This window comes from Phaseolus vulgaris, chromosome 8 (assembly GCF_000499845.2).
Source record: "Phaseolus vulgaris cultivar G19833 chromosome 8, P. vulgaris v2.0, whole genome shotgun sequence".
Lineage (NCBI taxonomy): Eukaryota > Viridiplantae > Streptophyta > Magnoliopsida > Fabales > Fabaceae > Phaseolus > Phaseolus vulgaris.
This window is the reverse complement of record NC_023752.2, coordinates 27,072,758-27,144,295: the sequence shown is the minus strand read 5'-3', so window position 1 is coordinate 27,144,295 and position 71,538 is coordinate 27,072,758. Positions and strand designations below refer to the sequence as shown.

Genomic DNA, 71,538 nt, shown 5'->3' with positions numbered 1-71,538 from the left:
TTTGGAAGGCTATGTCTCCATTGATGACTCCTTAAGCTTCCTTGATTCCATTTATGTTTTCAGCTTGTTGTTTTGTTGATGTTATGTCATTTTCATTGTTTAAGCACTCTTTGATCCTTGAATTGTTGTTTTCCTTCTCATATAATGTTGTGTTCAAGAGTTTAAAAGTATCTATGTTCAATCCAACTCATATCAAATAGTGTGGGCTTACCACACCACACCTCAATCCTCCACCATGGAGACGCCTTTCGGCCTAGTATACGGGTCAGATGCCATGATCCCGGTAGAGATCCACAAGAGTTCTCCACGTTTCGTAAGCTTTGTGGCAAAAGAATCCAACGAAGAAAGAAAGGTGAATCTAGACCTATTGGACGAGGCCAGGGAGGAAGCAAGGATAAAGGTTGAAGTTGTGAAGAGAAGAGTAGAGCATCAATACAACTCTATGGTGAAGCTGCGGTAATTTAAGTTGGTGATCTGGTCATGAGGAAGGCTCATCCTTACGAGTTGGAGAACAAGGTGTCTCCCAAGTGGACCAGACCCTTCAGAGTAACCGAAGCCAAGGGAAACGGTTCGTACAATCTAGAGACTCTAGAAGGAGGGCCCATTCCACGCAGTTGGAATGCGGCCAATTTAAAATTTCATTTTAGTTGAAAGTTATGAAACATACAGTTGTAAAGGGAACACTCTTTTTCCCTCTCGGGGGTTTTTTAATGAGGTCACCCAAGTAAAAATAAAGTTCAAGTAAAGCTTTGCCCCAGTTTTTCCCTCCCACATGATGTAAGAGCAAAGATTAAGAAATAAAACAGAGACTCAAGACGTCGCCAAGCGTAGGCGTCGCTAGGTGTAGGCGTCGCCCGGCGAAGGCGTCGCCAAGATAAGGCGTCGCCAAGATAAGTCGTCGCCAAGATATGTCGTCACCAAGATGAGGCGTCGCCAGGTGTAGGCATCGCCAGATAAGGGAGCGGGCGTCAAAATTAAAGCAAGAAAGGGAGCACATGCTCGTGCGCAGAGATCAACACCTTAGCAAGGTACGTACAGTAATGTTAAAATTCGGGTGTCTAGTCCCTGAGCAACGGTTAAGGGATTCCTTCGGGACGCCCCCTCCTCAGGTAGGAATAACTGGCCTCGGTGTCTGGTGTTTAGACACCTCACAAGGAAGTGGCGGGGGGCGTTTCCTTCGAGTGTGGGCATCAGGCAGTAAGAAGTTTCGGAGCAGTGGAGAACCAGGTCACTTGGTGCAGATACACGCAACTGAGGAGAAGCGCCATCCTTCGGGAAACCTTCTCCTTGGGCGTAATCACCAAAACCCTTAGTCATCTTGGTGTTTAGACACACCAGGGGCGATACGACGATGCTTCCAGCACGCCTCTCCCTAGGCGTGGGCACCAAGAACACTGATCGCCTTGGTGTTTTCAGACACCTTGGGGACGAAACGGCACTACCCCCGGGTGGGCCTCTCCTCAGGCGGGGGCACCAAGCGCGCAGAGATAAGGGCTAAGTTGCCTTGGTGTCTAGACACCCCGTGGACGATACGGCGCTGCTGTAATAGGCCTCTCCACGGGCGTGGGCATCAAAGCGTGACTTTGTCCCAAGTGTTTAGACACGCTCAGGACGATACGACCTTGCGTTCAGCAGGTCTCTCCTCGAGCGTGGACACACAGTACAGAACAGATAAGTCCTCCTCGCCCTCGAGCGACGTTGAGGCCACAAAAGAATAGATAAGTCCTCCTCGCCTTCGAGCGACGTTGAGGCCATAGAAGAGATCAAGTTCTCCCTCGCCTCTGAGCGATGTAGAGACTAGAAAAGATGAGACCCTTTTTTTTTCATCTTAAGTGATGATAAAGCTAGCAACGCCTTTCGCAGTGAGTACCTGGGAACTCAAGACAGGTAAGTAAAGATCAAGTCAAAAACTTTTCTAAGTTCAGAAGGCAAGAGAAATTTGAAGGGCAAGAAGAAGAAGCATAAAAACACAAGTCATCAAAGACAAGAAAAATACGCGAAGTTGAATCCTCCTTTTCCTTTGGGCAATGACGAGGCAGGCGATGCCTTCATGAGGAAGATTCCTCGCAGATACGAAGGCCAAATGAAGTTCTAAATGAAAGATCAGGAGAAGGGTATGCATCACGACTCAGAAGGGAAGGGTAAGAAAGAAAGTCGCGTGCTACCTATAAAGTTAAAATCAACAGCGATGAAGAGATGTATCGAGGGTAACACATTCGATATAGTAAAGAAAGTAGAGGTGGATGGAAAAACAAGAGAAGCTAAAAGCACACAAGTATGTAAAGATAAAGCTCGAATAACATTTAAGCAGAGTTAAGAGTCAGAATTACAGATAAAGTTCAAAATGTTATAAATACAAATTTACAAGCAAGATAGAAGTCTAGTGAGGGCAATTCATTCTCCAAGGTCGAGGGGCACCACCTTCCCGTCGACGATGTGGTTGCCAGGGTCACATTTGGAAGTATTGATCCCTGGGTTCTCACATGTGGCTTGGGCCAAAGCCTCTTTGAACCCCTCATCAAAGGTGCCAGCCATATCGCCGAGGAGGTCTCGGTTGGCTTTCTCCAACTCCTCGACCTTGGAATCCTTGGTTGCTAGCTGCTTTTCCAAGAATTCCTTCTCCACTTGAAACTTGTTCACTTCAGCTAGGGATTTGTCATGTTCAGCTTGGAGAAGGCTGAGAGCTTCAGTCTTTGCAGCTAGCTCCCCCTCAACTTCATTTAGCTTCACCCCAAAGGCCTTGGAGGTTTCAGCCATCTCCCCCAGATCAGACACCTCCGCCTGTAGAGGGGCCATGGAGCCCAGAAGGTCGGCGTGCTTCTGGTCAGCCTCGCGCAGCCTCAGGGTGGCCGCTTCCTCCACCTTCCGGGTCTCCGCCAGGGAGGCTTGGTAAGCCTCTTCCAGCTTCAGCTTTTCTTCCTTCAGGGTGGCCACCTCTCGCTTGAGAGCCTGAAGGGTTTGCATCTCGATGGCCTTGGTTTTTGCTTGTGCGCGCCAATCGAGTGCAATAGCCAGGAAGGCCCCCATGTAGTAGGGCATACCTTCCTTCTTAGCTTCGCCAGAAGAGCTCCCCGACGACCTCTCGTTGAACCCCCTCATCAGTTGCATGATTGCAAGGGGGATCGTCAAGACCTCTGGGGCGGGAGCTTGTGCAGCAGTTTGTGTTGGTGGGGGTGTGGATTCTGCCCCCTCCTCTTGGCCTGCTTGTGGTGGGGGAGATGTGGCGCTGGGAGGGTTGTCCCTTAGAGATTCTCCACGCTGGGGGGATGCAGATCGTGAAGTAATGACTCTGTTGGTTCTCCTCCTCTTGAAGACTTGCCCCTCGCCTGAGCCTTCGTCATCGGAGGGGACCACAAGGACACCCTAGCCCTTGTCAAGGGGGGCTGGGGTGAGGTTGGAGGCCACAGCCAGTGGGACTGCAGCAATTGGTGGGGGTGAGTTGGGAGTTTGAAGAGAATGGGGAGAATTGGGTGTTTGGGCGGTGTGTGGTGTTGGTGATGGGGGAAGGTTGGATTCAGTAATGGGGGTGCTGGAGGCGCCAACCTTTGCAGATGTTGCCTTGGGGCGAGCCCTCAAGGTCTTGGCCAGTGCAACTCGCCTCGAGGAGTCCATTACTGATGCTGCACCAGACAAACAAAAGAACGAGGGTTAGAGCTAACACCAGTTAAACAAGAAAGCACACATATGGCACATACAGAAGTTTGGAGCAGATGAACAGCACACACAGCAGTCAGAGAAAGCACATCAAGAGGCAAATATAAAGAAGACAAGTAGGGGTGCAGATTTTCTTACCAAAGTACCCAGAAAGGGCGTTCGCATTAAACTCGCAAGCTATGAGTTTCACGGTGCTGAAGACGACTCCCAGGCCGGCTAAAGCCACACATACCTCTCTATCAGCAGAGGGTAGTTCGTCTAAAGACTTGGGCTTAATCAGCCTTGATTCTTGCACCCAATATAAGGGGAAGCCGTCCAGGGCTGTGGGGTCGTGTTTGGTGCAACACACCCTGAAGAATTTGCCTTTGCACCCCTTGTACGAGTTCTGGAAAAGGGTGAGGAGTATCCTGCCAACGATTCCAGAAAAGCTCACCCAGAGGCTTTTCCCTTGTTTCTTCACTTCAAAAAAATGAAGGAAGACGTCCACTGAGGGTAGAAGACCCAGATACCCGTTCAGAATTTTAAAGGCCCTAACGAATGCGCAGCTGTTAGGGTGTAGCTGGGCAGGGGCTATGTTGATTTCGGTGAGCAGCTCCCTCTCGAAGGCTGTAAAGGGAAGGCGCAGACCGATGCGTTTGAATACTGTCTGGTAAAGAAAGAAAAAGGGTTTCCCACCATTGGACCTATCGTCCACGCAGACCGGCTCCCCGGGTGTGTCGTGACGAACGGAGACGTGGGAGTCGTGGACGCTGCAAAAAGCATTAAAATTGTATAACCGTGGGTCACCCAAATGGTCTTCCACGTCTCCAACGGTGGTTAAGGTCGTGCACTCAGCTAAGAGTTCATCAGGGTCCCAGGGGTACTGAACCTTATAGTTGATCCCGGGGGGAGGAGGATTGGCGGTTGTTTTGGTGCGTGCCATAAATTGATGAAGAAGCTGAAGAATGAAGAAGAGGAAAGGTTCAGTGAATAGGGTTATGGCGAAAAAGGGGAAAGAAACCCTAAGAAGACTCCTACCCACGCGAGAAATCCAGAAAAGAGGGAAGAACGAAGAAATGCGAAGGAAGAGAGAAGAACACGAGAAATGCATGAATATAAACAGTCCCAGGCAGTCGTAATAGCAATACAGTAAAGCAAAAAGGCGATCGGAGTAGAAAAACCATACCTTTGGTGTTTGGAAGTTGCAAAGGTGAGAGCTTTCGCGAAGAGGAAACGCAGAGATTGCAGAGAAAGTTTTCGGAGAAGAAGGTGAACAGTAGAGGGAATACGAAAAGAGTGAATGGAACAGTGCCTTGAGCGCGCGTTTTCGAAAAGTTATAACGTTAACTTGAGAAGCGCTAACGACACTCATCCCTGACCGTAGGATCGTGCCACATGTAGAGAGATTAGCGCACAACTTAAAGTGTCACATCTTCAGCGCAGAGAATGTCGCGTCAGACACTCAGAACGTCACGTCAACTGCTCAAAGGAATGCCACGTGGATAATAGGGCGAGGCCTTAGTCTTTTTGCTGAAACAGGTGCCAGCTCAAAACTGAGGGGCTTGTGTACCGTCCCGTCCCCGGGCGTTGACCAAAGTCAAAAGTCAAAGTCAAAGTCAACATATGGTGGGACCCCTCATGGGGCCCAAGGGAAGAAAGTCAACAAGTTGATCGCTTAAGGCATCGCCAAGTGTAGGCGTAGCCAAGGTGTGGCGTCGCCAAGATGAGGCATCGCCAAGGTGAGACTTCGCCAAGTGAGGCGTCGCCAAGGTGAGGCGTCGCCAGGTTAGGCATCGACGGTGTCACCCCCCGATACCCATGGGTAGGAAAGACCGTGGAGGGGGCGACACCGCGAGAGACCTCAGTGCCTCAGAACAGTAATAAAGAGAAGAGAAAGGTGGCTTCAAAGCCATAGTTCTAGTACCAATAGGGGGTAACCTGACTCGTGAAGTACCCACGCCACCGCTGGGAGACCCTGGGACAGATACGACCCATGAGAGGGCCACGCCCAGGGGAGAACCACGTGCATGGTACGAGAGAAATGTAGATACACTTCCAGGGCGAGTGACTAGAGGTTGGGACGCATGAGTTGGCACCCAGAAAGTCACCCCCTTGCGCCAGATGTACTTCGAGAAAGGAGGACTTACACGATGGATTATCCCTAAGTTGGGTTACGACGTTGTAAGGCCCTCTACAGAGAATAGCGATCAAGTCAGAAGAACACGTGGCAGTAAACACTGAAACATCAATGTTTTCCTGAAAGTTCGCTAAGGTACGCATTGATTTAGTTTACGTTTTGAACGCTTTAAAGCACTTTAAATGCTTTAAATGCTTTAAACATTTTAAACGCGTTGAACGTTTTTATACGCTTTAAATGCGCTTTAAGACGCTTTAAATGCTTTAGACATTTAAAAGGGGCTTTAGACGTTTGAGACAAGATCCAAGTTTCAGTTCACAGAAAACCCTAGTTGTTTTGCTCGCGCACCCACTGTACGCACAGGCAATTAGGGAAAAAAGTATTAGTTACTTAGTTATTTGACCACCTTCAAAACATCCGTTCACGGTGTTCCGATACGGAGGTGTGTCCCTTTGATGTTTCTCGCTAGCTGACTTGATCGTTGGAGTGCAAACGGTCGCAAAGGCGCCCCTTTGTTCACTTCTTTTCAGGTACTCAAAGACGGTGCAGAACGAAGGTGCCCTAGCTCGCGAGGATAAGCCACGCAGGAAGACGTCCCTGGTCAACCAGCGGGAACAAAGACATAAAATCTGATAAACAATGGATTGTTTACTCGAAACAATCGGTTGTTTCTATCAACAGAAGCAGAAACCAGTTTTATATCATAAATTTTAACAGAATCAAATAGTTTCAGATAAGGATTCACAAGACCAATTAACTCTCCCCCTATTTGTCTTCACAAATAGACTTTAACAGTAACAACACAAATTTAGGAGAGATTATTAAGATCAAGAATACCTAACTCATTTTTTAGGAAAAAGAACCTCTCTTTTGGTAGTGGTTTTGTGAAGATGTCAGCTAATTGCAATTTGGTCTCCACAAACTTCACTTCACAGTTCCCATTGTTTACATGATCCCTAATGAAATGATGTCTTATCTCAATATGTTCGGTCCTTGAGTGCTAAATTTGATTTTTGGTAAAATTGATGGCACTTGTATTATCACACATCAAAGGAACTTTGTTGATTTGTAATCCAAAGTCTGCTAGTTGTTGTTTGAGCCATAGAATCTGTGCACAACAGCTACCAGCAGCTATATAGTCAGCCTCAACAGTAGAGAGAGCAACACATGCTTGCTTCTTGCTATGCCATGAGATTAGGCTTGAGCCAAGGAGGTGGCAAGTGCCACTTGTGCTCTTTTTATCTATCTTGCAACCTGCAAAGTCAGAATCTGAATAACCAATTAAATGAATTGGAGAGTGAGAAGGATACCATAATCACACAGATGATGTTCCTTTGAGATATTTCAGAGTTCTTTTTGCAGCTTTGAAGTGTGACTCTTTAGGATTTGCTTGATATCTAGCACAAAGACACACCGAAAACATGATGTCCAGCCTACTAGCTGTTAGATATAGCAAAGATCCAATCAATCCTCTGTATTTGGTTTGATCTACACTCTTTCTAGCCGAATCAGCATCCATGTAGCAGCTTGATGGCATTGGAGTGTGTGCTTCTTTGCAACTCTCCATTTCAAATTTCTTGAGAATCTCTTTGCAGTACTTTGATTGACATAGAAAGATCCCATCCTTTGTTTGTTTAACCTGCAATCGAAGAAAGAAAGACAATTCTTCCATCATAGACATTTCAAACTCACCTTTCATTGTAGCCACAAATTCTTCACACAAACTATCTTGCGTAGCACCAAAGATGATGTCATCAACATAGATTTGCACAAGAATTATTTCTGAATTTGACTTTTTGATGAAGAGAGTCTTGTCTACCATTCCCCTTTCATAACCATGAGATAGCAGAAAGTTGCTAAGTCTCTCATACCACTGCCTTGGAGCTGGCTTTAGTCCATACAAAGCTTTCTTCAACTTGAAGACATGATTGGGATACTTATGATCTTCAAAGCCTGGTGGTTGATCTAGATAGACTTCCTCATTGATGTAGCCATTCAAGAAGGCACTCTTGACATCCATTTGGAAGAGTTTGAAACCACTCATACAAGCAAATGCCAACAGCAACCTCACAGCCTCCAATCTAGCAACAGGAGCAAAGGTTTCACCATCATCTATGCCGTCCTCTTGATTGTAGCCCTTGGCAACTAGCCTTGTGTTTGACTTGAACATCACTTGATATCCCTTGCACATAGTTGGCTAATGCTCAACAGATTGTGCTTGACCAAAATGTCTTTGTCTCCTATGGATCCTCTCCCAAGAATCCTTCCTTTGTTGTTGTCCCCAAAGGTAACATGCCCTTCTTGCTTAAAGGAGATGCTCAGGAACTTTGATTTGTCCCCTGTCATGTGCTTGGAGCATCCACTGTCCAAGTACCATTGTTGCTTGCTCTCCTCTAAGATTTCCTACAAAGAAGATTTTCAAGTACAAAAATTTGGTCCCCTTATGAATGTGGGTCCATTTTGTTTATATTCAACAATTGAATCTTTATTGCACTTAGGAATCCACTTCATAAATGATGAGAATCCAATAAAGGAGGCTTTTATTAATGAAGGAAGAGGGCATTCACCCTCACATTTGAAGTTCTTCCTTCTAGTCTTCTCAAAATTAAAAGAAGACATAAAATAAAGAGAGGATCAAGCCTAAAGCCAAAGAAGTCTACAAGCTTTCAAGAATGGACTTCAATTAAATATCTCTCTTTATAGTTTCTTTTAAATTGTAAATAATATAGAATAGTGTTTAGAAAGATGCTTAGAGGGAAACATTAGACACCTCTTTTGTAAAAACATCTCTAGGCTTTAGTTTAGAAAATTCTAGAAGCTTGGGGAGTGAGCTTAGTAAGGGGGCGTAAGCTTAGGAGCATTTTGGGTAGCTTAGGGAATAAGCTATGTAAATGACCAGCCCTTGCTCCTATAAAAGGAGGGCTTAGGTCCTTCATAATGCAGATTTGGAATTTGTAGTAAAGAAACTCTCCCAATTTGGTGATTGAGTGAGTGAGATTTGATTTCTCCTCTTTCTAGTCTCATCTTGAGAGCCTTGGTTCCCTCAAGTGGCGGCAATTCACACTTATCTTGGAGCAATCACACTTCAAGTGGCGTGTTCATCAATCAAGTTCTTCATCCACATAAGTTTCCTCTCTTCTCCATTTAGTTCTTCCATTTCCATGTCCATATGAACTCTAAAACAAGTGTAGTTTCTTTTATTCGGTTCATCTTCCTTTTCTTGCATTTTTGTTCGGTTCTTTTCAATTTCTTACTGTTTTAATTCAGTTCAGTAGCTCCTTTTCATGTTTTGTTCGGTTCAATTGCTTTCTTTAGAGTTTCAATCAGTTCATTTACTTTCTTGTTCAATTTAATCGGTTCAATTGGCAAGAAATGGGTCTTCCATGTGAGTTTGGTGTTTGGTGCAAGTTTTGGTGAGTTCTTGAAACATAGAACATTGATCCATTTCTATTAAAAGTGCCTATTCATTCTCCAACTCAAGTTGATTCCATAAAATGTCAAAGAATCATCTATATCTTGCTATTGGAATCATATCAATAAAGCCTCTATGAACAACAAATTTTCTGATTTTACAGAACCTCACAAAATGACCTCTTTTCATGCAATAGAAGCATGTAACAATCGGTTATTTCGATGGTCCAATCGGTTGTTTTTCTGGCATTTTCGAAAATGATTTTGAAAATCTATCTTGTTTGTTTTGTGGGTTAAAGCCCAATGCAGCTTTTCCAAAAACACAGTTTTGAGATGCCAAGACATTCTCAAAGTTGGATTGACCTTTAGAAAGCTTATCCACAGTTTTAACAAGATAGTGAACCTTATTTTCAAGATTTTCGCAATTTTCACAAACAAGAGTATTACACTTGCAAGAGGAGTTTTTGTAAATGATTTCAAGGTTTTCAAAATCTGTTTTTGAATTTTCTAATTCCTCTTCCAGTGATTTTACTCTGTTTTCAAGCCAGCTATTCTTTTCTTTTAACCGATTGTTCAAGAGGGCCAATCGGTTGGCTTCTTCATGCGTTTCTTGAAAAGCTTGAAGTAATTGACCATAATTTCAAGAGTTTGAGGAGTTAGATGAACTTACACTACTTGAGTCATCCTCCTTTCTGGCCATGAAGCAGAGGTTGAGGTTTTTCTTGTTTTGCCTTCTTTTCCTTCTTGCTTGACTCTTTGACCTTGCCTCCTTTGGTTCATTGTTTCCATGAGTAGCCTTGAGTGTGTCCCACATCTCTTTAGCAGTTTTGCATTTTGATATCCTGAAAAACTCATTAGTATCTAGTGCATAAGCTATTATGTTTTGAGCAGTACAATCAAGCTTGGCCATTTTACATTCATTTGAGACCAAGGTTTTGCAGTGAAAGAACCATTCTTTTTAAACTTTGGAATGTAAGGACCATTCTCAATTGAGTCCCAAATTCCTTTATCAATAGATTCCACAAAGATTTTCATTCTGGCTTCCCAGTATTTGTAATTCAATCAACAGAATAAAGGTGGTTTGTAGATTGAAGCACCTTCCTCAAAAGATTGTTTTCCAGCCATAGAAAAAAAAAATGGATCAACTTGAATAACTTTCAAGAACCAAGCTCTTGATGCCAATTGTTAGAATGTATGGCTTTAAACTAGAGGGGGGGGGGGGGTAAATGGTTTAAAGAGAGATTTCGAAAACTTTTAAGCCTTGAATGAAATTACTTCGAGAATATCTTGATTAAGAAATCAGTTTTTCAAAACATAAAGCAAAAAGCACAGCACCAGAAAAACAATCGGTTGTTTCGCAGAAACAATCGGTTGTTTATACCAGTTTACTAATAACAAAACTAAATTTAAAGAGTTAAGGGATAGAGAAAATGCACACATAGATTTATACTGGTTCACTCTAAACCCAGAGCTACGTCCAGTCTTCTCACAAACCACTGAGGAACACCACTAAGCAATCAAACCTAGATCACTTACAACACAACCAAGAAAGTGACCTTGATCCCCTCAAGACACACACTTCTCTTCGCCAACACACCAACACTAAGAATGTTGATCTTGATCCCCTCAAGAACACACAACACTTCTCAGCAAACACACAAAGATTCTTGTTCAACAAAATACAATGATTACACCTGTTACAGAAGCAATTCTGAAATCAATACAAGCAGAAATCCTATCTCACACTCTTTGATCAATCTCAATCTCTAAGCAATCTCAACTCTTTGAAAAACTCAAAACACTTGTGTAAAAACTTCTTAATTCAAATCTGTTTTTCTGAATATATTCAAAGATGTTGTTTGTTATCAAATCTTAACAAACTTATTCATTGCATTTAAGGATTGGTCAAAGCATTAAAGACTGGAGCGTAAACAGTTAGAAAAAAATTTAATGCTCAGTCAAAGTGTAAACCATTTTTCTGTTATGGTACCAAAACAAACAATCGGTTGTTTCCACGAATCAATCGGTTGTTTTGGTTTTAACAACTCAACCATTTGAAAAACAGTTTTCAACCTTTTCTAAAAACTCCTAAGTATAAAACAATCGGTTGTTTCGACAAAACAATCGGTTGTTTTTCACTTAGTTTGAAAAACACTTTTCTTTTAAAAAGATTGAGAATGCCTATGCTTTGGAATCAATCAAGAGTGGATTACATAAACAATCTACCCCAGATCCTATCTAAGACAGCTCAGCAACAGCAAGCACAGCCAAGCCTTCAACATCCTTCAAAGGGTTTGGATTCTTCAAAGCTTGAACACCACTTGGTTCAACAAACATACCATTAAAATCCATCCACTTCGTGGTTGACCCATATAAAGCTATCAACTCTCAGGTTGGCAGCTTATAAGGCAGTTGATCAATAACAACTAAAATCTCTTTATCAAAGGGCGAAAGGGATGACCAAAACCAATTACCAAGTTGCGTCGGTTTTTCGGTCCAGTGAAATGGAAATTTGGTTGTCCCATATGTGTTATAAAAATAGTCTCGGCCATCCAGTTCCACAAAATTTTTAAGGTATCTTTCTTTGAAATTTTTATACGAAGTAGTAAAAGCGGCAAAACGAATATTCCCCGGTCGGCTAGACAAGGATAACCAACTCACAGGAGTACTCAGACGCGCGTTATAATACAAGAAGGATTCGAGGGTAGGTTCCAATTTAAACAGTCGACACAATACTCGGAACGCCTGAAGGGCTGCCCACGAGTTGGGATGTAACTGTGTCGGTGCTACGTTGAGGGTCCGAAGGACCCCCATGGTGAAGTTATCGAAAGGTAGGGTTACATGCAAATCAACAAACAAAGTGCTATATACAAAGAAAAAGTCGACCGGTGCGTTCTCCCGACCATGACACACAAGGTCGGTCACACCACATGTATCAGTTATTATGGCTCCGGGCGGACAATTGAGCGCTATAAACAATTTTTCAGGTAGCAGCTCGTCTAACTTATCAGTCCCTTAACTTGGTGGGAATTTTCAAAACTACAAGATCGACCCAGTCGTAACTCGGGCTGTCCGACAACTGACTTGCACCGCTATATGCAGTGCGAGTCTCAGATGAATCAATATCTAGAACATTATCAGCGGAATCTACAGAAGAAGACATTACTAACCTCAACCTGACAATTCAAAGCAATGAACTCGGCACTCAAAGCATATGGCATAAGACTTAAGTGTAGAAAGAGAGCGTAAACCTCTTAAGTCCTCAATGAAGCGTTATTTATAGCCAACATAGTAGGAGAGAGAATTCTCTACCATTCATCCAACACCGTTGGATCTAATGTAATATAACGGTCAAGCCCACTCGGTATACGAAACGACACGAAATCTCCACCGTTGAAGACATCTGATGAAATGGTGCATCATGAAATGGCGGCTCTGCCAAACGTCACATCTCTGCCATGCATTCAAAGTTGCTAATAATCGCGCACTATCTTGGAATCCTCAGCCATCCTATACGACTCTTCGGAGATAAATCTCCTCGAGCCTGGGGAGCAAGTGTACCGGTCGGGCCTCGAACGACCAAGCCAAGTGACATTTACAATATAACAAATGCAAAATAAAGAAGTAGTTGAAACCGGCATTGAATGAGTCAAAGACACATTTCAAGATACGTTCCCATGATATCTGGAAGCCACTACACACGTTCTAAAGACCACTACACACGTCTTGGCGAACTGATTACCTAGCCCACACAAGTGGGGGCCCAGGTCAACCTATAAATAGGATTCCTAAAGGGGGAAAAGGTACGTTTTTCATATCCTAAGAGAACACAGAAAAATACTAGCACTGACTTGAGTGTCAGAGTGCAATCGTAGGTACCCCCGACCGGCGGAGCACATATAGCGAAAGGAAGATCTTCAAAGAACTAGGAGATTATCGACACGTCAGCGAATTGTGTACCAGTGGACAAATATTACCTAGGCCCCATCATCCGTACAGTTACAATACGGATTTGAAACCCTAAATGATTTGATTAAATCACACAATTCATGACTGTTTATGTGAATTAACTTTGTAATTAAAATTGATATAGTTTTAAATAATCATTTCTTTAAAATTTTAATTATTAACCATTTTAAAAATGAACACATGTTAATTTAAGCACTCAATAAATGTGGCAGATATTTATGTAAAAAAGAGAATAAGAAATTATATATTCTCATTTATATAAGAAATTATATATAAGCTTGAAAAGAGACTTTTCTTTCTTTCTTTTTTTTCTTTTCTTTTCTTTTCTCCAAAGGGTGATAAATACCTCCCTCCCTCAACATAGAATCATTGAATTCACACCAATAAATATCATATATTCACACTATAACCAAACGTTGTCTCCTCAATGAGTTCAGTTCCTTCCCATTTATGAAGTCAAAGCACTGCATTGTTCATCACATTTCTTTCCCGGTAAACACTGCATTGCGCTATGAGGGCATGAGTCATTGATTTGCTCCACGTTGGATAGTTTGAGCCATTCAATTTTTTTGGGACAAGTAGGTGTTCGAGTTTATCTAAATGATGTACGTAGTATGAATTTATGCATCCGTAACTGCATCTTTGGAGTTTTCAGTAGACATGATTGTAGAGGAAAAAATGGCGAAAGAAAACTTTGTAGAGTCACCAGAAACAATGCTCTGATACCATGTCAAATATTATGAGATGATATTTCTGTATATTCCTTCAACGCATGCCTACTATATACAATCACATTAGAGAAATATGCTTAGAGAATATGCTCCATATAATTTGCTACTACATATGTTATGTCTATCTATTAGTAGTTACACCAAATTATTGTCTTATTTTTACCACGTATATTATACATTGATACACTTTCTACCTAAATAATTCCAATCTTAACTTATTAGAATTTAGAAGATATAAAAAGAAACATTACTCAACATTATATACACCTTAATAGATTAGTTTGAGAAAATTTCAATCAGTTTATTTCTTAGTAAAATAGGTCCTAACTTGTGAGCTCTTTCTTCTTCCACTAAAAGTTTACATTATTCATTGTTAAAAAATTTAGATTACAGTATTTTAAAATATATTTTAGATTATATGTTTTAAAATATATTTCAGATTTATACATATGAAATTGTATAATGTAAAATATAATTTAAAATTACTCAGTTTAAAAACATATTTTAAATAATATAATATACAAATATATTATAGATAATAAGTATGTCAGATTATACAATATAAAAAATATATTCAAATGATATAATCTAAAAATCAATAATGAATTTGAATATTATACTATTCGAAATATTTTTAATCCATAAATATTGATTTTTTTTGCACTTCAAGTGGATACAAGTATGGAGATGTTGTTAGGATTTCGGTGAGTTTAATTTTATAATACATTTTTAATATAAAATAAATTAAGATGATAATGACATTATTATTCGCTTCCGATAATCAGTCATCAATTTCGACAACCGTTTCTATTTTTTTATTATTGCCTTTTGATGTCTACAGTGAATTATGTATACCGAAAAAGTTGTCGATCAAGATTAAATGTGACTCAATATACTGAAAAAGAAAAACTTATTCTCCTACACCAAATATTTTTAACAAAGAAAAACTAATTCTCCCTACACCATATCATTTTTAACTACACCAATTTTTTTTATAAAATCCCACAATTGTTCTCCATAGTTTTATTTGAAAATAAAAAATTACGGCAATGAACTCCAGATATCTGAAATGTTAATTTTAAGTTCTGGATAAGTAAACACGGAATAAATTAAAGTTCATCCCGATATCCACATCCAGAAGCAAATGTTATGTGGTGCTGGTTTATTCTGGACGACGATATCCAGAAGAATGATTCATTTGTTGAATAAGACACGGTAATTGGTATTCGAAATACATGAGAAAATTATGGACATATGGATCCAAAATCAGTGATTTGTGTTGCGGAAATGAATATCCAGACGATGTTATGCTTTTTGGGTTTAGTTTTTTATGACATGTATTTTTTTATATAATGGATACAATAGATTAATACATGGGATATCATGGGAGATTGATGTGTGGGTGGATTAGATGATGTTGATCTTGGGTTGTCAATATCTTATAACTCGTTAGATAGTGAATGTAGGGCACATGAGGTAAGGTCAAAGGTGTTTTATTTAGTCATATGTCGTATGTGTGAAGTGTATTTTATGAATGATATATATATTTGACATATGTTATTGTAGGTATTTGGTAATCAAGATGAGTTCTTGGAATATGCGAGAAGTGTTGCCTGTGGTTTTGACTTTGTTATTGTTATATTAAGGTCGGATATATGGATTGAGCAACAAGGAAGGATGACGTACATATTATTATATTGTGAGAAAGGAGATAAATACAGATAGTATAAAAAGGACATAGATGTCAGTAGAAGTGGAACTAGGAAATGTGATTGTCCTTTCAGATTACTAGGCAAACCGGTAAAAGGTGATGAAGGGTGGATGGTGAAATTAATTTGTGGGTCTCACAATCATGACTTGAAAGAGATATTGGTGGATCATCTGTATGCTAGAATGTTAAGTGTTGATGAAAAAACCATGGTTGTGGATATGACAAATAATTCAGTGAAGTCAAGAAATATTTTACTAACCAGCGAAATGAGAAGAATGTGACCATGATAAATCAAATTTATAATGTCATGGGTGTTCATAGGACAAAAATGAAACAATTGATGGGGTTATTGGAGCGAAACATGTATGCGCATTGGTGTAGATTTGAAGAGTTGTTGAATGTCATGCAAGATATATTTTGGACACACCAAATTCAGTTAAACTACTGAATTCTTTTAACATTGTATTAAAGGAAAAGAAAGAATAGGGTAAATCCCTTGTGTATATTGAACACATAGGGTTATGTTTATATAGGAAAAAGAAACATATGGGCTAAGCCCATTACATAAATATGAGATATCTAACAATATCTATAATATCTCATAATATCAAATAATATCTAATTATATCTAATAATATCTAACACTCCCCCTCAAGCTGGTGCATATAGATCATATGTACCCAGCTTGTTACAAATGTAATCAATCCTAGGTCCTCATAAGGGTTTAGTAAAAATATCTGCTAATTGATTATTTGAATTAACAAACTCAGTCTTGATATCTCCTGATATAATCTTTTCTCGAATGAAATGACAATCAATCTCAATATGTTTTGTCCTTTCATGAAAAACTGGATTTGAGCTAATATGAAGAGCAGCCTGATTATCACATATCAGTGTCATTTGACTAACCTCTCCAAATTGCAATTCTTTAAGTAATTGTTTAAGCCAAATAAGCTCACAAGTAGCCGAGGCCATAGCTCTATATTCTGCTTCTGCACTAGATCTTGCCACAACACTTTGTTTCTTGCTCTTCCAAGAGATCAAGTTATCACCAATGGAGACACAATAACCAGAAGTTGACCTTCTATCAGATGGAGATCCTGCCCAATCAGCATCTGAATAACAAACGACTTTAGTATGGTTATTATGACCATATAACAAACCTTTTCCAGGAGAGCCTTTAATGTACTTCACTATACGAATGACTGCATTCCAATGATCTTCACATGGAGAATTAAGAAATTGACTCACCACACTGACTGCAAAGGAAATATCAGGACGAGTAACAGTGAGATAGTTCAATCTTCCAACTAATCTCCTGTACTTCTCAGGATCTGAAAGAGGCTCCCCCTGATTGGGTAGAAGCTTGACGTTGGGATCCATGGGAGTATCAACAGATTTCGAATTCATCAACCCAATTTCCTCCAAAATATCTAATGCGTATTTTCTTTGAGAGATAACAATACCAGTATTGGATTGTGCTACCTCAATCCCCAAGAAATATCTGAGTTTGCCAAGATCTTTGGTCTGAAAGTGTTGACAAAGGTGTTGTTTTACTTGTGAGATGCCATGGTGATCACTGCCTGTAAGAACAATGTCATCAACATATACTACAAGATAGATACACCCAGCACTCGAGTGACGATAAAAAACTGAATGATCGCCTTCACTGCGAGTCATACCAAATTGTTGAACAACATTGCTAAATTTTCCAAACCAAGCCCTAGGAGACTGCTTGAGGCCATATAAGGATTTGTGAAGACGACATACCAATCCAGAAGACTCCCCCTGAGCAACAAAACCGGGAGGTTGCTCCATATAAATTTCTTCCTGCAAATCCCCATTAAGAAAAGCATTTTTAACATCCAGTTGATAAAGAGGCCATTGTTGAAGAGCAGCCATAGCTATGAATAAGCGAACAGAGGCCATCTTTGCTACTGGAGAAAAAGTATCACCATAGTCTAAACCAAAAATTTGGGTATAACCCTTAGCCACAAGACGAGCTTTGAGACGATCAATAGTACCATCAGGACCAACTTTGATAGCAAAAATCCACCTGCAACCAACAACAGATTTCCTAGATGGTAAAGGAACAAGTTCCCAAGTTCCATTATTCTGAAGCGCATTCATTTCATCAAGCATGGCCTGACGCCAACCAGGATGGGCTAAGGCATCACCTACAGATTTTGGAATGGAGACAGAAGAAATAGACGAAAGGCAGGTATAAAAGGGTTGAGATAGTCTATGGTAACTCAAAGCAGTATAATGTGGAGAGGGATTACGAGTAGAACGTATACCTTTACGGATAGCAATAGGAAGATCAGGTTCAACAGTCGGAGGTTCAACTATAAGAGCCGGAGGGGGATGAGGTGTTGGCACCAGAATAGAGTCTGCTGATGGACGATGAGACGGTTGACGACGACTATACACCTGAAGAGTTGGCGGCGGTGGTGAATTGTTAGGTGCACTAGGCACAACAAGAGGAATATTAACTTGATTAGATGAAGACGGTGAGAAACATTTATATCCTTTTTGTGATCTAGTGAACCCTAAAAAGACACATTTGTGTGACTTAGGAGATAATTTATCAAGACCAGGACTAAAATTATGAACAAAACATGTGGACCCAAAAACTTTGGGAGGTAAAGAGTGGAGAGGGTCATGTGGAAATAAAATAGAATGAGGAATTTTGTTATCTAAAACTGAAGATGGCATGCGATTAATGAGATAACATGCACTAAGAACAGCATCACCCCAAAAACGCTGAGGAACATCACCATGGATTAAAATAGTACGAGTTGTTTCAACAAGATGTCTATTCTTACGCTCAGCTACCCCATTTTGTTGAGGTGTATAAGCACATGAAGTTTGATGAAGAATACCATGAGAAGCCATAAAATTTTTAAAAGAATGAGAAAGATACTCACGTCCATTATCACTGCGCAAAATTCGGATGGAAATTCCAAATTGATTTTTAATTTCATTGTAAAATATTTGAAATATAGAAAACAACTCAGAACGGTTTTTAATTAAAAATACCCAAGTACATCTTGAATAATCATCAATAAAAGTAACAAAATACTGAAATCCTAAATTAGACTTGATACGACTTGGTCCCCAAATGTCAGAGTGAACTAAGGCAAAAGGAGATGAAGCACGTTGTGAGACACTACGAGGAAAAGAACTACGAATGTGTTTCCCTAACTGACACGACTCACACGATAAAGTAGACACATTAGACAAACTTGGAACAAGCTGTTGCATCTTGGCAAGACTAGGATGACCCAACCGAGCATGAATGAGAGATGGAGAATCCATAATTGCGCCAACATGTGCAGAGATCTGTAGTTGATAAAGTCCATGAGACTCACATCCGGTGCCAATCATCCGTCCCGAACTCCGGTCCTGTAAAGTAACAGAATCTTTGGTAAAAGAAATAACACAGTCAAGGGAACGAGTGAGACGACTAATGGATAATAAGTTAAATGGAGACCCAGGGACATAAAGAACATTATCAATAGATAAAGATGAAAAAAGATTAATAGTACCAACACCATGTGATGGTACCCTATATCCATTGGCCATGGTAACTGAAGGTAAATAACCCGTAGTAGATAGGGAAGAGAAAAAAGATTTATTACCAGTAATGTGATCAGTGGCACCTGAATCTAGAACCCAAGGGCCATGGGAAGTGGAGTGAGTGAGGCCAACAAAAGATGTACCTGAATGTGCAACAGAAGCCGTGGAACTAGGGTTCTAACGATCCTCATACCATTTAAGAAATTCATTGAAAATAGCAGGCTGGCTTGGGGTATCAATTGAAGTATGGTCCATGGTAGAAGGTTGCACAGGGGCAATTTGAGCAACCGCAACAGATCTAGAAGGACGACCATGTAAGGCATAACATCTGTCAATTTTGTGGCCAAGTTTGCCACAATGGTCACACTTGTGACGCCCTTTGCCCGGCTTGTGAGGGCGAGTACGATCATTATGCTGAGATACTAAAGCAGAAGAGTCATCAACATGAGACGTTATATCAGCGGTGTGTTTACCTGGCACGCGCAAAAGGGTAGAACAAGTGGAAGTAAAATTGGGCACAATAGGAGATCCCAAAATTTGATCACGAACGTGAGAATAATCATCAGGAAGACCATGTAAACCCAATAACATGAAGAACTTGGATCTTTGTTCTAGTTCTTGAGAAGGAGTAGAGGCAGGAGGTAATAACTCATTAAAATCATGAAGAAGAGCATGAAGTTTACCTAGATATTCTGCCATTGTACCATCAAGACGTTTGGGAGCAACAATTGTGAGAAGATTTTGACACACTCTATAAAGACGTTGAGTATCATTGGTGTATAATAATTTTGCTTGTTCCCAAACTTCTGAACATGTTTCATAGGTACGAAAAATTTGTTTTAAAGATGAGTGAATGGTCGATTTGATAACAATGCATAATTGAGCATCAATTTTTGACCAACGAACAACCTCATTTTCAGCAAGAGTAGGATGAGTAAGATGATCAACGTAACCTTGACTCTTAAGCCATAATTTAATATCTGATGCCCAAGTGTCATAATTGGTTCCATCCAATTTGTCAATGGAAAGATGAACATTGACGTAATTAGTATAAATAGATGAATCCGGCATAATGACTGAAGAAGAAGCCATAGTGGCAGCGGAAGCGGAAGAAGCCATAAAAGATAAGGACAAATCCAGTCACCGGTTAATTGGCGGGAGCAACAAAGATGAAGGCTCCGACAGCGATTCCGGCGAGATTCCGGCGGCGTCTCCGGCGAAGGTCCGGCGAAGTTCCGGCGAAGGTCCGGCGAAGGTCCGGCGAAGGTCCGGTGAAGGTCCGGCGAAGGTCCGGTGAAGGTCCGGCGAAGGTCCGACGAGACAGTGGGGGTGGTGGCTGGAAAATTCCAGTGAATAGTGGATTCACCAATAAAAATTAAACCCTAAACCCTAAACTCTAACCTTATGCTCTAGATACCATATTAAAGGAAAAGAAAGAATAGGGTAAATCCCTTGTGTATATTGAACACATAGGGTTATGTTTATATAGGAAAAAGAAACATATGGGCTAAGCCCATTACATAAATATGAGATATCTAACAATATCTATAATATCTCATAATATCAAATAATATCTAATTATATCTAATAATATCTAACACATTGTAATATTGATCGATAGAACCTACAAAAATAACAAGTATAGGATGTCGTTACTTGAGGTTATTGGGATTACATCAACGAAGTTGACCTTTTCCATTGCATTTTGTTTACTAGCACCCGAAAAGGAAAATAACTTTGGTTGGGCCCTTGACAGACTTAAATGGTTGTTTCTGAGAGTTGATGCATACCCTAGGGATCCTCTACACATATCCATACTAACAAAGAACACGTTCAAGCAAGTGAAATTGTCTCCAAGCTTGATATACCCCGAGAATAAGGATATACATTCAAATGGACGTTCTTCCCTGTGCTCCTTGTATGAGAAAACCGAATGTCAGGTAATCTGATTGTATCTAGCTGCAATTGTACAATTGCAACTAAAATGACTTTCCCAACCTCATACATCATACAATGGGGTTCCTACTCAAAATACTATAGAGGGGAAATGCTCGTAGATCCAACCTTGCAACAAAGTCATATAACCAGCTAGTTGCCTAGTCTTTGCGTAGGTACCATCTTCTAATTGCTCATACATGTGGATTAAGGCAACTGCTGCCCAGGTATGCACACAAACTAAAGTAGCACTCTTGTTAGTGAAGATGGTGCAACCAACAAGATGAAGCATATACGTTATGGCAGTAACACATTGCCTCTTCGAGCATGCGTCCTCATACATCTCTCTCAACCAGCTCAACTACACATGAACACCCCGTCTCTTCAGTTGCAACTCCATGATCAACACGCAAGGACTCTACCAACAAGTCATTCGCCCCATTTCCATCTAAGGTTTGATGGGTATAAAACTGGTAAAAAATGGGGAGATGTAACAAATTTGACACATCATCTAGCGTGATGGTCATATTCCCAATAGGTAAATTAAATGTGCTAGTCTCTATATACCACCTCTCTACGAATGCACAAAGTAATTTTCTATATTGTCATAGCTTGCATGTAATTTTCTATATTGTCATAGCTTGCATGTATGAGACCACTTAAGACAAACATTTGCACTTCAACATTTATGCGCTCATGTGGTGCTCCCAACTTATTCACCTTTCTTCTATGAGAAACGAATTTAAACTCACTATGATCCTACAATAATCAACGAATACCATTTCAAAATTTCACTATAGTACATAACACTCAATTAACTAGTTGTATAAAATCCTCATTACTTACCACACCATCCCATTAATGTCTTGCCATATGCTCTTCATAATTAATCTGAAATGACGTATCCATTGAACCTCCAAGATAGCCTTCATCCTCAATTTTCAGTTTTTCATGTTTAACATTATTTTCAAATGTGTCATTTTCCAATGAATTACGAGGACCACCACGCTTTCTTCTCACATATGCGGCTGATCGCACGTGGTCCGCCTTAGAAGATCTTCCTCTTTTAGTTCTCACCATCTTCCTGTACTTTAAAAAAAATGGCATCAAACATGCAAACATGTTTTCAGAAAAAACAATCTCAAAAACTTATTTCGAGAACACTTGTGGATTTTCATATTCAAAACAACTGAGGATATTTATATCCGAAATGCTTCATTTTCTCATTAACATACTAAAGAACGTTATGCATAACAATTGCGAATATTGATATCTGGAAAGCTTCATATTTTGACTAACAAACCAAACAACATTATCCAGACGACAACTTTCTTCACCAAACACGAAAGGAAAACTCACCTTTCTTCTCAAAAGAAAATGTGATTGGATGAGTTACAAGATGACATATAAGAGGGAATTACTTTCTATATGTCCATATTTTCCTCTTGCACTCTCAATTTTTTTGAAATTCTCCTTTTGTCCCTGAGAGCTGAAGGTAGATGTAATTATGGTATTATAGATGGTTCTTGCCAAATGATTATAAACTTGTTGTAACAAATATAGCAGGCCTTCGTCTTTTCAGTCTTCTAAATTAACTAAAAAAATAAACTTTAATAGAAGTAATTTTTTATTTAAAATAATTAATTCAAAATATTTTTTTAACTCTAAATTATGCAATGCAAAAATATAGTTTCAGATTGCAGTAATAAGAAATAATAGAAATAATATTATACAATGCAAAATATATTTTTGAATTTTGAAAGAATATTCTCTGTTTTATTCAATCTGCCTTTCATCTATAGCAATGATACATATATATAACCATAGCATTAGAACCGTACAGATTCTTTTTCTCACATAACATCTGTAATTAAGACTAATTATAGACCCATTAATAGTGATTATATTCCTATAATTAAGTCTAATTATAGACTCATTAATAGTGATTATATTCCTGTAATTAAGTCTAATTAAGTCTAATAATGATTTTGTCCGGTAATATCCCCTCAAGTTGGAGCATGTAAGTCTTGAATGCCCAACTTGACCAAGATGGCTCCAAACTTTTTAGCACCGAGAGCTTTGGTGAAAAGGTCAGCTAGTTGTGTATGTGTGGGCACATAGGATGGAAGAAGGCGCTTGTGAATGATTTCATCTCGAACAAAGTGGCAGTCAACTTCAATGTGTTTGGTGCGTTCATGGAAGACCGGGTTTTTAGCAATGTGAAGTGCTGCTTGACTATCACAATAAAGACGAATTGGGTCAGGATGAGGAACATGTAGAGAAGCGAGAATGTCTTTAATCCACTTTAATTCTCGGGTGGTCTTAGCCATTGATTGATATTCAGCCTCAGCAGAGGAGGTAGAAACCGTTTGTTGTTTCTGGGTTTTCCAAGAGATTGGGGAAGTGCCGAGTTGAATAAACCATCTGGTGAGAGATTTCCGTGTCAGTGGACAACTTGCCCAATCAGAATCACACCACCCAAAGAGTTGTAAGTTGTTCTCTCGAGGTAGGAGTATTCCTTGTCCAGGATGCCCCTTTAAATATCGAACAACACGAAGAGCAGCTTGCCAATGCTCGGAGCGTGGATTTTGCATAAATTGAGATAAAGCTTGGACACTGTAGGCAAGGTCAGGTCGAGTGAAACACAGATAAATTAACCTCCCAACAAGTCTACGATAAGTAGCCGGGTCAGAAAGAAAAGAACCAGTAGCGGAGCTCAATTTGTGATTTTCTTCACATGGTGTAGTGGCGGGCTTCGCACCCAACAATCCGACTTCAGTAATGATATCTAAGGCATATTTCCTCTGACAAAGGAAGATTCCGTTGGGGGAGCGAGCAACTTCAACCCCAGGAAGTACTTGAGGCGGCCTAAATCTTCCATATGAAAGCATTGATTTAAGTAGCCTTTAAAACATTGGATGGCAGTACCATTATTCCCTGTAATCACAAGATCATCATCAACGTAGACTAGCACAACCAACTGTATGTCATTATTATTGAGAGTAAACAAGGAATGATCCTTCGGGGATTGTTGGAAGCCGTAACGAGTGAGAGAAGAAGATAGTTTAGCAAACCAACACCTGGGGGCCTGTCGGAGGCCATATAGAGACTTTTGAAGCTTGCACACTGCCCCTGGTTGAGATTCTTGGAAGCCAGGAGGGAGTTTCATATAAACCTCATCATCAAGATCACCATGGAGAAACGCATTGTGAACGTCCATCTGATGAAGCTCCCAATCTTTTGCGGCTGCTACTGCTAGAGTTGTGCGAATGGTTACCGTCTTTACGACAGGAGAAAACGTCTCGTTGTAATCCAAACCCTCCACTTGATGATTGCCAAGAATTACCAATCGAGCCTTGAATCTTTCAATTGTTCCATCCGAGTTGTATTTGATTTTGTAGATCCATTTACACCCAAGTGCCTTCTTTCCAGGAGGGAGAGCGGTGAGTTTCCAGGTGTCATTGAGTTTGAGAGCATGAATCTCCTGTGCCATAGCATCACGCCACCGGGGTTCTCGGACCGCTTGAGAAAAAAACAGGGGTTCCTGCTCGGTGTGTAAAGAGGCAAGAAAACTTTGATGATGGTTAGAAAAGGAATCACAATTCACAAAATCATGTATAGGATACGAAACACCTGAGGATTCTGTTGAAGGAGGTGACGGAACAGAGGGGCTTGACGGTATCGTGGTGGCTGCGACAAAATCGCGTAACCGTACGGAAGGCAGCTTCGCGCGATGCCCTCGCCCAAGGGGAACCGCGGCCGTCAGCGGTGGTGAAGAAACCGACGGCGCCGTCTCCGTCGGACGCGGCGGTGGATCCGCGGGTAGCGTCGAGGCTTCTATACACAGATCGGAGTCGTTGATAGTGTGGTCGAAGTCATCTGTGAGGGTAGCATCCTCCTTGGCTGGGATGGGAGATGCAATGGGTTGGTTGACGATGCATTCATCTAGGTTTGAGGAGGCAACTTCATGAAGAAAATGTGGGTCCGTTCCAGTTTCTAAAGAGTTGGCAATAATTGGGTTTTGCAATGGTGGTGCAGTGTCCATCTTTTTGGCTTCAAAATATGGAAATTTATTTTCGAAAAAATGTACATCACGAGAGACAAAGAAAGTTTCTGTTTCCAAATCAAATAATTTCCATCCTTTTTGGCCATATGGATACCCAACAAACACACATTTTCGGCTACGACTATCAAATTTATCCCGCTGTCTATTTTGATTATGAGCATAACATAATGAACCAAATACTCGTAAGTGCGCGTAGCTGGGTACACATCCATGGATCACTTCATAAGGGGTTTTTCCTTTTAGAATGGAGGATGGTGTGAGATTGATTAAGTAGCCTGCAGTCAAAACGCATTCCCCCCAAAATTTAATGGGAAGATTGCCTTGAAACCGTAATGACCGAGCAACATTCAGAATATGCCGATGCTTGCGTTCGACGCGTCCATTTTGTTGCGGGGTCCCGACACAAGAAGTTTGGTGAAGGATACCTTGTTGAATGAAATAGTGTTTTAGACACATGAATTCGGTTCCATTGTCAGAGCGAACCATTTTAACACATTTGTTGTATTGCCTCTCAACGAGTGTGAAAAAATTTGTCAAAGGCACTGATACCTCTGTTTTTTCTTTCAACAAATAGATCCAAACTGCCCGTGAACAATCATCCACAATTGTCAAAAAATATGAAGCACCACAGGATGAAAAAGTTTTATAAGGACCCCATAAGTCACAATGAATTAAATCAAAAATATTCAAAGCTTGATGCGCACTTAAGAAAAACTTATCTCTCGTTTGTTTCGATTTTTCACAAACTTCACAAACTGTATTCAACTCATCACGAGTACATTTCCCACTTATATCAGGAAGCATTTGCACAATCTGAAATGACGGATGTCCTAATCTTTGGTGCCAAAGTGCTAGTTGATTTTCCATCTTGACATGACATGCTTGAGTCTTCCGTACCCCCACGATACCAATAAAGCCCATCTTTCCGTTCACCTGCTCCAATCAGCGTCCTCGACGTGCGGTCCTGTATAATACACAATTTATCAGTGAATGTTACAACACAATTTTCTTCATCCGTCAATTGAGGTACTGAAAGTAAATTGCATTTTAATTTGGGAACATAAAGGACATTTTTCAATTCAAGTCCTTCTTCAAGAGTCACTGTTCCCTGTTCGCAAGCTAGAACACGTTCACCATCGGGTAACCCTACGGGGCACCTTTGTATAGTTTCCTTTTCACTCAAATTTTCCAGTGACCCGGTCATATGGTTTGATGCCCCACTGTCAATAATCCACAAATCCCAAATGCTCTTACCAGACATTTTCTCTGATTCATTTGATTTTTGTTTGCTGATCATATCAACCAGTACCTTCCATTGTTCATTGGTCAGACCTGCCATCTCAAGTTTCTTGTCGTCATTGTTGGCTTGACTGTTGCTTCCACTAGCGTGTGCCACATTTGCACGTGTCGGGTTACCTTTGTTTCGCATCCCTTGGCGTCCCCTGCCGTTCTATTTGCCTTCACTTTTTGGTCTGTCACCCCACCATTCGGATATCCGATCAATTGGAAGCATCCCTTCATGTCATGATCATTTTTACCGCAATGACTGCACGTCATTAATTTTTCTACCATATCTCCACGCCCTTTTTCTTTGTAGTTGGCCTGCATCGCGAGACCCACAACCAACCCCCTTTCTTCCGTTGATTTGGCTATCATTCTCACTCTTTCTTCTTGTACCAACATAGCATATACGCGGTTCAGAGACGGCAATGGATCTGAGGCCAGAATGTTTGATCTTACTGTCCCGTAGCTTGCGTCATCCAACCCCATAAGGAGTTGATGAACCTTCTCCTCCTCCCTTCGTTTTTCCAACTGAGCATCAATTCCACACTTGCATCCACCACACGTACAAGATGGAATTTTGTCACTGTTAGCAAGCTCATCCCAAAGGACCTTCAATTTTCCAAAGTAAGTTGCCACCACCATTCCCTCCTGCTTGCATCTTGACAAGTCCGACCTAGTTGTTGAATTCTAGGTCCATTCACGACCGAGAATCTTTCTTTAATGTCTTCCCACAAGTTATGTGCAGTCTCAGCATATGCTACTGTGGATCGTAAGCTTGGTTCAATGGTATTTAGAATCCAAGATACAATCATGGACTGCACGGTCCACCAATCTTCAAGGTCGGGTGACTCATCCTCTGGTTGGATATGTGTTCCATCAATGAAGCCCCATTTTCTCCGGGCACAAAGCGAGATCTTTACTGCTCTTGCCCATTCGTCGTAATTTTCTCCGCGCAATTGGACTTGCGTGATTATGTTTCCGTGATTGTCACTCGCGTTGAGATCATATGACGAGTAGGTCTTCTTAGCACCTCCTCCTTCGTGCTCTGCTTTGTTGGCATTATTCTTTTCTGGTGCATCTGCCATGGTTGTAGACCGTTGCCTTTGCTTTGTGTTTGTCGGGTATCAGAGTTTTGTGCTCTGATACCATGAAAGAATATTCTCTGTTTTATTCAATCTGTCTTTCATCTATAGCAATGATATATATATATATATAACCATAGCATTAGAACCGTACAGATTCTTTTTCTCACATAACATCTGTAATTAAGACTAATTATAGACCCATAGTAATTATATTCCTATAATTAAGTCTAATTATAGACTCATTAATAGTGATTATATTCCTGTAATTAAGTCTAATAATGATTTTGTCCGGTAATAAATTTCACAAGGATTTATACTATATATGAGTAAAATTTAAAAGTAAAAAATTGTTTTTAAATTATATAATCTAAAACTATTTTTTTTTATCTGTGCAACATAAAAACACTTAATTTTTTTAAAAAATAAATTCTACTGTCTAAAATATTTTCGGATCGAAAATATTTCCAATTAAACTTTATGAAGGAATATTTGTAACATTTCCTGAAAGTGTAGAAAGAAAAATTTGAGGAAGAAAATCCTTGTGGTGACGCCAATGCTCCATCCGTTGAAATAATATTACTAGACTGAATAATCAATTATTATTTATTTTAAAATTTGAAGTTTTATTATGATTTTGTTCTTAGAAAAATAATTTTTTTTATAAAAGCTCTTATGTAAGGCACTTATTTAAATTATCTTTTCCTTGAAAGTTAGTTCATGAAAGTGTTGAACTAACGGAGAAATGATATTTAAGAGTGAGGTTTTCTTCAAGGATTTTCTTATATGGCAATTTCTTTTTTTTTTCCTCAGTTTCCAAATTTAAAGACTCAAGGTCAAGATTATAGGGGTAGGTGAACTTCCTGCAGTGCCAAGTGCTATACGAAGTAGCACACAGGGATTTTGCTCAGAAATTCGTTCAAAGAATACAAGTTTAAGAGTGGTACACTTTTTTTTCCAGTTAAATGTAGTAGTGTTATCAGCTATTCAGCTGTCCGGTTAGAGAAAGGAAAATACACTTTTAAACCCAAGATATGACTCTATTTCCTTTTGGCCTGTGGTTTCCATAGAACAGCTCTGTCTTCTTATTTCACTTGGGCTAGACTGCTCTTCTATAAATTCTCTAGAAGTGCAACGATGCTTCTTACTACTCACTGCAAAGCTTCCGGGATCTGAGTCCTCTAACAACCTCTTTTTCTGCTTTAACATTGAAAAACTAACTGTTAGGATATAAACGGAAGATATGAAAGAAAAGTGCTTTAAAATACTAGAAATATTTAGTTCTCTATCAATACCACAGAAACTTTCAATTCTTTTTACATTTACATGTACCAACCTGCATACTGGATGCATATACTTCAGAAGCATTTTTCACATATGAAGTAAGCATATTATTACTGGCAATGTTCAAGGAGTTTGTCTCTCTTGCCACACCAAAAGCTGCTCTCAAGGAACTCGGATTATTCTTTGAGAATAACTCTGTTTTGTCAAACTTATTAATCAGTGCAAACTCCTCGGATTTTCTCCGTATATGGTCAAATACAGTTTCTTCAGTTGATTTTCCATGAGTTCTTGCTTCAGGTTCAGGGAGGAAAAAACCTTTAGGGATAAAAAGAAACAATGATAACATGATATCGAAAGAGAGAAAACTACTTGCTGCATCACATGACACGTCCTAGCTGTACCTGTATCAACTATATTTGAGCTCCCAGTAGTATCATGATCGTTTAAAGTCAGATGATGTTTGATCCCATCCTGTTCTGCCTTTTTGAGCTCAACAGGCAAATTGACACCATTAGGTTGAGGAACTTGAAGTCCGTCTTCATCATCCAGAACAACTATCTCATGATGATGGTTATGGCTCTTCACACGGGTATTATCTTTTGAAAGAAAGACCTCTAGTGATGGACAGCGAATGTTATCAAATGCAGATAGGAGAGAAAAGCTTTTGGCTTTCTGACGAATGTGGTCAAATACTGTTTTCTCCGTGATCATTTTGCATTTGTCCTCTTCAACCCCAAGAGCATGCCCATCTTCCTCTACAAGAAAAATGCTCATTACGATGGCCAAAACCCATGTAAAGCAGAAGAAAGATGAAAGAAGGTTTTCCAAAATCATAAAGGTCAATATAATCATCTCTGGAGTTGTACCTTCATCTAAACTTTCATCCAAGAGGTCGAAACTTGGACTGCAATAGAACACACATAAAATTTTAGGTCTGAAGATTATATTAACAAGAATAACATAAAATCATGCATTTCAAGGGAAAATGACTAACATGGAATCCTTGTCCACGCTCAATGTGCATAGTTCTTTCGTTGGTAAATGAGGTACAGTTATGTTGTCATCTTCTATGACATATATCTTTTCAGGTGGAGCACACGAAGCCTGCTTCCTGTTTCTTTTCAAAAGCACAATTGAATTGCTCTCTCTCATTAAGGAAAGCTTTTGGTGGACATCAATACCAACTGAATAGACAAAACTGAAGTATTGAGTGATAACTTCACAATTTAGAAAAATTTGCTGAAGAAGATATAATTTAGACTTCTATTGACCACATCTTACTGTATTCCTCAAATATAAAATCAGCTTTGATAGTTTGCTTCTCTTGTGGAATGGGCACAAGAATTGTTGCACAGTATGGGCTGCAACATGAAAAAAGAAATTTATCTCAGCCTAAAATTTGTGTGACCATAAGAGTTGTGTAGCTTTATTCATTTGCATAAGCAACTCGAACTGCATTTGTAATATATTTAAAGCTGAACAGTTTGCATTATCCAATCGATAAGATATCATAAATTGCTACAAAGTTTTATGCAAAAAAACTTTCAAGCCTTTTCACATTTACAATGGCCAATGTATTAATCTTTTTTATCTACAGTGATATTTTGTTTAAACATTGTTCTCAAAATCCTCCAAATTAAAATTCTTTGCATTCTTATAGTCTTGAATGCTCTACAGTATTGTTTTATGTTTTTACTAAAAGTTAAAGGCAAGGTTTTAATCATATACCTGGGGAACTGATCAACCCTGTGGTAACGATTTCGGGAACATTAAACCTTGATCAGATGAGGAAAGAACAATTTGCACAATTAGTTTGCCATAATACCAACTAGTCAATACCATGAATAAAATTCATTTTAGGATTCTTTAATTCTGGTACACTATCAAGTCATAAAAACTGAATTAGTAAGTCATCACCTTATCTTTTCATGAAAGAGAATAGTGTTGTCCTCTGAACCAATTATCTGTGAGAAAGAAATTTGTGCAACTTATTTTAATTGTCATATGCAAGAAATTTTCCTTAGAAGACATTCAGATAACACACCATATCAGCATAATGTCCTTTAACTGACTGTCCTGACTGTGATATCCTAGCCAATGTCACTACTATCTTGGATTTTCCTTCTATGTGGTTTTCAACTTCTGCAAGCTTCACATCAACTTTTGGAGGCAGAGAGAGCAGAGAATCTTTAATATGGTTACCAAATGGGTATTTTCGACCAGTCACTAGCTCTATTCTCCTAGGATCAGCTTCAGCAAGTGCCTCAAACGATTTAACTCCCATTGAATGCAGTGCCTAGAAAGAACATCAAAATAAGAATATTTCCAACTGGTTGCTAGTGCATATGTATTATTAACTATTAAGCGTTAATGACAATAGCGCATCAATCAATATTACCTTTGCTGTAACCATCCCAATTCCAGGCAACTGTTTCAGAAGGTATGGACTGTCATCCCAAAGTTTCTGGTCAAGTGATTTGGCTAGAAGTGCTGAATTCACAGCTCCTTTGTAATTCCTTTTATAAAAAAAGTACTCTTTCATGCATTTTGCAATTCTAAATCCATTTGAGCATATAGAATTCATGTCCTGTAGCATCAAGTGTACTCAATCACTAATGATTTTAGAATGTTGATCAACAAAAATACTTATGTTACAATGCAACACCTGAATCAAAGATAGGTCATGAACTGATGGATCACCAGTTAAGCAGTCATTTGCTAAAATAAATATCTTTTCTTCTCTTGTTTGAATGCGCTTTTTCTTTTTCCCTTTATCTCCAAGAATGTGAAAGCGAAGCCGTCCATCTTTATCAGCATTGATCTCATTTAAGAGCTTCTTCTCATTGCGTCTAAGCTGTATCCCTTCATTTTTATAGTGCAGAATTGTCAAGTTTTAATGTCAATGCATTGTTTATTTAATTTCGTTTTACAAATATAACCGCACATGCAATTTCTTCTGCACTGCAAACAACATGAAGTGCATTTTCCAAACTGAAATTTTCAGGAGTCCGCATTATCTGTTTCATAGTGTCAAACCTCAAATAGTACTTTGTCATTAACCTTCCCGGATCTAAGGCAGGAAAAGGAAGACATCAGCAGTCAATTTGAATTACAATATTTTACCATTACATCAGAGATATGCATTATACTTAAAATATATTAATACCTAATGGTCGCAAGAGGAAACCATCTTCATCAACCCAGATCATTTGACATTGTGATAACTCGTTAACTTTATGCACACAAATATCTGAGAGAAAATAGCTTCAATAATTTATAGGGGGAGATAAATGGAGGGGGGAATGATGATAACTGTACCTTGTACATGCTTCTCTAAACTATCGCCAGAAATTCCTTTCTTAATTGCATAGTTCATAGGATTCTGGTTGTGCATAATTTTTTTTATCAGATGGGACAGGAAACTAATGAACAAAATTACAGGCATGTGGAGTTACTTACCATTTTCATTCTAACATACAAGTAGGAGAATTTAAGCCATTCAATTGCTTTTGTAATATCAGATACTGTCAGTTGAACTATTTCCGCAAGTAAATGCTCCGTCAAACATGAGAGCAATCTATAGTAAGCAAACATTAATTAGCTGAGTGTGGTCAATACACAACGTTAGCAAACCATGAGCAATATCAAAGGCATCATATCTATTTAGCAATTTTGGAATAGGCAGTCTTACTGTGATTCCACCACTTCACACCCATTTAAGAGATTCTCATACAAATGAACCTGTTGTATGACATTATGTAAGAGCAAATAAGAACACGTGTTGTGAAACACTAGAGCTCGTGATCAAAATTAAAGAACTTTGTGAACATAGGAACAAATCAGAGAGAGAAATGAGTTGGAAATATATATATATGCAAGTAGCATATTTCACCGTTTCTCTCCTTGTCATGATTATAACCATGCCTGTATCATCAAATGGGGGTCGGCCTGCCCTTCCACACATCTGTACCATGAAATGGTTTTTAATCAAATGATATACACAACATGAAACAATTAAACACTAGATGTGGATTAGCTAATTGATTCCCGTTTAATTTTCCCACAATATTTACGGTTATATACTAAAGTTTTGGGATTTGATTAATATTAGTGTTGGGTGGTTAAGATTTAATTGGTAGATATTGGGATTTAATTAGTTGGGCTTTAATTAGTTAGGATTTAATTAGTAGTTTCTATCATTTATCATTTATCTTTTAGTTGGGATTTAGTTAGCAGTTTTTATCATATATCTCTTTAGTTGGGATTTAGTTAGTAGTTTCTATTATATATTTCTAGCATTTGTAATCTTTAGTACTCTATAAATAGAGTATTAAACTATTATCTGGATATGAATAATATATGCACTTTGTTTCCTTTTCTCAATTCTCTATCATTGTTCTTGTTCTTGGTATAATCGGAAGCCACCTAAAGGTTCCCTTTGTCCAAAGCCTAATCGTTCTTCGAAATCTCTTACGAGAGGACCTAGACGCTTCTACACACGATCATTCATATCATTTACTTGAAAAAAAATGCATATATTTGAACAGGTAATTACTTGCTGTTTTACGTCATTAGTTGACAAGTTTGAATAACTCTAAAATTAGTCATGTATTAAGCAGAGTTTCCTTGTACAGCTATAGGTAAAGTTTCCTTGTATAACGTTAAAAGATTCTTATTAGATGGGACTCTCTCAATGATGAGAAGCATTCAATCAAATTTGATATGGTACCAGAACTTCAACTCTAAAACCTAAATCTCTTGTATAGCCACAGACAATTTTTTTCCCCATGTAATGTTAAAGATTCGTATTAAATGGGTTCTCACAACAATGAGAGGCATTCAGTCAAAGGATATGGTATCACAACTTTAGCTCTACAATCTAAATCTCTTTCCATGCTCTAGAAGCTTTTGCTTTTGCACTTTTCAACCCAAAATTTTCTTGGGTTCTAACTTAGTGTTCAAATTCTTGAAATCTTGTTTGGTGGGAATCTGTTTCTATCAGTTAATCATGTTTGAAGAAAAATTGATTGTATGATTCAAAGGGAAGAATTATTTTAGTTAGGAATTTCAATTCAAAATATTTGCCAATGGCAAGAAATTGTAAGGGCATTAGATTCTTCACTTCGGTGCTTGAAAATGAACATATGATCCTTAACTGTAGTATCCTTTACACAAGGGAAAACACTTGCTTTAAACCTCTGTAGCAAGACTTTTGATACAAGGAATTCACAAAACTAGGATGCATCACATATTGTACGAGCTAGTCACCAAGCAAACAATCAACTTTGACACCACTTGTTGGGTTCTGTTAGGTTACACATAGAAGAGTTAGGAAGATATAGAATAGTCATGAGTTTGTTATTTGATTTGTTAGTTAGATATAAATAAGAAAGAAGGAGAGGGGGAGGGGCAGTGTGTAATATTTTTGTAGATTGAGCTTTAGCTCTTTGTGAAGGGGAAGCCCTTGAAGGAGAGAGTGCTCTCCTATTTCTTGTTCTTTTCTGTCTATTCAATAAAAACCTTTATTTTCTTCTCTTTATAATTCTTGGTTCCTAACAATTTGGTCCGATCTGCCGGATCTGAAAAATAGTGGGGGAGGAAGAAAAGATGGAACAGAGGATGGCAGAAGTAGAGAAATTTACTAGCGAACAAGGGAAATGGAATTCTGAAATAAGAGCGGAAATTTTGGGGTTGAAAGAAGACATGCTGGAGTTAAAAGAAATGTCGCGGGATTTCAAGAAAGGGGAAAGAATGTCTGAGGGAGGAGAGAACTCTGTTAGAACGGACACAAAGTTCTTGAAGGAAAGTCTTCTAGACTTGAAGGAAATTAAAGAATTGCTGCAGGACATCAAGAAAAGGGACAAAATGTCGAAGGGAGGAGAGAAATCTGTTAATGATGAAGAGAAGAAGACCCAAGATGTGGGAGAAGGTTCAGATATGAAGAATCACACCCTCTGCACCAAAGCAAAAACCAAAAATGAAGTGAGATTTGCAAGAGAAACTGAAATGATATGGGCAGAAGGGGACGCATCAATAAAGAAAGTGAAGACTAAGTGTTGTAAGGATCTTTTTCTTGATAGGCCAATTATAGAGCTAACCAGTAAGAAAGTTGAAGGTGGAGATGCAACCAAGCATCATTTTTTCCCAAATTCAGATTTATTTCATATGCATAAGAAATCATTGTGGGATCAAGATTTGATAATGAAGGTGGCTAGAACATCAATGACATCAGAATCTTGGAATTTCAACTTACTGGGTGCAGAGACTTTTATACAAAACCCCCTCTCACTCCCACCACCACCTAAGCCTCCAGACCTGAATTTGCATGCAGTAATCAATGGGTTCCCTTCCTATGATAGACAATATCACAATACTTTCAGGAGAGTAGATAAAGATCATGGTGTTGAAGATGAGCCACGAAGTCAAGGTTCCACTGTTTCAACCTTGAGGACAAGGTTGTTTTTTGGAAGAGTGTATTGTTAGGTTACACATAGAGGAGGAGTTAGTTAGAATTAGAATAGTCATGAGTTTGTTATTTGATTTGCTAGTTAGATATAAATAAGAAAGAAGGAGAGGGGGAGGGGGAGTGTGTAATATTTTTGTAGATTGAGCTTTAGCTCTTTGTGAAGGGGAAGCTCTTGAAGGAGAGAGTGCTCTCCTATTTCTTGTTCTTTTCTGTCTATTCAATAAAAACCTTTATTTTCTTCTCTTTATAATTCTTGGTTCCTAAGAGGTTCTTTGAGGGGAGACATTAGGGAGCTTCAATACTGATGAGACATGAGCAAACCCATATAAGAGACCAAGACAACACTTTCAACCCAAAATCTTAAAGAAATGGGTTTATGAGTCTTTCTCCTTATATATTATTTCTCGTGCTCATTTTCATCTAACATGAAACTTCCAACTCAGAATTCCTATCAATCCCTTGAATAATGAGAAGGAATAAAATAATATTTTATTAATTAGAATCATGTTAATTCTCAACTCGTCTATTTATAATAATCATATTCTCTTAAAAGAAAATAAACTTTTTGGCATGTGTAGATTCTAGGAAAAAATTTCCTAATTACTATAGAGATATTAGGATATAAATATCCTAATAAGCCCTTATTTACAACACTCATCCTCAAGTTGGTAAATGAATATCGATTCCCAACTTTCCTATAAGATATTGGAATTTGTCTGAGAAAGTCTCTTAGTGAAGATGTCTGCTAATTGAATTCTTGTTGGAACATGATGTACCTACTAGAATTTGTCAAGATTATCTTTGATGAAGTGTATGTCAAATTCAATATGTTTGGTGCAATCATGGTTGTACGGGAGTCTGAGCTATGCACATGGCTGACTTGTTATCACAATACAATTGCATAAGGATGTCGATCTTTATTTTAAGATCTTAAATTATCTACATCCAAAGTCCTCTGCACACACCTCGAGCAAGGACTTAAAATTCAACTTTTGCCCTTGAATGGGATATCCTATTCAGTTTTGTTTCTCTAGGTCACCCTCCTTTTTCCAAAAAAATATCGGATCTAGAGGTAGATTTTCTGTCGATAACAGAACCTGCAAAGTTTGTATCAATATATGTCCTTTAAGGTAAAAAAGGATCTTCTTTCTTGGAGAGTAGTCCCTTTCTGGACTTGACCTCAAGTACTGAAGACTATTGTCAATTGTTTGCATGTCTTTCTCTCTCAGATCATGCATAAATTGACTTACCACACCAATTGCACAAGCAATGTCTTGTGTGTGATAAGTAAGTTTCCTACCAATCTCTGAAATTCGGTTCTTTTTTATACAAGAGAGCTCTCTTCACTTCCAATTCTAGGATTTTGTTCAATAGGAATTCCTAAGGTTCTACGTCTCAACTTACCTCTTTTTTCACAGAGATCAAGTACACATTTCCTTTGCGAAATGAAAATTCCCTTTTCATAGAATTCCATAACCAGGTCATGATAAAAGAGTCTTCATCGTCCCAGTCTTCATATTTAGGATCGATATTGGCTTGAGGGTTCCCTTCTAGGTGATTCAATTTCTTCCTTCCCTTGAGGGTAGCACGAACCAACTAGGCCCATTGTTGGTTCCATCAATACGATTGTGCTTTGCAACACCTGCAGATCATTGGAGTTAAGAGGGGTTATCTTTTTATCCGACATCAGTAAGAGTTGACAACAATGAGACAAAACCGATTGGGCTTTGCAGATCGGCAAAAATTTGGTGGTGGTCCTATTCAAAAAATAAAAGTGGCGGTGGTCGACGACGATAGTGATCGTCGGCGCCGACGGCGGTAGTGGCAGTCAACGGTACAAAGTGGTGGTGAACGGATAACAACAATATAGTTACAACAATGAAGGCTGCCCGGAAAAATAATTGCAACAATGAAGGCTTCCCAGAAAAAAAAAATTGCAGAAGTAGAGTCTCCCAAATCGGGAGCTCTAATAACAAGTTGAAAGAAAATGATGGAATGCATTTGTGATATGTGTTTACAAATGTGATTACAGTCTAAATTTATACACTTGTTCCTGCCAGATACTTGAGCACCTTCGCGCGTCTCTTCGAACGGTGGAACGCGAACCTTCGAACCTCTCCTTCTCCCGTGAAGATTTCCTGCAACACAGAGACAAATGGCGCGTTCGCGGCCGTTTGCACTCCGACGCTCAAGTCAGTAAACGAGGCAGAAAACACCATGCACCTCCGTATCAGAACAGGGCAACAACCGTGCTCTTGGAAGTGCGTAACTGAATTCTCTCCTATTTCCTCTCAAGTTCACAAGTGCGTGCAGTTTGCCAAATGACAGAGTATCTAGAAAACGTACCTTATGTTGTTTCTCTTGTTCCTTATATACCTTTGCCCGCGTTTCTGCCACGTGGCTTCTCTGACTTAAGCTTACTAACGAGCGCACCTCACGACGCTGCATTCCAGACTTAGGAGTATCCCAGCGCGTGCGGAAGCCCTGTTGGAGTGTCGGCATGCCCAGGGGTGACTGCATAGGAGCCAACTGATGCACCCGTCTCTGAGTCACTTCCCCTGGGAGTCCCCTGAGTTGCCCACGTACCCTGCATGTAGACGCCCCTCTGGGGCGTGGCCTCTTACAGGTCGTATCTGCTCCAGAGGGCATCAGCAGTGGTGCGTTCTACCGCATTCCTACACCTCATGCGCGGATAAGTCATGGATTGGGGTTCTTCTTACTGGTACTGAAGGTGTGGCTTTAAATCCACCTTTCTCAGCTATGCTCACTTCCTGACATACCGAGGCCCGAGGCCTCCAGGCCTTTACCGTGCCGCCTCCTTCTATGTTGCCCCCTCCACGGTCATTTCTACCTGTGGGTATCGGGGGGTGGCACCATCTAGGCCAAAGCACGTTCTCAGGACAACTGGTTACGCCTTCGAGGTGGGCGACGCCTATGGCAGTCGAGGCCCTACAATGGTCGATGCCCAAAGCTGGCGACACCCGAACTTGGCGACGCCCAAGGCCTGTAAACACCCAAAGCGGTCAATGTATTGACTTTTCCTCTTGGAGCCCCTGGTGGGTCCTACCACATGTTGACTTTGGTCAACGCCCGAAGACGGGTCGGTACAACACTATTTACAACCCAATTAAAGAAAGAAATAATAGGTAATTAAAGTTATACAAATCAAATCAAATCACTAAAAGATATCAAATATTACCTAATAAATAGAGAATGAGATATGCACTTAATTACGAAATAATTATCTCCAAATTATGCAACAATAAGATAAATCAGCTAATATTGTTTTATTAAAGATACGCGCCAGATACGACCTATGAGAAAGATAACTCATTACTAAACACTATAAATAAGCATTTTTACACAAGAGTAAGGTATGCTTTTATCAATACATCATACACTCTTATACTGAGTATTTGATCGTTGGAGAATCTTTGCAGGTTGACTCTCAACCGGGAACTAAGTAGCAAGCACGAGAGGAACGAAGGAGGCGACCAAGCACTAAGGAGCGAGTACGAGAGGACCTAAGGAGCGAGTACGAGAAGGACAAAGGAGGAGCGACTGAGGGATCAGAGACAATTGTTTACTATCTAGGTCCTATTAGTCTATACAAGTACAATTACAAAACTCTTGTTTTAATATTCACTAGGTGAAAGCTTTTGTACAAAGTGTAATGGTACCAGTGTTGACAATGCTTAATGCAAAGTCTTAAATTCAAGAACTTTTGATGGCATCTACTTCATGAGAGACGGCGCAGCAATAACCTCATTTGTCGAATGGTGGCTAGGAAAACATGCTCCAAGTAAATGAGCATGAACAATTTCAAGGATATGATGATTTTTTTGTTTTGCAATGTCATTTTGTTGAGGAGTGTGCAGCATGAGGTCTCTTAGATAAGTCCATGTGGTTGAAATAATTACAAAACTCTCGATTTATATATTCACGAGGTGAGAGCTCTTGTACAGAGGGTAATGGCACCTGTTTTGACCATGTTTATAGCGAAGCATTAAATTCATGAACTTTTGACAGCATTTGATTGATGAGATACGTTGCAATGGTAACCACGTCAGTCCAACGGGGGATAGGAACATGTGCTCCAAGTAAAAGAGCACAAATAGTTTCAAGGATATGACAATTTCTGTTTTCATTTTGCAATGTCATTTTGTTGAGGAGTGTGCAAACATGAGGTGTCACGAATAAGTTCATATGGTTGAAAATAATTCCAAAACTCTCAATTTATATATTCACGATAAAGCGGAAAGTACGAATATTTGTTGAGTATTGAGTTTGAATCATTTTATGGAATATTTGAAATACTTTTCTTTTGGAAAATGAATTGGATGACTATTAGCTAAAATGCAAGTTTCACAAATGAAGGATTGAAAAACAAATCCGGAAACACATGTTTTAGGTCAGAAATGAAGGATGACCTAGTTAGAGATGCCAAAGTAAAATATGATCCATCTTCAGATTACTAGGGTTATGCAAGTGATGTGCTCAACCTATATTAATATCCTTCATATAGTCGAATCCTCCCACTTGGTACCATGCCAAATTATCTCCTCTGTGAGAATATTTTGAAGAAGACAAAATGATAGATACATAAGTACAATACAATTCAAGTCTTTAGTGACTTGGCTAACATATAGAAACTTATGAGATAGGGAGCGGACAACTTTTGCTAGGATTAGCTTTGTTACTATCTTATAAAGTGGATTCAGGCTTAACTTAACCATACAAAACTCACTAGTAGGATAAAGTTTACACCTCACTCATATACTCTATAATTTGTCCATATCTCTAGATGTTGGAAGATCTTGAATAGTTATCACAATGAATCTTAAGAAGAAGCTAACCTGCAATATAGTGGAGCGATCATATTCCATATAGAGACCTTTTTCCTTGTTGCTGTCCATAATATTTCAACAAATCAACTTGTAAAAACATATTTTTCAATATGCTACAATGAAATGCATAAAATAATTGACATACAAGTGCTGTGTTGATTTAATAACCACTGTATGCGCTGGGAGATTGATTCCATGGGCTAGCGTATTTGTAGTGCAAAGTACTTGAATATCACCCCTGAGAAAAAGGCCTTCTACAATATTGCGATCTTTGAGGCAAAGCCCACCGTTGTGAAAACCAACTGTAGGAAAATCATTTTCTAAGTCACAATCAACCAATTTGAAGTTCTATCACGTGCATGGGATTGTAATCAATTTCCAATAAAAATTATAGTTTAGCCAAAGCCCAGAACAATAAATAGATTCCTTTCATACCACCGTAAAGGATGTATGACTGCATTTGCTTGTCACTGCATGTTAGAGAAGCCTCCCTCAGCCGATCTTGTTGTTCTCTGTTCTTAATGAATGGATTGGATTGACCAAAAGTCATTACTATTTGAGAGAGTCGCTGAGCAGCTTCTTGTGCTCCTTTTCTTGTTGAACAAAATACAAGAGCAGATTTCCCTCTTGAGTATTGCATGAGAACATCTGAAATCATTTGTACATATAGACTAAAAATAGTTCTCCTTGTATAGAAATGTCAATAGTAGTGAAAAGCTACAAGGTATAAAACTGTTAATTGGTAGGATGACTTATCTTTACTTACCGAAAATATAATTTTGAAGGCGCTGCATGGCAGTAGAGATATGTATAACACAATAAAAATAAGTTTGATTAGTAAAATGGGTTATTTAAAAGTAGCAGCTCCTAGAGAGAAATAAAGATTGATACTCTCGGAACTTTGTCAACTTCAAACCAACCTTTTCAAAGAGGAAGTCATTCTTGGCGGGGGCATAGCCTATATAAACATGGTAGTAGAACGGTATTAAAACATCTCTATATCACTGCCAGGAGTGAAGACCATGACATTGACTAATATTCAACAAAAAATTACAAATTCAAAATTAATAATCTTTGTTGCTTCCATCCCCTTTTTTTCTGAACTTGGACGTATAGATTTTGTAGTGGGATGCAAGAAATGGAATGATAATTGATCAGAAACTAAATTAGCGATGCAGAGTTCTATTATATTTGCGTACCAAAAACCTTGGTTGTCAGCTTTACGGGCCTCATTTCTTCTCCAAACCTGTGAACATTCAAAAAAGCAAAGCAAAATTTGTCTCAATATTGACTTTCAGTATCATAGGACAAAGTCCTATGGTGGATGTTTAGGTGGAAAACTACCTTTTGATCCCTTGGTCAGGAACCTCAAGCCACTTTGCTGCAATAGTGCATGTATTGCATAAAATTCCCATGGTTGTTGACATGTAATTTTATTTTTCACGACTCTTGTAACAATATCAATTAATAAAAATTACCTAGATCCTCAATATTTGGAATTGTGGCAGACACAGCTAGGAAGCGGACCTGAGCCAGAGGACTTGATTTCAATTTCGGATTGCCAGCAACGATTTTTATTCTACTAACAATTGCTTCAAGGGAAGCTCCACGTGGATCATTCAATAGATGAACTTCATCGATTAGTAAAAGTGCAATGTCACTGAAAAAGCTCAAGCCACCACTTTCTATACCGTATCGTGACACTGCATCAAATTTCTATTCATTGGAAAAAGAAATCAAGTTCAGCTATCTCCCATAGTGTCAATAAATCAGTCAGCCTACTTTTTGTGCTTGTCTAAACGGCCAAGGAGAAGACCATCAAAGGTTGTCATTTTAGGAACACAACAACGAATGCTGATTTATCACACATAAATCTCTAAGTGTAGTTTAATTTCTTATTGAAAAGGATATGCTTCTGGAGGCTAAGGGGATCGGGGAACATATGCATACATAAACTTAATCATTCATTATAAAATTAAAATATATCCAATTTTTGGGTGAATATAAAATATATCCATTTAATATTTTAAATAAGAACAAAATTATGGAAAAGAGTAACAAGTGGTCCTGATATGCTTATGTTCTTCCATTTGCATACTGACCTCAGGAGTTGTGAGAATAATATCAGCTTCTAGTATACTCCTTGGAGTGTAAGATTCATTGTCACCTGTCAGCTCCAGGCAATTTATTCCCCATGGCCCAAACTTTTTATTCCAATCACGGAGCTTCTCCTGCACTAAAGCCTTGGATGGAGCTATATAGATCTTAACACGAAGAGTAAAGATGATTAAGTGGTTACTAAACATAACGGAAATACTCATAAAAATGTGATTCATATGATTCACGGTGACTAAAGCTTCGGCTGTTGTTTATCTGCCTTTATAGCAAAACATTACTGGGCTTACAAGATTAATACAAGGATTAAAACAACTTGGCTATAGGCTTTTTCTTTTAGGAAAGGACTTACTGTTTTAAGAGATCCCTTTTCATGTATGAATATTCCCCCCGCAGATATGAACCTGGAGAGTAGCCTCAAAATACAAAGCTCAAAGAGTACAGTTTTACCGCTCCCAGTTGGTGCAGAGATGACCATGTTTACATCAGAGTAGAAACAGATAGGAAAGCATTCACTCTGAAGCGAATTAAAATATCTGCATGCCATATAGAGAAAGTCACGTGACACGAAGGTGCAGAGTATTTTCCGAACCTAATCAATCAAAGGGTCGGAAGGCAAAACATCAATTTTTATTTTATATTTCAAAGATAAGTGATAGATGACTTTCATCTCTTATTCAAGTCAAGACCTTGGGAAATGTGACACGGACTAAAGCTTTATGCCTGTTTTCATCAAGGGAGAGAGGAAGAGAGCGCGAGGAAAATGAAAGAGCGAGCTTGTTTGGGTTCATGATGTGCACAGAAAATCCAGTTATCGAGAAAGAAAGATGTCAACTCACTTTTTGCCCTTGTGAAACAAGAAAGATGATATATATTTAACTATCAATCATTTCGTAGTATTTATTTTTCATAAGTTCTAAATATATTATTAATATTTATATTATATAAATATTTAGATTATATAACTGATTACATCTTATAAATTATTAATATTTACGTTTTATTTATAATAATAATAATAATAAATATTAAAAAAAAATTATTAATAATAAATAAATTTATCTCATTTTTTATTATTTTTATCTTATTTCACTTAATTTAAACAAATATTTTTCATTCTTTTCTCTTCTTTTTCTTTTCTGTTCCTGCATTAAAGAAAAGCTTAGAGCAGCTAAAGTTATCTGTAACAACTTATGACCTGCTAGCTCTAAAGTATTTTAGAATTATATTTGCTAAAAGTATTTCAACCATTAACTTCACTATTCAAAGTAATCCCGGTCACAAATTTTGTATTACAATGTAAGGAACAAAATAGAAGAAATTGATTAAATTATTTGGCCAAACATCTTAGGATATCTTTCACATAAAAAAAGTATGTGTACAGTACCTGAAACTAAAACATGAACGAAAAGGCGGTGGCAAATCGAACACAGACTTCAAAGAATATGAATCCATAGTCTGGTTGCTGAATTAACTAAAAAAAAGAAATCGATAACAGAACTTCAGTTCTAACTTCGAAATGAACTTAATTAAGTTAGCATGATCAAGAACATGTTAAAAGAATTGAGATATAAAATTAAAACTACATATAACCACTGCTTATTCCAACTAATTTTCAGACAATAGTGACACTCAAAAATGTCAACGTCAAGAATGACAATAAATTGACATAAGAAAGGATGAAAAGACATCCATCAAATTCTGTAAACAAATATCTGCAAACCAAAGCTTCTAAGTCTCAGCTTATACGTGATTCAGCCTATCTCTCTCTAACTCAACAAAATGAATTAAAATATCTTCTGTAAATGGACAACTAAAATCTTTGACAATTGAAACCATGAAAAAAATCAACCGGATAAATTCAGAAATCCTCATCGTTCTCCCAAAATTAAATCATTTATCAGCGGAACAAATCTTCATGTTATACTCCAAAGTAATGAACAGTTAATCGATTCCAAATATCTAGATTGTACAAAGTAGAATTGCAACACAAACCGATACAAATTCAAATACGGAAATGGAATTTGAGAAAGACGATTCTCGTTGGCTTCAATATAGAATTGAAATGCATCAGAAAGAAAGATGAAAACAATTTTTCTATTGGATCCTAAAATTCAGAGACAAATCGAGTTTCTCAAGCGCGCTTTCACGCGGAGAGCGGGAGAGAGAAACCTGGGAGAAGAAGTGAAAGAAGAGTTCCTAAATGTATTCAGAGCGAGGTTCGTAGTCGAGAGAATGGTTAGAGGGAAATGCAAGAGGAAAATGATTTAGTTGGGGTTTTAAGAGAGGGTACTTTGAATGGAGTGTGGAGGAAGCAGACCAAAGTTGAATAGGGTATTATTTATAGTTGGGCGCTCTTGGCGGGGTAATACGGGGATGCTTTCGGTGAGTTGGAAAGAATTCATTTAGAAAGTATATATGCCTTTTTATTCATAATTAAAAAAATTTATCTTTTAATAAATTTAAATTTTATTATTTGATATATAGTTTATCATATCATCTAACAATGCATAATGAGTTCTCTCATGCTTTATTTATAAATTATTTTGTTATGTTATCTGTAATATTAATAATATTTTAAAGTGATAATACAAAATTCATAATAAAGGGAAAACACTAAAATATATATAAAAAATGAGAAATTAATACTGATCTTGCAGGGGATTCGAACGTCGAAGGATTCGTCACGTCAAACTCTATCTTCCACCTTCTCAACCGCAACAAGTGCAAGAACGTTCCAGGAACTCCACAAGAACTCCAAGCAAACCTGCGAAACACACCAAACGGCGCTTCTAGCAGTCGATTGCACTTCGACGCTCAAGTCAGCCTTACAAAACCACCAAAGAACTAAGAATCTCTGCGAGACTCGTGTGCACTTTGTGTGTGTGTAAACTAGTAACTGGCAAGAATGAATCTTACCTCCCTTTGCATGAGCGCGGAATGCCCTTTATATACACTGTTGCGCGCCTAAGTTATCCGTGCATGAAGTAACTTAGCGTGTTTCTTCCACTAGGTGTCTCGTGTAACCTCAGTGTGAGTACCAAGTGTGGCTTGGCTAAGCGCACGCACCAGGCATCACCTATTGTGTGAACGATCACCTCTGCTTTGCACCATGCACGTTATGGGCTAAGAGAGCACCAACCACCGACTGGCTTACTAGCTCTCTTAGGCCACTCTCGTGCACGACACCATAAAGCACATAACTTCTCCTTTCTCTGATACTCTGCCACACAAGGCTCGTATGCAACGCTCTCGCTGGGAAACGTCCTTCGTTTCCAGCTTAACTGCGTGCAACACGAGAACCCGATGACCATCGCTCACACCAGATGACCGATCGGTGCACCATAGCGCCACGCCTTCTGCTTCCAGGCGTTTATCTAGGTGTTGATCGCGCATCCTCTCTGACCGTCGTCCCCTGATGACCGATCACCCCCTGGGTGACTTTTTCAATGACTCATCTGCTTCCCTGCCCCACGTGTTCCACTAAGAACGGTCCACGTGGCTATCTTTTGCTGCTGTCACCGACTACCGATGACCGACCGGATCACAAGCCCCCAGTCTCGAGCTGTAAACTTGTTTTCAGCGAAGAGACTAAGTGATCGTCCTCAATGGCCACGTGGCAAGTGATGCCATGTCATGTGCCACATCACGTGTTGTGTTTTAAGTGACGTTACGCCTTCCTTCCTTAATCTTGCGACACGTGTACGCATCAACGGCTAGCATGAAACGCCATTTGCGCTTCCCGCATTCAAAAACTTGCGCGCCTTCACTGTTCCTCTACCTTCTCCAACACTCTTCTCTGAACTTTCGAAGCCTCTCTCTGGGCGATTCATCTCCCTCAATCTCAAGCTTTCAGAACCTACTTGCGATCATCAAAAGGTACCCCTTTTCTTCATCTATGGCATATTGAAATACTTTCTACCGATTGCATCATCCAATAACTGCACTATGCATACGTTGTGGGTTGTTTTCCCTTTCCCTGCACTGTACTAGGGTTTCTTCTGGTTTTTCTGCATTTTTCTGTGCTTTCGCTTCTTCTTCTTCATCGCTTTTGCTTCTCCACTCCCTTCAACCATAGCATTTTCGTTCTCCTCACCTTCCTCTTGTTTTTCGCTGAACCCTGTTTTTCATTGGTCCCTCATTCCTTCTTTTCTTTCTCCATTGTAGCTACTGAACAATGGCTCGCACCAAAACCACTGCGCGTCTCGCCTCCTCCTCTGGTGCACAGCCTTCCGCAAGTGCACCACCACCGCCTTCGACGAGCGCGCCCCCCTCAACGAGTGCGCACCCCCACGCGGCGCCTTATCAGCATAACTACGCGCGGCTGTACCAGTGGGCTCCCCTCCACTTGCTCGCTGAGACCTCTACGCAACTCCCCAACGATCATCTCACCAACCTTCTGAGCAACGACTCAAACGAGCCCACATGCGCCCTTGACAGGGAGGACGACTCACACTTGGGCGCGTGCATCCCCTCTCGGGACATGCCAATATGCGTGGATGATAGGGCCACCAACGGAGTGCCCTTCACCTTCATTTACTCCGCCATCTTCAAGAGGTTGCGCCTCCGACTCCCTTTCACATTCTTTGAGAAAGACCTCCTCACCGAGCTGAACGTGGCTCCCTGTCAACTCCATCCCAACGCTTGGGCCTTCATCCGAGCGTTCGAGATCCTCTGCAACCACTTCGGACACCCTCCTTCAACCGACGTCTTCCTCCACTTCTTCGAGGCCAAGAACCCAGGTGATAGGTCATGGGTGAGCCTGAACGGCGTGTCAGGGAAAGTGATCTTGGGCCTATACCAGCAATCCTTCAAGGACTGGAAGGGTAGGTTCTATATTATCACCTCCAACGAGCACAACCCGACTCTACTTGAGGGCTTCCCACTCTATTGGGTTCCCAAGGTAGAGTTCAAAAAACCCCGAGGCTTGGAGGCTATGGCACCCTACGAGCGCGAGCTGTGTGGCCTACTCTCGAGCTTGGGCGCTAAGTTCGGCTCCTCCACCCTCATCAAGCACGAGTTCGACGCGGAGATGCTAAAAAAATACATTGGTTTGCACCCTCTCCTTCCCTTCAACTTGTCACTTCTCTGAGTACGATAGTGTGCTTGCTTGCCACACTTGCACACTTGCACATGTTAATCACTTCTCTGCATGCTAACACTGAACTGATGAACTTGATTGACTTTTCTGCACTTTGTTTGCTTTCTTGGTTCTTTGTGTACTAACCCTTTGCCATGCTTAACCGGTGCAGATGTGACTTCCAACAAAGAACGACGACAAAAGCTAATCGCGCTGGCCAAGAGCCGACGAGCTGTCGGTCGTCTTCAGGGACTGAGGCCACCTCCGAGCCCATCTCTGCCTCCCCTATCTCGGTCGCGCCAGCTGAAGGCCCCGAGACTAGGGGTGAGAAGAAAAGGAAACGGCTGGTGAAGGCTCCGACCACCGTCGCATCCGCCGAAGAGGAGAGCTCGGGGTCTCCTCTAGTCCAACGAAGAAGAAGGGGAGCCGAGGGTGCTGAGGGAGATGCCTCTCCAATCCCTCCAGCACAGGTTTCTCCTACACGCCCTCCTTCTCCAGCCCCTCTTCCTTCCCCAGCACATCTTCCTTCCCTGCCCCCAGCCAGCCAACCCCTCACCTTTCCATCTCAAACTGCTGGGAGCGGGGCTACTCGCTCGGAGGGGACCTCTCACCCCTAAAGCTCACCACGTCCTCAAGCCTCCACCGCCACGACCGAGGGTGGTGGTGAGAGTTCCCACCAAGCCTCGGGTTCCAGCACTGAAGGGCTCACCAGGGTTATTCAGCTGACCAGGCAACTGCTCCAAAACCGCGAGTTGGTCAAGTGGAGCGGGAGCGAGGTAGACCTTCATCTGGCCCGCCAACTAGTGCTCTCTCTGGAATTCTCCACCCAGCATCGCCGCATCGAGAAGCTGGAGGGAAAGATGAGCGAGCTGATCAACTAGAAAGAGTCGCTACAAAGCGACTACGAGGCCCTGCAAAGCACCAACGAGATGCTGAGAGACATGGTGGAGGAAGCCAAGAGGGGGCGCGCCCTGCAAGTCCAAGAAATCATCAAGACGGAGATGAGGATGGGGGACGCCGTCGCCGCTCTTGACGCTGAGCTGGTCGAGACCACGGGCAGGGCCATTCAGCTTGAAGCCGAGAATGCCTTCCTGCGCCAACAGATCGCAAACCTGGCGGAGGCTCTCGCAGCGAACGAGAGGCGTGCCAATGATCAGGGGTCCAAGCTCAAGGAAGACGAATCCACCATCGCCACCCTTATAACTGAGAAGGTCGTGCTCGAGACTGACAAGGCTGAGCTCGAGGCTGAGAAGACCAAGCTCTGGGAAGAGGCCGCTGATACCTTTGCTGAGGGATTCGACTTGGCCCTCGAGCAAGTTAAGTGTGTTTTCCTGGTGGTTGACTGCTTTCAGTTTGCTATCAACTTCGAGGTGGTGGACGGCGAGATCATTCGCCCTTGATCATTTGCTGTCTTGTTTACATTCCTTTGTACATAAACTGTAAAAACTCTTTATGCATATATAAAATGCCACCTTTCTCTTACTGTTTCTCTTGCTGTGCATCTATAACTACTAACTTACTCGAACTTGGCACGAATCTTTACTGTACTTGACTTCTCTACTTCTGACTTTGATCACAACTAACAACACTTGATAATTGATCTGGTGTGGCTTTGCTCGCTTAGGCCTATCGCGTAAGAACTTGTCTAAAACTCTTAAACAACGTTCTAACCACCGATAACCGATCAGAATGCCACGACCACCCACTCATCAGTCATCACGCTTCTGCTTCCACCTTACATCCCTTTATATTGCTTGTCACTCCAGCGCTAAGTGCATAGAGGACTGCTACGCCAATCGGCCAAGGATGATGCCTTGTTTTGGGGAAAATAGTGTTTCTCGGTAACCCCTCTTGCCTGCCCCAAGGTCATCAACCCTTAACACGTCGGGTCGTACTTTCCACCTTCTCACTCCTAGGGTGAGAAGGGTTTTAACTAAGAGTTCTACTGCGCCAATAATGATGCTATGCCACTTGGGTAAAGGCGTTTCTCGAAATCCTTCCCTTCCCTTCTTGGGCTTACTAGCACCCCTGACTTTTTGAAACTTAGTTGCCTGCACTCACACCTGGGGGGAGGAGGACTTCAAACCGGTTGCCATGCTCGAGCCTGGGGCGAGGAAGGCCTAATCGATTACCTGCGCTCGCGCCTGGGGCAGGGAGGATTTTAACTTTAAAACTTTGCAAATTCTTATACCGATAACTTCTTTTTATTGGGTGGCCTCATTAGAAACCCTTTTTTAAGGAAAAGAGTGCCCCCTGAACTGTTCAAACTTGTTTAGCGCGAAAGCGCGACTACTTTACAATTTTGACTAAAATAGAACTTCAAGTGTGTGGCATTCCTCGTTCTAGGGATCGCCCCCCCGTCCAAAGTCTCCAGCCGATAAGCACCATTCTTCAACACCTGGCATGTATGAGGCTGACCACGCAAACGCGTCTAGATGCCTCTCAATCACCCCGCCGATCTGCCGTCGCGTGTCCTCGCTGAGCGGCCCTCCCAGCTTGAACTTCTTCCCTAGGATCTCCGTCTCCACCCACCCCTCAGCAGGGTGGGGCCTCTTTCACTAGCGATGACCGTCCTGGCGATCCCTAACTCGCAGGGAGTGATCCTGCTCTCTTTCTCAGCTCCTACTTGGGCCACCCCTGAGACCCCAACACTGCTTCCTCCATCTCAACATCTCCTTGTGTACCTCTTACCAGCCCTGCGACCTCCGATCGCCTCTCGTCCACACCCGGCGGTGGTGTCGAGGTAACATGGCACACACTCCTTTGCTGCTTGAGGTTGTTCTCATAGCAGTGCCTGCCCTCCTTCTGGTCTGACTTAATGGTGATCACCACCCCTTCCATCGACGACAACTTCAACTTCATGTGCCTCGTCGACGATACAACTCCCAACCTGTTGAGCGTCGGCCTTCCCAACAGTATGTTGTAGGCGGATGGGGCATTAACCACTAAGTACTTGATCTTTTCAGTGCGAGCCACGGTCCCATCCGTGAACGTGGTCCTCAGCTCTATGTAGCCTCGCACCTCCATTTGGTCCCCTGCGAAGCCATACAAGCACCCTGCGTACGACCTCAGTTGATCAAGGGACAGCTGCAGTTTGTTGAATATCGGCCAGAACATCACGTCCGCCGAGCTTCCCTGGTCCACGAGGACCCTGTGCACCTTTCTCCCTGCCGTGACGAAGGAGATGACTATAGGATCGTTGTCCTGAGGCACAACGTCCCGGAGATCCGCCTTTGTGAATGTAATGTCAGCACGGGGGGTATGATCTTCTTCCACCGAGTCGACAGCCATCACCGAACGAGCGTACCTCTTCCTCTGAGAGGCTGTACACCCCCCTCCAGAGAAGCCCCCCGCGATCGTGTGCACCTCTCCGTGCACAGGTACCTCGTGTTGCGGATCTTCTACTGGTGGCCCCGACGTCCGATCACCTTGCGCCTCCCGCAAGTAATCGCTCAAAAAGCCACTTTTTACCAACTCCGCGAGCTGGTGTCCCAACACCAAACAAGAGTGCAGTGAGTGGCCATAAGCCTGGTGAAAGTCACACCACACATTCTTTTTCCTTCCCAGCACCTTGTCAGTCTTCTCTGGTGCTTGCAACCGTGCCGCTATGGCTGGAATGGCGATCAGCTCCGCCAATTCCACCACGAAGTCAAACCTGGGGGGCGCGTTACTCTCCCTCGCGCACCCCCTACCCTGGTCCTTCCTAGGCTCGTAAGGGCGAGACTTCCCCTGAGCCTTCTTTCTTTCTTTGGCCTCACGCACCCTCATCGGCTGCTGAGACCTGCTCGGTCCTCCGCGCGACTTGGTCGGGGTCGCGCTTCCCCTCTTCTCATAAACCTCCGTCTCTGCTACGATGTGCGCCACAGCACGACGCCTAATCTCCGCAAAGGTGCTGGGGTGATTTCTGATCAACGATTCACTGAAAGGGCCCGACAGAACCCCTTTCTTAAACGCATGCACCAACATATCTTCATCTTTGCTGGGTAGCCTCACCACCTGAGCTCCAAAACGACTAAGGTAGTCCTTGAGGGACACACCTTGGTTTTATCGCACGTTGAACAAGTCATACGACACCACTTGGGGTGCCCTGTTCAAAATATACTGCTCCATGAACAACTTAGAGAACTGCTGAAACGAGGTGATGTGGCCATCTGGTAGGCTCACGAACCACTCCAAAGCAATTTCGCTCAGGGTGCTCATAAACAGCTTGCAATACACCGCATCCGAACCCCCAGAGAGCATCATCTGGGTGTGAAACGCTGTCAGATGCGTCTCTGGGTCCTCCACCCCAGTAAACAAGGCTTTCACCCCCACCAAGTTTGGTGGCACCACTGCGCTCATAATCTTCGATGAGAAAGGCATGGGGAAAGTCTTGGGGGGAGACGGCGGCGGCGCCACCCTTTCCTCCGCTGCGCGTTCCTTCTGCGCTTGCAGCGCCTTGCGCAACTCTCCATTAATTCTGTCTAACTCCTCGTTTCTACTCTGTGATGCAGCCAAATCCGCTTGCATCCTTTCTTGTTCCATTCTTGACGCTGCCACATTGTCTTGCAGCGTTCGCATCATTTCCAAGACATGTGCCATCGTCACAGCTCCTTCTTCAGCTGATGGCGCGGGTGAAGTTTGCCTTGTCCTTCTCATTTTCTCAGCAAAGAACCTTAAGAACAAACAAAATCTGACAGCAAAGTGTGGATGGGATCACAAATTCACACGTGCCCCACGATGGGCGCCAAATGATCTTGCAGGGGATTCGAACGTCGAAGGATTCGCCACGTCACACTCTATCTTCCACCTCCTCAACCGCAACAAATGCAGGAACTCCACAAGAAATCCAAGCAAACCTGTGAAACACACCAAACGGCGCCTCTAGCGGCCGATTGCACTCCAACGCTCAAGTCAGCCTTACAAAACCACCAAAGAACTAAGAATCTCTGCGAGACTCGTGTGCACTTTGTGTGTGTGTAAACTAGTAACTTGCAAGAATGAATCTTACCTCCCTTTGCATGAGCGCGGAATGCCCTTTATATACACTGTTGCGCGCCTAAGTTATCCGTGTACGAAGTAACTTAGCGCGTTTCTTCCACTAGGTGTCTCGTGCAACCTTAGTGTGAGTATCAAGTATGGCTTGGCTAAGCGCACGCACCAGGCATCACCTATTGTGTGAACGATCACCTCTGCTTTGCACCATGCATGTTATGGGCTAAGAGAGCACCAACCACCGACTGGCTTACTAGCTCTCTTAGGCCACTCTCGTGCACGACACCATAAAGCATATAACTTCTCCTTTCTCTGATACTCTGCCACACAAGGCTCGTATGCAACGCTCTCGCTGGGAAACGTCCTTCGTTTCCAGCTTAACTACGTGCAACACGAGAACCCGATGACCATCGCTCACACCAGATGACCTATCGGTGCACCATAGCGCCACGCCTTCTGTTTCCAGGCGCTTATCTAGGCACTAATCGCGCATCCTCTCTGACCGTTGTCCCCTGATGACCGATCACCCCCTGGGTGACTTTCTCAATGACTCATCTGCTTCCCTGCCCCACGTGTTCCACTAAGAACGGTCCACGTGGCTATCTTTTGCTGATGTCACCGACTACCGATGACCGACCGGATCAAATACACAGTGGGAAGTAACTCTTCCTTAAAACAAAATAAAAAAAAGTCTCGTATTATGTGTGTAATCAAAGATGTAAGTGTTTAAAATGTTTAATTTCATATAATTGATTTTTTATTGTAATATAATATATAATAAATAAAATCACATAAATAAAAAAATAAATGTACATATTAGTTATTTATAAAAAAATATAAGACAATATAATAAAAAAAATAGAAAGAAATAGGAGCTAGATGTGTTTTCCCTAATAATTTATAATAATACATAATAGGGATTAACCTTTATATAATATACAAATTGTTTTCCTACTTTTACCTTTAATAATATAAAAAAAAAAATATAATGAAAGACATTGACGTAAAAAGAAAAAAATTAAACCATAAAAGAGTAGAAAAGAAAAGAAAAAACTAAAAGATACTTGGGAAGTGATTTCCACCTATATTAACAAAGATAATTATCTATATTTTACTTATAATTAAGTTGTAATTATTTAGAATGTTTGATGTTATATAATCAAACTTCTTTTATAACAACACAATATTAATAGAATGACAAATAATATTGTACAAGAGATAATGGGGTTTGTTAAACATGAAATCTGAATTCATGGCTCTGTCGGATGGTTTTACTACTGACTAGAATGCTTAAATTATTTTTAATTTTGTTTTTATTCCTTGTCTTACTCTATTTGTAAAGATAAATATGAGGAGAATTATCTGGTTTTCAGTGTTGTGTTGATGCTACTATTACTGGTTTATTATTATGTTATTATGCTGTTGTTGAATGCTTTGATCTTGCACCTCATTCACACTGGTTTTCATACTGATTTTGCTAGTTTTATTGCCAGAAAACAGTGATGATAACAGGTTCTTGGGAGAATTTAAAACTTGGGTTTTTTTATTACTTTGTACATGCACAATTTCTATTTTTGCAGGTGCTTTCAAATTCAAACAGGAGAACTCAAGCAAACCAGGGATTTGTCTTCATCAAATAGGGGGAGATTGTTGAACATAGGTTTTGATGTCTCCAAAGTGGATTGCTTGAAGACTCTGTTGTTGGTTGAGTGTGTGTTTTATGTAGTTTGAATTTGTTAATCCACTCAAAGTTATGATCCAAGGTTGTTTGGTTCAAGTTCTTTTGAAAAAGGGATGTTTTCTAAAGAAAGTGGAAAATCAACCTGTTGAAATGTCGATTCAATTGGTTGTTTTACACTTAGAGTTTTTGAAAAGAATTTGAGCTTCAAGCTTTCCACACAGATTTGGAGGCATCAAAGCATCTTGTTCAACAATTTCCCCCTATTTGATGAAGATAAATCCCTGGTTTGTTTGTGTTGTAGTTTTTGAAGTTGAGAGGTCCTGCATAAAAGAATTGTACACCATACAAAGCAAGTATACCAGCAGGATATAACAGTTTTACCAAGCACACTCAAAACCAGTTCCTGCAATACCCATAAGCAGAAAAACCAATTTGACAGCAATAGAAAAACCAGTGCATATGTAGCAGAAAAACCAGTGTATCAAAGTGTGATCAGAGTGTGGCAGAGCAACAGATTAACTAGAATTAGAAACACCATAGTGTAGCCTAAATTACAACCAAATGAACCACTAAATTCTCCCCCTATTTGTCTTCACAAATAGACAAAGAGAATGGATAAAAAAGCATAAAACAACAACGTTCCATGAGAACTCTGAAACCCCATCTCCAATGGGATGTTTTGTCTCTCATAGAAAATAAAAACAACGTTCCATGAAGCTTTTTCAAGAGAACAACAATGGACATGAACAGGTTCCACCACACCCTTCAAAATTGTGTTCTGGCAGAATCGACATCGGTAATTCAACACCTTGTGTTTCTAGGCTTGGAACTCCCACTCCCTCGCTTTACGTGTCTTCAAGGTATAGACTCTCACAACAACACCATCACCCTAATAACCATCACTTATGTGGGTTGGACTTTTTTTTTAAAAATCCAAAACCAGTTGGAAGGAACAACCAATGCAATATATCTAGCTCCACATTTATATTTTTTTTACTCTGAAAGACATATCACATCGGTTGGAAGGACCAACCGATGTAATATGTCATACTCCCAACTATATTTTTTGTTAAATTTTTTGTTTACTCTAAAAAGAACATATTACATCGGTTGGAAGGTGTAATATGTGTCAAATATTTACAAAAATGTCACCGCATTTTTATTTACATCGGTTATCAATTAACCGACCTAATATGATGTTGTAGAATGCGTCATTTGCACTAGTGAAATGACCTATGCAATTGGTTGTCCCATCTTAGACAATGATTTCCCAAAGGGGGTGTAACTAAGTAAGATAAAACTAAATAAATTAATCTACAAAACAATGTCTATATTTCTAAAAAAAATAGAAATCAAATAAAGTGAAAGGTAATTAGTTATTTACCTTTTACTAACTCCATTGAAGAGACTTTGTATCTTCTCTTTAGCAAGATCCATCTCTTCATAAATAAATCCTATGATTAATTTTTCATCTAAATCCACCATACGCAACACTTAATTAGGGGAAAAACACCCTCATAAAATTCAAAATATTTGTCTAGAGATCCTTATCCAATACCAAATTTCAACAAGCCTTCCATCTCTAGTCTTTACAAATTGATTAGATTGTCACCCCTTAGATGTAAACATCCTAATAAGTGATCCCCGGCAACGGCGCCAAAAACTTATTTATCTAATTTGGCAAGTATATCAAGTTAGTTGTAATAATTTGTCTTAGAAAGACGGATGTGGAACCCACAATGAACTGTTAGTTAAAATCATAATCGTAGTATTCACTAAATATAAGAATATGTACAATAATTGAATTCATAAGATATTGATATAAATTTGCATAAAAATTAAATTAAAACAAAATAAATGAGTAAAATAATTCAATTGATAAAATCGGGATTGAAGTTAATCTTTCTCACTCATGTATTTTTGGTAAATAAAAACATTGATATTGATGCAACATGTAAGAGTCATTCATATTAATTCCTCAATTATGAAATTATTAAGATTATCTCCTAAATATTGATGTCTTGTATCTTTATAAAACATTCTTATCAATAAGAAAAGATGTTATATAGCAATTGATACATTCAAATTTGTTCCTAGTATCAAAACATATCAAGTATTCTCATTAAGGTCAGATTCTCAAAAGTACTTCCCAGTAAAATCCAAAAATTTCGTTCATGAATAAAAATTCAAGCTTTAAGCACAAAATAAAAGATCTAATAATCAAGTTCATGAATAAAAATTGAAGCTTTAAGCACAAAATACAAGATCCAAGAATCTCATTCATGAATAAAAATTTAAGCTTTAAACACAAAGTACAAGATCCAATAATCAAGTTCATGAATAAAAATTCAAGCTTTAAGCACAAAATACAAGATCCAATAATCACATTCATGAATAGAAATTTAAGCTTTAAACACAAAATACAAAATCCAATAATCATGTTCATGAATAAAAATTCAAGCTTTAAGCACAAAATGACAATACCAATATCAATCAGGAACAAAAATTCACATATAAATACATACATAGTTTGAACAAGTTACTCTCAATCTCCTAGAAAAGAATTTAACCACTTATGGTGCCCATTACATGCACCAAAACCAGAGAAAAAGATCCGATTTTATAAAATGAATATATTAGAAATTGCAACCATATAAGGTTTAAATATTTTAGAATAAATATGGGTTTAGTTCTTCCAAAGTTTTCTGTGGTTTTAGTTTTTTAAGAATATAATTTGGTTTTAGTATTTTCGTCTCTATAACTTAAAAAATATATTATCTTTTACTTTTTTTTTTTATTTGTAGGAATTGAACAATTATAATTTTTTTATAACAACTAACACATTATGTCCAACGAACTAACCTAGTTTCCCTTTACGTTAATTTTAATTTTAAGTGATTTAAATAACATGCTTATAAAAAACCAGAAACTAGTTTAAATTAGATAACTCTTAAAACCATGTCTCTGTTACATCTACAGTTAATGTCTTAATGACCTGTTGTTGAACCGCTAGCTCACTTGCCACCCTTTCAAAAGGCGACCTTCTTTTCCTTTCTATCTTTACATTTTTTCGGTTATATAAATTGTCTTCCTAGCTCCTAACTCTAACATTTCACTCTTTCTAATAAACAAAAAATTATACATGACTACCCAAAACCAAAGAACATATTCGAAATGACCATGTTTTCTGAATTAGGGATGTTGTCAACCTGTGGAGACCTCCAAAAATATCATGATGTTGCCATAGATTGTGATTGTGAGTATAATGTGAGCCATGCAACAGCTATTGCAGTCACAACACAAAAGCCTTCAAAACTGTGATATGATGACTGCAGTTTAATTTCTTGGAAATCAAACTTGAACAATTGATTCTTCACTTCTTGATGGCCCATCTGAGTTGCGTGAACTAGAGGACTCTGAGTAGATGTAGGATACTCCAATCTTCTTCAAGGCATTGGATATGAAGCTGTTAGTGGTATAAGACTTGGAACCATCTGAGTCCAGCATTCCAGTGCTCAAAAATGGGGGCTGGTTTGGAGTGGGAACGTCTTCATTTGAATTAGTTAGCATGTAAACAACTTGAGAAATGGATGGTCTTAGGGAGGCAGAAGCTTGTGTGCAAAGCAATCCAATTCGAAACACCCTTGATGCTTCAGTTGCAGGATAATCATCTCCCAAGCAAGGATCAACAGCTTCAGTTAATGTGTTTGATCGGTAAAGTTTCCAAACCTGGTGTTCAAAATGATAATTTTCCACTAGAATAATTACAATAACAGAAAGTGTTGAAACCAGTAGTAGCCCAGAAAATGAAAAAAGGTTGTTTCAAATGTTGTGCAAGTTAGGCATAGAAGTTTTACAGTTTGTAGAAGCGAGCCGGAGTCCTCTCGGAAGACATTATTCCTCCTCCCACATACAACCTCTAGAACAAGTACTCCAAAACTATACACATCAGCTTTATCAGTAAGTTGTCCTCTGATTAGGTACTCAGGAGCCATGTAACCTCTAATCCAAAAATAATAAAAGCAGGAATTAATTAAGATTATGGGTCATGTAAGAGAAATAAATAAAATAAACTTTAGTGTTAAATTGCTCTTTACATGTCATGAGGGAATCTTCACAGGAGGGGTTGAGTTGAGCTAGAAATACACATTAAAAGCTTCTATTCATCTTTATCTTAAAAGATTTTGGCTAGTCTGCTGCTTAAAAATATACGAATCCAACATAATTGTTTTTTAGTTTTGAATAATTTTTACCACATAACATGACATTATTTTTATTTGACCCTCTCACAAGATCTATTGTGATTTAAAAAAAAATTGTTCTACTTTAGTATCTGATGCGAGGATTTTCTATTGATGTGAAGAATGACTAACAGAAATGGAAAAACAGAAGTGTTACCTAAATAATAGAAAATAAAATGAAATTATAATATAAAAGGAACTTATTCCAAAAGTTTAGTTAGTTTAATAGGAACTAAAACTATTATCTCAAAGACTAAAATAAAACAAAAAAAGATATTATTAACCTCAAGAATTTATGTCGTATTTTTTACTTGCAGTTTAATCCTTCTAGAACATGTGCTAAATCCAAGGACTTACAGTGTTCCGGCAATTCCAGTGCTCAAATGGGACTTATCAGCTCCAAAACACCGGACAAGGCCGAAATCTGCAATCTTGGGAGTGAGATTGTCGTCCAGAAGAACATTGCTGCTTTTGATATCTCGATGGATGATTCTTATTTTGGTACCTTCATGAAGATATGCAAGCCCCTCTGCAGTTCCAAGAATGATATTAAACCTCTGCTTCCAGTTTAGAATCTGAGTTCTGTTTTTTTCTGCAAAGCAGATTAGTACATCACCTTCGTGAAATTATACATAAGCGTTTGATTTTATGAAATTAAAACAAAAAATGGACTTCACAATGTACTACAATAATGGGAACTTACCGAAGATAAATTGGTCTAAACTCTTTTTGGGCAAGTACTCATACACAAGGAGGCTCTCAGGGCCTTCAATGCTACATCCCAATAGTTTGACAAGGTTCTTGTGTTCAATTCCGCTAATCAAATTCACTTCGTTGAAGAACTCATCCACCCATTGCCTGTTATTGAAGATCAATCTCTTAACCGCAATAACTTTCTTATTTGGGAGAATACCTTTGAAAACTGAGCCAGCTCCACCTTGGCCTAATTTCCTTGAAGAGTTAAAATAATCTGTGGCCTTCTCAAGAGTTTCGTACTTGTAATTCAAGCTAGATTTGCTTATGGAAGAGGAAATATGACCAAGATTATTGTTTTCTGGTGATGCAGGAGAAAAGAAACAGCATAAGAAAGTGAAAACGTAAGAGTTCACAAATTTAACTTTATAGTGTGTAGTAAATAGTAATGATAATTCCTTCTTTATAATGTTCACCTTTTTTTATCCTAGTTAATTTTGTGAAGGCTACATAGGAGGCGGAGAGGATAAGCATTAAAACTGCAGCTGCTGCTAACACTTCTGCGATTATGACTCCTCTTCTTAAGAATCCTGAAAGAGTAAAATTCAGGCAAGGACAAAGACTTAAGTCTTCAAAATAAAACTAGTCGTTTGGTTGTTGGAAAAAAAATAAAATCCTGTAACGAAACAAATTTTTTCTCACTCTGAGCACCGTCTATGAATTAAGATATAGATTCTATATAGGCCAGTGTAGAAACATTGAAAAGCATTGGAGTCATAATGACAAAGACTTAAGTGTGATAGAATTTTTATGGACAACAAAAGTGAACTTCAAATTGCATACTAAAAACAAAGTAGATTGAATTTCCAGATAAGCTTCAAATCCCATTTGAAAACAAAAGAGTAAGAGTTGAAACCAAGGCTTTAAAAAACAATTAGTGACTCAACCATAACTGTGGACCCATTCATCCGCAATTTCTCATCAAAGATCGTGAGAAAACCGTGTTTGCAACGGCAATTTAAAAAAGCTTGCTTGAAACTAAAAGATTACTACATTCATCCACAATTCCCCTTCAAAGATCGCGAGGAAATCGTGACAATGATTGCAATTTAACACCTTGTTTGAAATAAAATCACACATACTCACCATTTTTACCACCTGCATCGCCATCTTCATTGTAGAACTTATTTGTTGAATACCTCAAATAACAGCCAGCATTCAAGGCCCTCCCATCCCTCTTTGGCAAGCACCCTCTCACCTCCTTCCCAGCTTTCCTCAAACACTCTCTACACCCATCACTCCCAATGGTATTCCAGCACTGTGCCAATGCATAAACCCCCTCAACCTCGCCCACAGCAAAGCCACCACCTTTTGCCAGAGCCCTGTTGGTCACACTCTCAACTACCCTTCCAACGCTCTCCTCAAGTTCCAACCTCTCAGTTTTATCAACAACCGTCCCATGCTGTGAGGTGCAGTTCAGTGTATCCCTCAAAGGGTCACTAACCTCCGCATAGAAGCTGTAGTTGTCATAGCGCAAGAAGCAGCCATCTAGGTAGATGCGCGCAGAGACAGAAGGTAGGCAGCGTGGAAGCTTGGTACGGCTTGCGGCGTAGCAGAGAAGGCAATCGGTGTTAGAGAGGTCCTTGAAGCATTGTGCAAAGCCATAAATTGGAATGGACGAGCCTGAAATGTTGACAACGTGAGTGCCCCAGTTGTGGTTGGTCACCAACTGCGAGATGCTCTCCATTTCCTTGGTGAAACTTGGTATGTAGTTGGCTTTCAGAGGGGCCTTGGTGGTTCCACAGTAGAGTCCTGCTTCGGTGATTCTTGGATCGGAGAGTGAGAGGGAGAAAGACGAGAGAAAAAGTGTAGTGAAGAGAATCCATGGTGGATTTGAGGTGATGCTTTTGGTGTTCATTTCTCGGTCTGCTGTTATGGCTAACTACTTTTTTGCCAACTATATATGGGTGGGAGTTATTATAACGTGTTCTTTTCTTTCTTGCTGCGTGTAAGAGTGAGTATTGAAAGAAGAGGCCATAAAGAAAGAAAATATGCGGAAAAATACAAGTTACAATTGGCAACTTCAAAATTTATTGTTGCTTTATTGCTGTTTTTCCCATATTTGTGGAGTGGGCTACTAGAAGCGTGATTGTTCCTAGATCTGCTGTGTGAACAACACAACATTTTACAGCGGTTTTCGATTCACTTTTGTCATCCATGAGGGTTGTTGATGGGTTTTAAAAAGTAATGTGAACATGGATAGAGTGGATTATCCAACCGATACATTAGAATATATAATATATATATCGAATAAATTTTAATAATTTTTTTTTATCATAGTAAAGTATTAATATATAAAAGAACAAACAAAATTGAACATGGTATAATTTTATAGTTTAAATTTTAAAATATTGATAATAAACTAACTAATATTCAAAATAGAATCCTTAATAACAACATAAATCTGAAAAAAAATAAACAATACAATTTCATAGAATAGTTTAAAAGATATATCTATAACAAAAAAAAAGATAAATTAAGAAAAGGTTAGCAATATTTTTATTGGTCATGCAAGATCAATTCAGAATGATTATACATTTTTCACCATTGTTCCACTTTGATATATTTCCCAAGTCTCATTCGGTTCGAAACAATTAGATTAAATTTTAAAGTTACACATGTGTGGAGTCACATGATGCAACGATTTTTACATAAAAATATTTTTTTTATAAGTAATAGTTGTTATGACAAAGTGACAAGGATTATCTTCAAGAATGTACATTTAACATGTTTAATCTTGGCCCTCACCTGATTTTTCATTATTTGAGCAAACATCTCTCTTATTTCATCTATTTTTTTTTATTTTTTTATTTACATTTTTTCAAGTTTCCTAACTTTATTCTTAAATGATCCTGCCTGTTGACCAAGACGCAAGAGCCTTGCCTCGTCAAACCTGGATCGACTTTGCGCCGTGTTAGCTTCCGTCCTTCGCTCTGATTCATCTCAAGAACCTGCAAAAAGACAGAACGGCGCCGCTGCAGCCGATCACGCTCCGACGCCCAAGTCAGCGACTGAACCACCAAATACTAAGAGAAAACTTAAGAACTCTCAGGAACCGTGCAAAATTCTCTCTCAGCGTACTCAAGTTCTCGCAAGCGTAAAGAAGTATTCTAAAACGCGCGTACCTCAGAAGTTCGTTAGAATCTCTTATATACCTGTGCACTTTCTCTCTCCTGACAGTTACACATCTGGACACGTGGCTCGCATCCAGCTGCACACGTGTCACCATCTGGAGCATCCTTGACTTGGGCGCCACTTCGTACTCTTCAGGCTTTTCGGCTAAGTTACTTACGCAAGAAACAACTCAGCGCATAACTGCCTTGGAGCGTGATCTCTTCTGCGTGGCGAGTACTGGTGCCTTCATACACACCTTCCCTGTGGTCTCGCCGGCCGCCTTCATGATCTAATTCACTTGCTTCATCGTGCATGCTCGGGTGGTTCAGTCGCTGAAGGCGCCATGACTATGGCGCAGATGGTGGAGATCATGCGTGCGCTGTAGGCGAACGTGGAGGCATCGCGCATAGAGCAGGCAAAGATGCATGAGGACCTAGTCGCCTCTCAGGTCAGGAATGAAGAGCTCAGCAGAGTGACTGAGGAGTTGCGCCAAGCTCTTCAGGAGCAGAGAGGACGCCCGGTTGCTGAAGAGGCCGCACCGTCGTCGCCACCTCGCGTTTTTCCTATGCCATTCGCACAGGCGATCACAGACACGCCTATCCCTGCGAGTGTGGTACCCGTGAAGGCTACTTTCACCGGCGTGGAGGATCCTGAGGCACATCTCACCACGTTCCACACGTAGATGATGCTGTCAGGAGGCTCGGATGCCGTGTATTGCAAGATGTTTGTGAGCACGCTCCAGGGGGCAGCACTGGAATGGTTTGTGAGCCTGCCTACAGGTCACATAACCAATTTCCAACAGTTTTCGAAGCTTTTTGTCGAGTAGTACATAGTGAACAAGGCGCCGCCTAGGGTGTCTTATGATCTGTTCGACATAAGGCAGTACCAGGGAGAGTCCCTCAGGGACTACTTGAATCGTTTTGGGGCGCAAATGGTCCGCTCGTCGGCCAAGGACGAAGAGATGTTGGTTTACGCCTTCAAGAAGCGCGTGCTGCCGGGACCTTTCTGCGAGGCGTTGATCAGGGCTCACCCCGCCACGTTTGCTGAGGTTAGGCCACGTGCCCAGACCAGGATCCACCACAGAGGGTGCTGAAGACAGCGGCAACTAAGAGGGATCAAAGGACCCGTCATCCTTATGATCCAAGGAAAAACAAGGGCAGGGGCTCAGGGCGCCCCAGGGAGTACAATCGCCCACCAAAGCATAAGTTTGTCATGGGGCTGGCAGACCTGATCGCCATCCCCAATATAGCAGCCAGGCTCAAGGCACCCGAGAGGGTGGGTGACAAGGTGTTGGGACCAAAGCCAGACGCCTGGTGCGAATTCCACCAGGGCTTTGGTCACACCGTGGATTCATGTTTGGCCTTGGGATACCAGCTCGATGACCTGGTCAAAAGCGGGTTCCTAAATGATTACCTGCTGGACAGGAGGACGGGGGGAGCGTTGAGCTCCCAGCCGGCGGGTGGTGAGGCTCAGCAGCACGAGATGCCCACTCACGGGGAGATCCACACCATCACAGGAGGTTTTTCGGGTGGTGGATGCACTGCGTCACAGAGGAAGAAATATGCAAGGTCTGTGATGACAGTGGACATGTTCGAGGACCACTCGCCAGATGTGGACATCACGTTCACAAGGGAAGATCTCAGGGACGTTGTGCCTCATGACAACGATCCAATAGTCATCTCGCTTGTTACGGCGGGAAGGAAAGTCCACAGGGTTCTGGTGGACCAAGGAAGCTCGGCAGATGTGATGTTCTGGCCGACTTTCACACAGCTGCAGTTGCCCCTTGACCAGCTGAGGCCCTATGGAGGGTGCTTGTATGGTTTTGCTGGTGATCAGGTGGAGGTCAGGGGGTACATAGAGTTAAGAACTACATTCACGGATGAGGCGGGCTCGAGGACGGAGAAAATCAAGTACCTCGTCGTGAATGCTCCCTCAGCTTATAACATTCTGTTGGGAAGACCAACGCTCAACAGGATAGGAGCTGTGCCTTCAACCAGGCACATGAAGGTGAAGTTGCCATCGATGGAAGGGGTGGTGATCACCATCAAATCTGACCAGAAGGAAGCGAAGAAGTGCTATGAGAATAGCCTGAAAAACAAGAGGTCAGTAAGTTACATCACAACGAAGCCGCCTCCCGGTGTGAAGCACAGGCCAACAGAATGGCGAGTTGTTGATGCAGCGATGGAGGTGGTCGCTGGAGACGACGTCGCCATGATGGATGCTGAGGCTGAGGGAGAGAACGCCGATCGGGAAGAAGAGGCGAGGAACCGCCCAGAGGAAGCGAGGGAACTGGGAATCGCCAGGGCGGTGATCGCCAGGGCGGTGATCGCCAGGGAAGCTAGACCCAAACCCGTCGAGGTGGCTCGAAAGGGAGATCGGGGGGAAGGTCTTCAAGCTGGGAATATCCTTGGAGGCTGAGCTCCAAGACCAGATCGCCAAGGTGATAGAGCGGCATCTGGATGCTTTTGCATGGTCTGCTTCAGACATGCCGGGAATCGACCCCGACTTCTTGTGCCACCATCTAGCAATGGATCACCAGGTCAGGCCAGTGCGACAAAGAAGAAGGAAGTTCAACGAGGAGAGAAGACAGGCGATCAGGGATGAAACACAGAAGCTCCTCGCTGCAGGCCACATCAGGGAAGTCCAGTACCCTGAGTGGCTGGCCAATGTCGTACTGGTGAAGAAAAGCAATGGGAAGTGGCGCATGTGCGTCGATTTCACTGACCTAAACAAGGCTTGCCCAAAGGATTCGTATCCTTTGCCAAGCATAGACGCCCTGGTTGACAGTGCTGCAGGGTGCAAGTTGCTGAGCTTCCTGGACGCCTTCTCGGGGTACAACCAGATAAAGATGCATCCCATGGATGAAGAGAAGACCGCCTTCATGACCGAGAGATCGTGCTACTGCTACAAGGTGATGCCCTTTGGGCTGAAGAATGCGTGGCCACGTACCAAAGGTTGATGGATAGGGTACTTGCACCAATGCTGGGGAGGAATGTGCAAGCGTACGTGGATGATATGGTCGTGACCTCGCCGGAGAAGAGCAAGCACGTTGCGGACTTGGAGGAGTTGTTCAACACAATCGCCAAGTTCAGATTAAAGCTGAACCCCAAGAAGTGCATTTTTGGCGTGGAGGCGGGGAAGTTCTTGGGATTCCTCTTAACTGAAAGAGGAATAGAGGCCAATCCTGATAAGTGCGCTGCCATCATGGTGATGAGGAGCCCGGCTACTGTGAAGGAGGTGTAGCAACTTACAGGTCGGATTGCCGCCCTGTCTCGTTTCGTGTCGGCTAGCGGAGAGAAGGGCCATCCGTACTTCCAGTGTTTAAGGCGGAACAACAAGTTTGCATGGACGAAGGAGTATGAAGAGGCCTTCGTCAAGCTTAAGGAGTACCTGGCGAGCCCGCCGGTTTTGTGCAAACCGTTGGTAGGGACCCCTCTCAAGTTGTACTTTGCTGTGACTGAGAGAGCGGTGAGTGCGGTGCTCGCCCAAGACCAAGACCAGGCTCAAAAGCCTATTTACTTCGTCAGCAAGGTGCTGCAGGGCCCGGAGGTGAGATATCAGGCCTTGGAGAAAGCTGCATTGGCTGTGGTATTTTCGGCGAGGAGGTTGCGCCACTATTTCCACAGTTTTACCATACTGGTGATGACCGACTTGCCCATCCAGAAAGTCCTGAAGAAGCCTGATGTAGCTGGGAGGATGGTGAAGTGGGCGGTGGAGCTGTCGGAGTTCGATATCAAGTATGAGCCCCGAGGTCCGATCAAGGGGCAGATTTTCGCTGATTTCGTGGTCGAGCTCTCGTCAGAAGCAACACGAGTTGAGGGGAATGATTTTCGTTGGGTGCTCTCGGTGGACGGATCGTCGAACCAGCAGGGTAGCGGTGCTGGAGTCATCCTGGAAGGGCCCAACGGTGTGCTGATTGAACAGTCCCTGAGGTTTGCCTTCAAAGCCAGCAACAATCAAGCAGAATATGAGGCGCTGATTGCCGGAATCTTGCTGGCCAAGGAGATGGGAGCCAGGGTGCTGATGGCTAAGAGTGACTCGCTGTTGGTCACGGGACAAGTAACAGGCGAGTTCCAGGCCAAGGATCCACAAATGGTGGCTTACCTAGAGTATGTGCGGGAGTTGAAGAGTTCCTTTGTCTCCTTTGAAGTGGTCCACTTGCTAGCTAAGCTCGCCAGTTCAGGCAAGGGGGGTAGGCAGAGGACGGTGATCCAAGAAACTCTGAAGACGCCTAGAGCATTTGTGGCAGATCACCTGGTTCTTCAAATAAGCAAGTCGACAGAGAAAGCGGCAAGGAGTCACAGGTCTTTGACTCAGGAGACCTTGAGATTGCCGAGAATAAGAGCATGTCGGGGGGAGAAGGTGAGCATGACGCAGGTCTGCGCCACCCATGAGCCAGACACGTGGATAACGCAGTACAAGCGATTCCTGGTAGATGGCCTTCTCCCGCTGGATCCGACGGAGGCCAGGAAGATAAAGAAGAACTCCAGCAAGTTCACTATGATTGATGGCGAGTTGTATAGGTTTGGGTTCACACACCCACTCCTGGAATGTGTGCACGGAGAGAAATGTGCAAGAATTATGGCCGAGCTCCATGAAGGGATATGCGGAAGTCACGTCGGGGGTCGAGCTCTGGCCGCGAGAACCCTCCGTGCAGGTTACTACTGGCCAACAATGAGGGAGGACTGCAAGAAGTATGCACAGTGTTGCAAGCAATGTCAGCAGCACGCCGATTGGCACAAAGCGCCTCCTGAGGAGTTAAAGTTGATTTACAGCCCTTGGCCGTTTCATACGTGGGGGATCGACATTCTGGGACCTTTCCCATTGGCGATCAGGCAGATGAAGTACTTGGTGGTGGCGATTGAATATTTCACCAAGTGGATCGAAGCAGAACCAGTGGCCCAGATCACCGCGCACAAGATCGAGAGTTTTGTATGGAAGAACATCGTGTGCCGGTTTGGTGTGCCTAAGCGCCTGGTGTCAGACAACGGGACTCAATTTGCAAGTCACCTGTTGAAGAAGCTGTGCGAAGAGGTGGGAATTCAACAAGTGTTTGCATCTGTCGAGCATCCCCAGACAAATGGCCAAGTAGAGTCCGCCAATCGGGTATTGCTAAGAGGCTTGAAGAGAAGACTAGAGAAAGCCAAGGGATCGTGGGCTGAGGAGGTACCCCGTATAGTTTGGGCGTACCACACCACCGAGAAGTCAGGAACCCATGAGACCCCATTTAGCTTGGTCTATGGATGCGACGCAATGATTCCAGTGGAAATCCAGGAGAGCTCGCCGAGATTCCAGAACTTTGTAGCGGAAGACTCGAATGAGGAAAGAAGGCTGAATCTGGATTTGCTGGACGAGGTCAGGGAGGAGGCGAGAGTTAAAGCTGAGGCAGTGAAAAGAAGGATTGAACGAAGGTATAACTCGAAGGTGATGCCAAGGCAGTTTAAAGAAGGCGACCTGGTGATGAGGAAGGCCCACCAGTACGAGATGGAGAACAAGTTGTCGCCTAAGTGGACGGGACCGTTCAGGATAACCGAGGCGCTCGGGAACGGTGCCTACCGCTTAGAAACATTGGAAGGAGGGGCGATTCCTCGCACTTGGAACGCCACGCACCTCAAGTTATATTACAGTTAAAAGCTTTGTAAGTAAAAACAAACACGAAGAGTTTGCAAGCTTTCTGTTAAAACAGTTTGAAGGGGGCACTCTTTTTTCCCTAAGGAGGGTTTTTAATGAGGCCACCCAATAAAGAAGAGTTTTTCAAAGTTTAAAGTGTTTTAGATTGCATGCTTGTTGTTATTACGAAAGTTTTGAAAAAAGACCTTGTCACTCGTATGTGATTTAAGGCGAGTTGAAGTTATGTTGCATGCTTTCTAAAAGTTTTAAGTCCCCATCGCTTTTCGGCGATTGGCGACATCAGTTAAAGTTAAAAGACCCCATCGCTTTTCGGCGATTAGCGGCATCAGTTAAAGTTCTAAAAGTCGTCATCGTCTTTCGGCGATCGGAGGCACCAGCAACGTTTAAAAGACCTCAACGCCCTCGTGCGTCCTGAGGCAAGAAAGAGATTAAAAGACCTCCTCACCGTCGAGCGAGTGCAGGCGAGAAAGAGAAAAAGTCCTCAGTGCCTCCAGGGAAGAGAAGATGTAGCCCCTGGAGCAATGTAGAGGCACCAGTAAAAAGTCCTCAGTGCCTCCAGGGGAGAGAAGATGTAGCCCCTGGGGCAATGTAGAGGCACGAGATAAAAGACCTTCTCGCCGTCGAGCGAGTTCAGGCGAGTTAAAGACCTTCTCGCCATCGAGCGAGTTCAGGCAAGATAAAATCCTTCTCGTCTCGAACGAGTTCAGGTACGGTGTGGAGGGTGGAAGAAGTGTAAAGGATAGCTAAGGTAGGTTCGAAGAGAACGCCTAGCTATCCGGTTTATTGTTCTGAAACCCAAGGAGGTAGAGAGGGATCCGAAAGGCGCCTCTACCCCCGGACGAGGGAACAATAGCCAAGTTATGAAGGCAAAAGGAGGCTTACATCGCCGGGACCCGATGGCGATCAGAGGAGAGTCAGGCGATGACAAGAGTAAGGGCCCGTTTTGATGGAGCAGATCAGGTGAACTATGTCTTAAACTATCAGCTGGATTGAAACTCGCTGTTTAGTAAGTAGTTTCGCGCTGAAATTCATTGCCTTAAAGTTCACAAGTTATTAAAATGCTATCGTTCGAAAGTTGATAGCTTGATCGAGTTCGAAGCAGTAAGTAAACAGTTGCGCCCGCGAAATTGCTAAGTTAAATTCGTTTAAGCGATTTTTACAAGAAGAAGCAAAGCAAACAGAGAAACCATATGAAGAAGCAGAAAAATTTATAATTAGGTGGTATCAGTTCGAAATACATAAGAAGAGAGGTGATCCTGCCTGTTGACCAAGACGCAAGAGCCTTGCCTCGTCAAACCTGGATCGACTTTGCGCCGTGTTAGCTTCCGTCCTTCGCTCTGATTCACCTCAAAAACATGCACAAGACAGAACGGCGCCGCTGCGACCGATCACGCTCCGACGCCCAAGTCAGCGACTGAACCACCAAAATACTAAGAGAAAACTTAAGAACTCTCAGGAACCGTGCAAAATTCTCTCTCAGCGTACTCAAGTTCTCGCAAGCGTAAAGAAGTAATGTAAAACGCGCATACCTCAGAAGTTCGTTAGAATCTCTTATATACCTGTGCATTTTCTCTCTCCTGACAGTTACACATCTGGACACGTGGCTCGCATCCAGCTGTACACGTGCCACCGTCTGGAGCATCCTTGACTTGGGCGCCACTTCTTACTCTTCAGGCTTTTCGGCTAAGTTACTTACGCAAGAAATAACTCAACGCATAATTGCCTTGGAGCGTGATCTCTTTTGCGTGGCGAGTACGGGTGCCTTCATACACACCTTCCCTGTGGTCTCGCCGGCCGCCTTCATGATCTACTTCACTTGCTTCATCGTGCATGCTCGGGTAAGCTGTTCCCCGACCTCAACCTCTGGCTAGCTAGGGAATGACTATCTGACGGCTTCATCCTCTGCTTCGAAAGCCTGGAACAAGCTTCACTGATCCTTCGGCGATGTCCTCCTTTCGGCGATCTCTGATCAGTTGGCCGCTTGGGTTCGCATCCGGCGACTTCATCACAAACCTGGTGACCGCCGGTTTAGGTATGCTAGAGATTGGAGCACGCCAACTTAAGGACTGACGACTACACGAGCCCCCCGACTTCCTTCCCTTCTGCCAGCCATGAGCCCTGCTCAACACGCCTACATAATAGCTTGCTGCCACGTCATCACTTCCGACTACCTGGGCGGTACACAAGCCCCCCAGTCTTAAGCGAAGACTTGTCCAGCGAAAAGACTAAGTGGTCACGTCACTGCCGATCTACGTGGCGCTGGTGCAGAATTCCAAACGTTCGTACCTTCTGCTTTTCTGACGCTCCACCAAACACCTTTTCCAATCGCTCGACACGTGGCTTCATCAACGGTCATCTTCAGCTGTCGTTTGCGCTTCCAAAAACCGTTTGAAAAACCCTTAAACCCCTTTCATTTTTACTATTTCATCATCTTTCTGCCTTCTCAAAACGCTCTGAGTTTTCTCTGCAAACCCACGACGCTCTTCGTCTCTCTCAATCCTCAACTCCCTTCAACGCTCATCTGATCATCGAAAGGTACCTCTTTTACTTCCTCTGTTGATATTTGCTGCATTTTAACCGATTCGCATCATCCATTATCTGCCTGGTGCATACGCTGTGGGTTGTTTCTTCTTCTTCTCCCTTTTCGTCACTTAGGGCTTCGTCTTCCATTACTTTCATCACAACGAACTTTCGTTCGTTCGTTTTCATCCTTCCTCCACAATCGAGTCGATCTTTACGACCTTCGTTCATCTTTCTTTTTCTTTTTCCTTTGCAGTTCCCGCGATGGCTCGTACAAAGACCACCGAGAATCCTCCTCCTTCATCACGAAACCCTCCATCCCAAACGCAAAACCTACCGCGAGTATCTGGTGCTCCCTCTTCCCAGGCTGAGAGGCCTGCAACCTCTCGTCCCAACCTTGCTTAGGCAACTCCATCAGCCGCCGGAGGAGCCTCCATTCCCACTCCAGACTTCAAGAAACTCTACCCATGGGCCACCCCAACTTTGCTGAAGGAGACTTCTTCAGTAAACTCTGCGTTGGCGGTGTTACGGTTGAAGAAAGGGGACGAACCCAACCTTTCGTTCCACAAGGAGCACGATGACAAACTGATGGTGCTGCCTTGCCCCCCCCCGACGTGCCAATCTGCGCGGATGACAAGGGGAACAACGGCGAGCTGTTCTGCTTCCTTTATACTACTCTCTTCAAGAAGGTGAAACTCAGGCTTCCCTTCACCCGTTTTGAACGGGAACTATTGACCGAGCTCAACATCGCCGTTGCCCAGCTCCATCCCAACAGCTGGGCATTCGTGCGGGCATTTCAAATTATGTGCGCGCACTTGGGACTACCGGCCTCGGTAGACGTTTTCCTTTTCCTGTTCGAGGCCAAGAATCCTGGAGACCGCCTCTGGGTGAGCTTAAACGGAATTGCTGGGAGATCGATCCTCTCTATCTTCCAACAATCTTACAAAGATTGGAAGGGAAAGTTCGTCCAAGTGCTCCAAAATGACCAAGACCCTTCACTGCTCGACGACTTTCCCTTGTACTGGGTAAACAAGGGAAATAAGGACTCCAAGGAAAGCTTCAGAAGGCCAAGAAGTCCTGACAACATGGGCGAGTTGGACAGGGACCTCTGCCTTTTCTGGAAGAGCGTAGCGGCTGCTAACATCACCTTTCCCACCTCCGCAATAATCACCTTCGAGTTCCTCGAGGGCCAACTCGAAGCCCACATAGGTTAGCACTTACCTTGACACTTAGGTTTTCGCCTTGTGCTGCATCTCTGTTATCTATTATTGGGCGTCCCGTTTGTTGCGCACTA

General features: G+C 41.3%; 4 protein-coding genes across 12 annotated transcripts; all 4 read right to left on the bottom strand.

The window, feature by feature from the left end:
• Positions 1-2,394: 2,394 nt before the first annotated feature.
• On the bottom strand, positions 2,395-3,027 carry LOC137824859 (uncharacterized). Its single transcript, XM_068630538.1, has one exon. The coding sequence runs from the start codon at positions 3,025-3,027 to the stop codon at positions 2,395-2,397; it is 633 nt and encodes a 210-aa protein (XP_068486639.1).
• Positions 3,028-28,389: 25,362 nt separating this feature from the next.
• LOC137823910 (DExH-box ATP-dependent RNA helicase DExH17) lies at positions 28,390-44,554 on the bottom strand. Of its 7 annotated transcripts, XM_068629241.1 has the most exons (29): positions 44,423-44,554; positions 43,638-43,724; positions 42,603-42,786; positions 42,238-42,399; positions 41,614-41,851; positions 41,480-41,516; positions 41,335-41,381; positions 41,056-41,093; positions 40,902-40,923; positions 40,571-40,783; positions 40,281-40,437; positions 40,145-40,196; positions 32,715-32,786; positions 32,514-32,563; positions 32,282-32,399; positions 32,141-32,204; positions 31,989-32,072; positions 31,767-31,892; positions 31,488-31,684; positions 31,221-31,409; positions 30,867-31,118; positions 30,740-30,786; positions 30,551-30,568; positions 30,104-30,183; positions 29,817-30,006; positions 29,689-29,726; positions 29,224-29,577; positions 28,875-29,137; positions 28,390-28,738 (listed from the first exon to the last, which is right to left on the bottom strand). In XM_068629241.1, exons 2-29 carry the CDS (start codon positions 43,703-43,705, stop codon positions 28,538-28,540), a joined length of 3,561 nt encoding a protein of 1,186 aa, XP_068485342.1. In that variant the 5' UTR covers positions 43,706-43,724; positions 44,423-44,554; the 3' UTR covers positions 28,390-28,537. The 7 variants fall into 7 exon arrangements, with proteins under 7 accessions (XP_068485342.1, XP_068485343.1, XP_068485338.1 ...); XM_068629242.1 differs by lacking the exons at positions 43,638-43,724; positions 44,423-44,554 and adding an exon at positions 42,940-43,094; XM_068629237.1 differs by lacking the exons at positions 43,638-43,724; positions 44,423-44,554 and adding an exon at positions 42,940-43,090 and having other exon boundaries at positions 42,603-42,842.
• Positions 44,555-49,952: 5,398 nt separating this feature from the next.
• LOC137824858 (uncharacterized) lies at positions 49,953-51,296 on the bottom strand. Its single transcript, XM_068630537.1, has one exon. The coding sequence runs from the start codon at positions 51,294-51,296 to the stop codon at positions 49,953-49,955; it is 1,344 nt and encodes a 447-aa protein (XP_068486638.1).
• A 5,619-nt stretch (positions 51,297-56,915) lies between these two features.
• LOC137826576 (cysteine-rich receptor-like protein kinase 42) lies at positions 56,916-60,958 on the bottom strand. 3 transcript variants are annotated; one of them, XM_068632586.1, is made up of 6 exons: positions 60,066-60,958; positions 59,396-59,509; positions 58,930-59,280; positions 58,584-58,818; positions 57,843-57,987; positions 56,916-57,740 (listed from the first exon to the last, which is right to left on the bottom strand). In XM_068632586.1, the coding sequence occupies exons 1-6, from the start codon at positions 60,835-60,837 to the stop codon at positions 57,684-57,686; spliced, it is 1,674 nt and encodes a 557-aa protein (XP_068488687.1). In that variant the 5' UTR covers positions 60,838-60,958; the 3' UTR covers positions 56,916-57,683. The 3 variants fall into 3 exon arrangements, with proteins under 3 accessions (XP_068488687.1, XP_068488686.1, XP_068488685.1); XM_068632585.1 differs by having other exon boundaries at positions 56,916-57,714; positions 58,584-58,755; positions 60,066-60,956; XM_068632584.1 differs by having other exon boundaries at positions 56,916-57,714; positions 60,066-60,955.
• Positions 60,959-71,538: the final 10,580 nt, after the last annotated feature.

Bases quoted from the DNA above. Each gene is read 5' to 3' on its own strand.
- LOC137824859 (XM_068630538.1), bottom strand. From the start codon at position 3,027: ATGGGGGCCTTCCTGGCTATTGCACTCGATTGGCGCGCACAAGCAAAA.
- LOC137823910 (XM_068629237.1), bottom strand. From the start codon at position 43,041: ATGAACCCAAACAAGCTCGCTCTTTCATTTTCCTCGCGCTCTCTTCCT. The intron at 32,205-32,281 runs GTAAGTAACTCC...ATGCACAACCAG, and splicing joins TGTATGTTAGAATGAAAATG to AATCCTATGAACTATGCAAT. The intron at 31,893-31,988 runs GTATTAATATAT...TTCCTGCCTTAG, and splicing joins TTTCCTCTTGCGACCATTAG to ATCCGGGAAGGTTAATGACA.
- LOC137824858 (XM_068630537.1), bottom strand. From the start codon at position 51,296: ATGTTGGTGCATGCGTTTAAGAAAGGGGTTCTGTCGGGCCCTTTCAGT.
- LOC137826576 (XM_068632584.1), bottom strand. From the start codon at position 60,837: ATGAACACCAAAAGCATCACCTCAAATCCACCATGGATTCTCTTCACT. The intron at 59,281-59,395 runs GTGAACATTATA...CTGCATCACCAG, and splicing joins ATTAACTAGGATAAAAAAAG to AAAACAATAATCTTGGTCAT. The intron at 57,715-57,842 runs GTAAAACTTCTA...TTTGAACACCAG, and splicing joins CCGGCTCGCTTCTACAAACT to GTTTGGAAACTTTACCGATC.